The 60,948-nt window shown below is 45.8% G+C and overlaps 4 protein-coding genes across 5 annotated transcripts; all 4 read left to right on the forward strand.

The window, feature by feature from the left end:
* The first annotated feature begins 1,832 nt into the window (after positions 1-1,832).
* LOC105183870 (uncharacterized) lies at positions 1,833-16,177 on the forward strand. Of its 2 annotated transcripts, XM_011142288.3 has the most exons (4): positions 1,833-2,707; positions 4,516-4,708; positions 11,850-12,064; positions 13,189-16,177. In XM_011142288.3, exons 2-4 carry the CDS (start codon positions 4,600-4,602, stop codon positions 15,607-15,609), a joined length of 2,745 nt encoding a protein of 914 aa, XP_011140590.1. In that variant the 5' UTR covers positions 1,833-2,707; positions 4,516-4,599; the 3' UTR covers positions 15,610-16,177. The 2 variants fall into 2 exon arrangements, with proteins under 2 accessions (XP_011140590.1, XP_025162927.1); XM_025307142.1 differs by lacking the exon at positions 1,833-2,707 and having other exon boundaries at positions 3,225-4,708.
* A 7,199-nt stretch (positions 16,178-23,376) lies between these two features.
* On the forward strand, positions 23,377-35,275 carry LOC105183885 (innexin inx2). Its single transcript, XM_025307120.1, has 5 exons — positions 23,377-23,726; positions 24,427-24,578; positions 28,845-29,262; positions 30,388-30,736; positions 34,876-35,275. Exons 1-5 carry the CDS (start codon positions 23,546-23,548, stop codon positions 35,096-35,098), a joined length of 1,323 nt encoding a protein of 440 aa, XP_025162905.1. The 5' UTR covers positions 23,377-23,545; the 3' UTR covers positions 35,099-35,275.
* A 2,069-nt stretch (positions 35,276-37,344) lies between these two features.
* On the forward strand, positions 37,345-43,469 carry LOC105183871 (tubulin beta chain). The gene is made up of 5 exons (XM_011142289.2): positions 37,345-37,697; positions 39,491-39,955; positions 41,473-41,777; positions 42,639-42,936; positions 43,067-43,469. The coding sequence occupies exons 1-5, from the start codon at positions 37,641-37,643 to the stop codon at positions 43,283-43,285; spliced, it is 1,344 nt and encodes a 447-aa protein (XP_011140591.1). The 5' UTR covers positions 37,345-37,640; the 3' UTR covers positions 43,286-43,469.
* An 11,782-nt stretch (positions 43,470-55,251) lies between these two features.
* On the forward strand, positions 55,252-58,540 carry LOC105183872 (cuticle protein 65). Its single transcript, XM_011142290.3, has 3 exons — positions 55,252-55,386; positions 56,834-57,037; positions 58,079-58,540. The coding sequence occupies exons 1-3, from the start codon at positions 55,375-55,377 to the stop codon at positions 58,373-58,375; spliced, it is 513 nt and encodes a 170-aa protein (XP_011140592.1). The 5' UTR covers positions 55,252-55,374; the 3' UTR covers positions 58,376-58,540.
* Positions 58,541-60,948: the final 2,408 nt, after the last annotated feature.

Here is a 60,948-nt window from a genome sequence, read left to right on the forward strand (position 1 = left end):
AAACATTAAAAAAAAAATGTAGCACGCGGGAAATTCTAGAAAAAATGTGTTATATTTCGTGAAGACATGTGAAGAGAATATTTGGTGTAAAATGTTCAGCCTACAATCTCTCAAGTGCTTTCCAAGAAATTAAATCTTTTTTCAAAAATCGCTTCTTTTCAACTTTCTTCGTTTACGACTAAATGAAAAATGAACAACTGGATGTAAAAACTATATATTAATATCGGGAAAATGTCTGAAATCACCGCCGATTTTCATTAAACCGTAAACAGTACGTCGTAAAAAAAAATGAAAGAGTAAAAGGCGGTGAGTGTACTTACCGCTTTCGCACAAAGGGTCAGCGGAATGCGGTTGGAGCTTCTACATCAACAGTCATCGCGCGAGAATCACGACGAGCCGCCCTCTCGCCGCGCCCGCGCCACGCCGCGCCGGGCGGCTCTAATTCGATCGAAGCTATCGATTAATCGCGCGCGATCTCGGCGGTAATGCCTTCGCGCCAGTTTTCGGGCAGATTAGCCGCCTCTCTTATTGTTCCTCGCCGCGGCGCGTCTTCCGGTATTCCCGGCCGGAGGCGCTCCATCATCAGTTTTTCGTGCGTTACGCTCGGATGCGCCCTTAATTACCCTCCCTCGTACCTGCGGCGCTTATTACGCCGTGCGCCATAATAGAATGCGGCTCGATAATCCCGAGTCCGCCGCGCGGACTTGCTATCGGCCGAATTACGGCATCGCGCGACTACACGGCAGCTTCAGGATTGCATCCTGCTGCAGGATCCTGGGATCCGGAACGCGCGCGCGCGCCGCCGGCCCATAAATACGGTTTAAGTTATGGCAGCTATCTCGCGCCCGCTTAAGTTTATTTTAACGCTAATTAATGTAGAACCGCGCAAGCCAGCTCGCAAACTCGCCACAGAGTCGCGCTGCTCGAATGTTCAAACGTTTCCCCTCTCCCCCGCCATCTCTCCCTGCCCCTGTCGAGCGTTTCAACGGACTGCTGTCGGAACAAGAAGCAGGAGCCAGGCAGGGAGAGACAGAGGGGGGGAGAGAGAGAGAGAGAGAGAGGGAGAGGGAGAGAAAGAGAGGCGTGGGATATCTCACGATAGCCGAAATGATCGCCGCGCTGCGTATTTACTCGCGGAGAGGTTAATTAGAACTCGAGGACGCGCGCGCGGCCGCTGGCCGTACCGCTGAAGGTCCGCTCTCGCTCGCGGGATAATCCTCCTCCGGCGGCTCGTGTGAATCGATACGTCACACAGGTGTAAATTGCGACGCGACGCGACGCGACGCGCCGAGCGAGCGAGCGAGCGAGCGAGCGCAGGCTGTTTTTATTTTTAATAGAGGCTGTTTGCATGCGTGTTCACGGAGCGGAAGCGCTAAATTCGCGCGATAAGCACGCTACGCGCGTTAACATGCCTATCGATTGCCCCCCCTAATCCCCCTCCTCTCCGCCCCCGGCCGCCTCCTCGGCCTTGCCGAGCGCCCCGCGAGCGCGAGAGCAGGGAAAGACGGCGGCGACGGCGGCGGCAAGATAAAAAAAGAAGGGGAGGGCGACACAGCGCACAGAAGCGCCTCGCAGGAGAAGAAAAAGGGCCGACAAAACGCGAGCGCGCAGGAGGACGCGCGAGCGTAGGGGCAGCAATAGGTGCAATAGGTCATCGCAGGGCGACCGAAGGAGCGGAAGCGGGACGGGAGGTGGCAGAAGGTGGTGGTAGAGCAGCAGCAGCAGCAGCAGCAGCAGCAGCAGCAGGAGGAGGAGGGGGGGAGGGGGAGGAGGAGGAGGAGGACAGGAGAGACCAGGGGAGAACGAGCAGTTCAATGAAAGTCATCGTAAATGGAAGGGCCGGAGCGAAAGGGGGCGGAGGGATCGCCGGCTAGAACGGAGCGTTCCGCCATGGCGACGTCGTGGGAGAAAGACAGCAAGAAAGAGGACGCAGGGAGCTTGCGCAAGCTTCGACCCGCCGCAGCTCCGATCGGAGCGGACGTTAAGCCAGCCACGTTCCGAGTTTTCGTGCACACGGCCAGCCAGTCGACTGGAGCCTAGCTTTGCGGACTGAGCGGACCGCCGCCGCTACCTCCTCGTGCTACGTCCTGACTCGCGGAGTCAGTTCCCCTGGATTCTCTCACTTCCGTCTGTCCTCGCCGCGTGTTGCCCTTGCCGGCTCTCTCGTCTTCTGGCCGATCTCCCTCGGCCGTGGAATGACGCACTGATGACAGCCGCACGCCGCGCCGCTTCCGGCGGCACCGCCAGTGCTCCGGCCGGGCTCCGGCGGCCACCTCGACGAGACACGGACGTGCCGATCGGGGGATGATTGTTCGCGTCGACGAGCGTCCTTCGGCTGTATGTGCGTCAGTGCGCGACTGAGCATCGCCGGGGCGAGTGTGCGCGCTCGGCGGACCGCGAGCTAGACTGCGTCGGCCGCGACCGCGACCGCGACCGCGACGCATCGGCGACGAGGACGACGATGTGAAATCCCCGACTCGCGGCGCGAGGACTCGGGCTACAGGAGAGGCGACCCTCTCGTCGGCAACTCGCTCGGCCCGATGACACGGAGGATGGCCTGCCGGAGGAGAAGCGCGCGGCCGACGGCGCTCAGGTGATTTCGAGGTGACCGCGAGATCCGCGACTACGGACCAGCCGACCAGCGTCCTTCGGGAACCTCCGCATCCTCAGCAGGAGCGAGCGCGAGCGAGAGTGTGTTATGGTAAAGGTGCGTGGGGCTGCACGCGCATGCCGAGACGAGCTTCATCGACGAGTGGAAGCCGCCGATCGCGCGATCGACCGGAGGATCGGCTCGCTGTCCTCGAGGATTTCGTCCTCGGCCCCGGCAGGATCAATCGATCCGCCGACTCCCGCTTCGCGTCTGTGTCCGCGCGCGATTTTCACTCGGCCGAGCTGTGTGGATCGCGAAGAAACGTTCGGAGGGGCAGGAGGGAGGAGGGCTGGCCGAGTTCTTATTTCAATCCACATCGGCGATGCGCTGGCGTGATCGAATTCCCCGCACGGGGAATAGCGAGCGCGTTCTCTCTCGATTGCCGATGCATTCCGCGTGCCGCGGCGCGTTTTTCGCGTCCGGGGTGGTAATACGAAATAATCACGGCCGGCTCGGTGGAATATCGCGGAGGGGTGCAAAAAAGGGGTGGAAAAAAGAATGGAGAAGCGCGCCGACCGCTCGCGATTCCGCTCGCGAGATTCGTTTGGCCCCTCTCTCTCTCTCTCTCTCTCTCTCTCTCTCTCTCTCTCTCTCTCTCTTTGTCGCTCGGCTGGTTGTTTCGCTTCTAAATATGCGGCCGCGTCATCCGGTATGCATGCGCGAGTAATCAACGCGCGATTTAAATTGCTGATACGCTAACTACGGGCGCAGTTGATTCGGCATTTTCGGCATGCGCTGCCTCCGTTCGATTCGCGCGCGCCGGCGGAATCGGAAAATCCGCGCGGCGAGAGAGAAAGAGAGAGAAAGAGAGAGAGAGAGAGAAAGAGAGAGAGAGAGAGAGAGAGAAAGAGCATCGATCGCGTGCGTACGCGCGCGCGCGGCCTCCGGGAGCCTCGGAGTCATCGGCGAAAAACAAAAGCGAGCATTTTCGCCGACCTTGGCCCTTCGGACCGCTCTCGGCGTTTCGGATGACCGGATGCCATCCGCGCGCGCGAGCGAGAAAGCCGACGCGAGTCGCGCGACGACAGAAGGAAAAGCTCACAGCGATGGGAAGCGCACAGAGAGAGAGAGAGAGAGAGGGGGTTAAGCTCAAAGGGGGGTAATGCCGGTGAATGAAAAGGGAGAGGGCGAGCAGAAGGGGGGGGAGAGAAAATTCCGGAGGCAGAGTACTGTTGTCGATGGCGAAGTGAACGCGGATTTAACCAATTATCACCCCCGCTCTCTCGACATGGACGCATGAACGAGGCCCTTCCGGTTACGCTCGACCCATCTGCCGAGCCACGCGGCCTCCCTTATTGTCCTTTGGAGAAGTGATAACACGACGCGCTCGCGTCCCGTCCGCTCGATTATGTGCGTATCGCCGTCGGAGAGCAGCGCGAGCACGGCGGCCGCGCGAAACGAGCAGCGTCATTATCGGAGAGATCTCCCCCCCCCTCGCCCGCGAGCGAGCGCGAATCGCCGATTTCCTCTTTGGCACGCCGCCGAATCGGCCGATCGCGCGCGCTGTCTCTCTCGTCTCCTCGCTCGCTCTCGCTCTTTCCCGCCGAAAAGCTGATTAACGTCCGCGCGCGCAAACAGAGATTTGAATATTCATATTTGTATTTTAATACACGGCGAGTCCGGACAAAAAAGGGAGGGCTTTTGTCCGGATGGAATGAAAGAGCCGCGACCGGGGCGCGTTTTACATGCGGTTTAATCGTTTGATCGCGCGTTTAATCGTCCCGTCCCTCCTCCCCGCCCATCCTCGGGATGGCTTTAGCAGCGAGAGCGTGTTTAACGCGAGTCCGATTCGGCCGAAACGACCGAGTTGTTACTGGGTACCATTGGCGATCTTCGTGTTGCGGCGCGTTTGCATGTGTGCATAGGTGTCCCGGTGAGAAGAGAGGCAGATGGAGATAAGGGAAGAAGAAGCGGAGGTATTTTGACAGCCTCGGTGTTTGTCCCCGGGAATGCCACGAATGCCTGCGTCGGCGGTACTCCTCGGTAGCTGGGGCTGGGGATTTTTCGCCGTACTTCTCCTGCTGCTGGCCACCCCCAGTCCCGCTGCTATTCGCAGAGGTAAGTCTGATCCGGCGATCGCGCGGCTTGCAATTCACGCGGCGCGGCGCGACGGAAACGGATGTTGAGCGCGCGCGCTCGAGTTCATCTCCGCGTCGCGCTGACCAGCTCGTGAATGCGAGAGGTTCGCGTGACATGTTTCACTCGCTCGGCCGGGTCCAGAGCGTTCTGGGAAATCTGCCCCGCGTAGGGCTGCCAGATTTGGAAATTGAAAACTTTCGGCCGCGCTTGCGGAAAGAGAAAAACAAAAATGGAGGTATCAGTTCATGAAAATATGTTTTTTCGAGAGTACGGCGGTCGCGGCGAGGAATATTCAGTAGTTTGGACAAAATTTTTCGGTAGATGGGGAACTGAGTAACTGGCCTGTAAAATCCAGATTGCTCGGCTGGAAAAAGAAAGTGGAAATGTGAATTTCTAAAAATATACTTTTTGAAAAGTGTATGGCGATCGAATATTTTCAGAAGAAATTTGAGGGAATATTTTTAGTACATTGGAGCTTTTTTTATTAGTTGGAGAATCGAATATGTGGCTTGCAAAATACAAATTGTTCGACTGGAAAAAGAAAGTGGAAATGTGAATTTCTAAAAATATACTTCTTGAAAAGTACATGGCGATTGATAAGGAATATTTTTAGTGGATTGGATCTTTTTTATTAGCTGGAGAACTAAATATATATAGTCTGTAAAATATCTAGCTGAAAAAAGAAGCTGGAAACAAGAATTTATAAAAATACACCTTTTATAAAGAGTAAATAGCAATCGATAAGGAATATTTTTAGTAGATTGGACGTCTTTTATTAGCTGGAGAACTGGATATGGCTTGTAAAATGCAGACTGTCTAGCTGAAAAAAAAATAAAAATATGAATTTGTAAAAATATATATTTTTTCAAATATATTAATTGATAAGGAATATTCAACGATCTGGAAATTTTTAATATTAACTGGACAACTTGACGGTAAAATCTAAGCTATCCAGCTGAAAAAAACTGGAAATGTAGATTTTTAAAAATATATTGTTTGAAGAATATTTTAATCGATGAGGAATATTTTAGTATTTTAATCGATGAAGAATAATCTAGATATTTCTTATATAGTAGCCGAATAAATGGACATTGCCTGTAAAATGCAAACTGCTCGCCTGTAAAATGCAACTGCTCGCTGAAAAGAGAGAAATTGGGAGGAATATTTAATATTAAAGAAATACTTGAGAATATTTAATAACCCCGATATCTTAAATATTAGATAGACTTGACAGTAAAATCTGGAGCGCCCAGTTGAAAAATAAACTAGAGGAATATGGTTTATAAAATTATATTTTTCGAAGAATATATCAATCGAGAAGAATTACTGAATAATCTAGATATTTTTATATTTTAACCGGATAACTGGACATTGTCCGTAAAATGCAAACTGCCCGCTGAAAAGAGAAACTTAGAGGAATATTTAATATTAAAGAAATACTCGAGGATATTTAATAATTCCGATATTTTGAATATTAGCCGGACCTGAGTAGAATCTGGAGTGAAAAAAAAAGTTGAAAAAAAATTAGAGAAATATGATTTGCACTGAGAAAAAATTGTATTAAAATTAAATAAATCATTGTTCAAATACGACTGTGAATACATTTATTTAAATTAAGCAATTATTTTCTAAAATTGAAGAAAAAAGTTTACATTCAGAGAAACTCTGTATTTTATTTTAGAAATTAGTCGCTTAATTTAAATAAATTTATTCACAGTTGTATTTGAACAAAGATTTGTATAATTTTAATACAATGTTTTCTCAGTGCGTAAAGATATATTTTTCGAAGAATATCAATATCAATCGAGAAGAATTACCGAATAATCTAGATATTTTTATATATTAACCGGATAATTGGATATTGCCTGTAAAACGTGGATTGCCTGCTGAAAAGAGAGAAAATGGGAGGAATATTTAACATTCAAGAAATATTTCAACATTAGCTAGACAGCGGGACTCGGAGAGAGTGCCCGATTGCAAAATGGAGCGCAGACATCTGACAATCCTAATTCCGCGGCGGTACGACTTCGCATCGCGATCACCCCATTACGATTGATGTCGCGCGCCTTTGGCGCATATAGGCTGTGCGAACATAGCGAGTCCGACACTCGTCGAGTCATACACTCGCTTCCCCGTTTCCAGTTCCAATGCGGCCAATGGGTCCCGCTTTGCCGGAGCATCGGCCATGAGGCCGAGCGGAGCGCGTTATTAATCGCTCCGGCGGAAGCAAGAAAACCCGCACGCTCGTCCCGGGCTTTAATCCTTTGAGGCACGTATTTTTCAGAAAATCCGAATCACATGAAAATTTATATACGCGGGATTTTGCAATCGCCGATTACGAATCCGTTATCAGATTTTCAAAATTCAAGATGACGGATTCAAGATGGCGGCCACAAATATGTAAAATCGCGATAATTTCGGTGACAATGAGTTTTAGACCTCACATTCATAATCAGCGACCTTGAAAGCTAACCAAAGTATAATTTCAGCTAATCATAAAAATTTTATGATAAAAATTTTAAATAAATATAAAAATTTTAAATAAATATAAAAATTTTAAATAAATATAAAAATTGTATGATCCGCCATCTTGGAAAATGAATTTTAGAATTAAGATCTCAGATTCGTAATCAGCGACCTCAAAAACTAATCAGAGTACAATTTTAGCTAATTTAATAGAAATTTTGCCATCTTGAATCCGCCATCTTGGAAAATTAATTTTGGAATTTGGATTCGTAGTTCAAATTCGTAATCAGCGACCCAGAAAACCCCCAAATCTTGATTTTGAGCAAAAAATTCACTCATAGTTTGTGGAAAATGATTTTTTTCTGTAAAAATGTGTATTTTTCACACTTTGTTTATTTATAATAAATAGACAACTTATGCAAAACACTTTTCAACCTTTCATGTATGTTCTCATATCATATAAGAACGCAACTAAAAAACGCAAAAAATCCGACAAGAATCCCTGAAATATGAAATATTTCATGAAAATGTGAAAATAAATAGGTGATAAATATACTTACCACTATGCCTCAAAGGGTTAATTCGCCTTTTAATGAAGATCCATCTCTCTCTCTCTCTCTCTCTCTCTCTCTCTCTCTCTCTCTCTCTCCCTCTCTCTCTTTCTCTCTCTCTCTCTCTCTCTCTCTCTCTCTCTCTCTGGTGCTAGCGCCGGCTACTTGTTCGTCTGGGCTAGCCACCGCCGCAATTATCGCAATCTTATTACGTGGCTAACAGGCCGAATTATAGCCCGGCAGACAAGACGCCACGAATCTTAACCGACGCATTAGGGCGATCTAGTCGCGCTCGCGCGCAGCTATTGGCGGCGCGACAGGGTTGAAGGGCTGATCGTGGAAAGGTGATTTACGGGCGAGAGAGAGGCACCCTCCTGCAAGCCGTCGTTACGAGGCTGCCGCTTTATAAGCGGTATCCAGCAAGCGGGTCGAATATCGATTACACGGCCGAAACTTGTGTCGCGTGTTGTCGTTCCTTACCCTCCCCCGCTGTGCCTCATGGCCTCAATCGTCCCGTTGTTGTCCCTTCTTCGCTCTTTCTCCCTTTATTTGTCCGCTCCGTTGCCCAAGCGGGTCAACGAAAAATCCACGCTGCTGTTAATGTATACCGAGTGCCGTTCTCGAGCGTCGATACCTCGGCAGGCGAGTATGCGGGGTGAAAAACGAGCAAGGAGGGAGATGGAGGGGGGGGCAAAAGAGGCACGTCACGTGATTTTTACTTTGCAACTTTAAGCGGAGTCAACTACAACGGAAGTCGTAAAGTCCGAAAAGTCATAAAGTCGTAAGAAAATTGATCAATCACGATTGATTATTCCTCGGCCGCGAGGAGAATAGTCGACGGCTGCGATTGGTCAATTTTCTTACGACCTCACGACTTTTAGGACTTTGCGACTTCTATCGCAGACCCGCATTGCCCTGCGAGTGGCAAGTCGAAGTTTGCGCTCGAAATGACCGTAGCCGCGAATGCTTTGAGTTACTTTGAGACGTGAGCGTGCGATCGCGTTGAGTCGCTCGGCAATGCTGAAACACGTCGAACGACAAGCTGAAACGAGGAACTAAGGAATAGGGGGACGGAGCACAAGCTATAGCGGGGTAAGAGCCATGGCACACAAACGAACTTAAGCAGTAAGCAAATCGACCAATCACAATCCAAACTGAAGGACACCATTTTTAAACTTACGAGAATAATTAATTGTTATTGGTCAATTTCTTTACTGCTTAAGTTTTTTTATGTGCCATCCACTTAAAGACCATCACACACAAATGAATGTAAGCAGTAAGACGTAAGCAGTAAAGAAACTGATCAATCATAATCAATTATTCTCGTAGGTTTTAAAATGGCGTCCTTAAATTTCGATTGTGATTGGTCGATTTGCTTACTGCTTACGTCTTCCTGCTTAAGTTCATTTGTGTGTGATGGCCTTAATACGTCTGCGGCGGAGGAGAGCCGCCATATTTGTTTCTCCTATTGCGATCCACTTAACTCTTCAATGCATTTGTAGCGTCAAGTAAACCGCAGCCTCAAAATAAAATTTAAGCCGGTGTTTACAGTCGGATCTTATATTTCTAATTGCCTTAAGCTCATTATGCTGTACGGATCGTTTTATTAGCTAGGAAGAATCTAGAAAGAAGCTAGAAAGAGGATAAATTTAAGACGATCTTAAATATGAAACCTGTGTATGAATGTCGCTCGTAAAATTATAAAAAATTACATTATATATTGCTTTACATTTAACATTTTTATTTAGTACTTTTTAATAAATAAAGGCGTAATAAATGACAATATAATGAATCTTTGAACATTTCTAAATGTTTTAGATATTTTATCTTACATAATTCGTTATTGGACACCCTGGCACACATACACTTAACCATTTTGCCATCAAATATTAATTTTCATAATTTATACGCACCTAACCTCTCAGTCACAACATTTCGCAGATATGTGTCTACGTGCAAACTGGTAGAAACCAATATGGCGGAAAGCAATTCTCCCCGCATGCTTGAGTTTACACCCCCTCTGGCCCAAAAAGTGCTCATAGACTTTCCCTCTATTCCTTAGTTCATGGCTGAAAGGAGTGTTCAGCTTATGCGTATCGAAATAACGCACACGATTTTGAGCGCTGTCGTCCGTCGCAACGCTCGACATGGCTCATATCAATGATTCATGCGCGATTCGCAGCAGGAAATACTCAGATGAGATTCGAGGGGCAGTTGGTATTTTCCAGCGATCGCCGGGAAACTCGATGCTACGGCGGCCTGCAGAGGCGGGCCAGATAGTTTGAATATTTTCTGATTCTAATTTGTTGGAACTCTCTCTCTCTCTTTCTCTCTCTCTCTCTCTCTCTCTCTCTCTCTCACTTCCTCTCTCTCACTCCCTCTCTCTTTCTGGAAATACTGCATGGGCCGCCGCGGTGTCGGTGCAACATTTTTCTCTCGCCTTCAGCCTCGAATTCGCCAGCCGGAGTGTTGACATTTCGTAGGATTTACTGTCGGAATCAACTTGATATGTGCACAGGCTCCCCCGCGGAATAATCACGTATAAACTGCAGCGGTAAATTTTTTGCGTCAAAAGAAGTGGGTTTTTCTCTTATCAAAATTGCGTCCGAACGATATTTTCTCGGATCAAAGGGGAGCGAGCTCTCTGCGCGAGCGAAGCTCTGGATGACCAAATAGATAACGAAATGTTCTCTGGTCAATTTCAAGCGGACTTTACTTGAACAGAAATCTAATCCGACGTTCAGTTTCAAAGATATGTTGCGTCGAAAATTGAAGAGTCGCCGTAAATAACGGCTTTCGTCGACATTCTCGGCGGAGAGGAAAATCGTGAGAAATTTTCGTTTGAACTCTTCATTAGATTTTCACTCTTCATTAGAATTTAGGATCAATTTTTCGGAAGGGGTGGGCTAGTTATACATAGTCATATTCCTCTCTCACCGAGCGAGCAAAGAAGTTTCTGTGAAAATTGCGCGCAAAACGCATATTTATAAAGTTAATGCATCGGGAATTAAAAGGAAATAATTGCGACATAAACGCGTAACGGTGCGTGCAATAATATTTATTTAAATTATTAAATCCACACACATACGTGACTTTTATCTGTCGAGCCAGTTGAAAAAAAAGTTGTTTACTCGCGGTTTGTTGACAACAAACAACAACTTTTAACAAAAAAATAGAATATGGATGTCGAATGATACGCAATATTTCAAGAGTTTTTAAACGGATACGCGGGATAGTCCACGGTGTGAAGAATCCGGGATTGCGTTGCTTTATGCGGCGGATATTTTGCGCACCTCCTTTGATTTCTGTTTCCTCTTTAATGTTTGAGATTCATTTACATAAATATTACTGTGCATACATTACGTTAACACCAAAATTGACTCCCTTAATCCCGGCTCGATTTCTTAATCAAGCGTTTTAAGCGCCATATTTATAAGAGCTTTTCTGCTTGCTGGTGAGTGGAACATATCTGCGTATAGTCAGCCTATTTTCTCTTAACACCCTATACATGGATTGTCCTAACAAGTCTCTTCCTACACACTTGGCGAGCGTTTTTTTGAATAGAAATATGTCGCCGCATGAAAAACCCATTTTCTACGGGAAAAACTCTCGAATTCATTCTCGAATTCATCCCGAACGGAGAACTGTCCGCACAAATCTCGACGTTAATCGCACGACTCGTCGTCAGACTGCCCGATTGATCTAGAATCGACTTTTCCACAATGGCGTCGGCAGCGACGGAGTATCCATCGTACTCTCCCGGACGTTCGATAACGAGCCTCGTCGTGTCTTCGCTCTTTTACAACCCGATAGCAATGTTCACGTCCGTTTGAAAATTCCGCACCCGCGGCACCCTAGGGCGCTTCGCCGCTTGATGAGATTATCTCTCCTCATTAATCGACGGGACGCAATTAAGATTAAGATATTGACGCGCTCACGAGTAGCAGAGAGAGAGAGAGAGAGAGAGAGAGAGAGAGAGAGAGAGAGAGAGAGAGAGAGAGAGAGAGAGAGAGAGAGAGAGAGAGAGAGAGAGAGAGAGAGAGAGAGAGAAAGGGGGAGAGGGAGGGGACATTCTGAATGTGCTGTAACCGTCTCCATTTCAGCGGACCGAGGTCACTGCAACAAAACAGTGGACATTTACGAGGATGTGTCGAGCCCGGCGGTGACCGCCGCGAATTGGGGCAAACCCCTGTCGTGCTGGTACCGCTTCCGTGCCTTCCGCGGGACACCCCGGGATTGGATTCTGCGGGTTCGCTTCAAGAAGTTCAAAGTCGGCGTGCTGGAAAACGCGACCACCTGCAGCGGCGGATACCTGCAGGTGAGGCTGCCGATTTCGAGGCTCGCGTCTCTGTTTCGCCCATGTCACCCCCGCTCACCGTCCCTTCTTGCCACCTTCCGCCGCCCCCCCCGTTCCCCCATATGTCCGCGCCTCTATTAATTGAATAGGGAGAATCCGGCCAATTAGCCGAGCGCTGGAATTTAATTTCGGTCCGACAATAGCATTCCTCCAGATGATTCTTTCGATTCAGGTTAGGTACCGCCCGGCGATTGCGGGCTGGAGAGGGGAGAGCCGATGCCGATGGCGCTCGTGTCTCTTTGAATCGCGGGCCGATACGCGCGTGGCAGCCGCGGAATGCGCGTGTTTCGCGTCCACAAGAATCACGCACTCGCGCTCGCCGCTCGCCGATCGGCGGGGGCGCTTCTGAATGCGTTGGAGAGGTTATGTGCGCGAGGGTAGGTGGCGGGGAGCAGGCAGCCGTATCAATGATGCGAATTAGAGCGTCACCGTATGGAGAGACGAATGCGATAAGTGATTCTCCCTCGCTCCGTTTCCCTCCACTTCTGCCTCCAGCTGCCTCCTCGAGCGAGCGAGTGAGCGAGTGAGCGAGCGAGCGCGCGCGCGCGGGGCGCACTCGTCCTGCCACCTCTCTCCCAGTTACTTCGGTATCAGGTATTGATCTTTGTGACGTTGTAAACCTCTCTCCTCTCCTCTCCTTTCTTTTCATTCTCTCGCTCGCTCGCTCGTTCGCTCGCTCTTTCCGCCTCCGCCCGTCGTTTCACCTCCTCACCCCTCCGCGCCATCCTCCTCGACTTTCAAATTTACGCCGATGAAAAAGGTGATGGCGGTATATCTCGGTTTTGCGTTTCCTTCGGATCGTCATAGAATCGCGATCGCGACTGCATGTCTCTTCGAGCTGCATTCTTAAGGATTTCTTTGAACTTTGTTCCCTTCGCGCACAGACCCGCGTTGGTTGTAAACGATGAGGTTCGCGTGGTTGCTCGTCTGCTCTGGAAAACATGTTGCATTCTCCAGCAAGATTCCCTCCTCCGTCTTCCTCTCCCGCGCGCCGAGTGTCCTTTCATCGTGTTCATCGATCGCGTGGGTGCCAACGACGACGACGACGACGACGACGACGACGACGACGACGGTCGTTGTTTCAGATCATAGACGGCAACACAAAGACCGAGGTGAGCAACCGCAAGGACCCGGGCGTCTACTGCGGCGAGTCCGAGCAGCCGCAGACCTTCATATCCGAGACGAGCTTCGTGCGGGTGCTCTTCCACGCGGACAACTTCACGGACCAGACGTACTTCAGCTTCGACTCGCGCGCCGAGCAGCAGTTTGAGGTCTACCTGAGGTACGGCCAGCACCCGGAGCTTTACCCGAACCGTCGCGGTGAGATCGTGCCCGGCAGCTACTGCGAGCGCGTGTTCAGGGATTGCCGGCTGCAGACGTGCTACGTGCAGAGCCCGGCTTACCCGGGCATCTACCCGCGCGCTTTGCACTGCAAGTACCGGCTGAACACACGGCTGCCGTTCATCAAGCTCTACATCGAGAACGAGGAGTTCAACATCGACGGTCAGCGATGCGAGAACATCATGACCTGCCCGATGCGACCCATCAGCTCCGGCTCGGAGCACTGCCCCTACGACTACATCCGCGTCTACGACGGTAAGAACGAGAGCAGCTCGACCATCGGCACCTTCTGCGGTATGGGCAAGTTCCCCTACAGCATCATCGGCACCAGCGAGGACCTCTACGTGGAGTTTGTGTCGTCGCCGGCCGGGCCGCTGCTCAACACCGGCTTCCACTTCAACGTCGGCAACTGGCCGGGCCACGTGGAGACGGCGGGCGTGAAGAACGGCAGCTGCGATTGGCTGCTGAACAGCGAGTCCTTGGTCAGCGGCAACGAGGGCATCTTCTTGTCGGTGGCGCACTGGTACCCGCCGCACACCAGCTGCACCTACCTCCTGCGCGGCCGGCCGGGCGAGATCGCGCGGCTCTACTTCCCCAGCTTCCGTGTCAACCGCATCGAGTCGCCGATCCAGCCGTATGATGGCGACTGCGGCGAGAGCCTGACGCTCTACGACGCCGATTGGCCGGACGACGCGCGCATCATCAAGACCTTCTGCGACACCTTCAGCAAGCCAATGGAGAAGCACGACTTCGTGTCCACGTCGAACGCGCTGTTCGTCCGCTTTGAGAGCAAAACTGGCAGCTACTCCGGCAGCTCGCTCTACTACTGGGCGCACTACGACTTCTTCAACGCGACGCGATTCGGCGAGCCGGTGGTCGGTACCGAGTGCGACGAGATCTTCGCCTCGTGGAAGTCGCGCTCCGGTCGCTTACGCTCGCCTTTGAACACGCTGGTCTACAAGAGACCCGGAGACCCGCCCGCCGACCTCGCCTGCACCTACAGCTTCGTCACGGACAAGCGCCTGTATGCCCGGGTGATCCTCGTCATCGAGTCCGTCTCCTTCAAGGATCACCCGTACGCACAATGCGGCCATTGCTGGGATAGCCGGGTGGACCGGGTGATCATCAGGGAGCCTAGTCCGGACGGGGTTAAGGGTCACTGCTTGTGTCGTTCCAGCAGCAACGGCACCCCGTCGCCCACCAGCTCACCGCCGCCGAGGCCGCCTCTGCTCAGGGTGGTGTCTCGCGGTGAGAGGTTGGACCTCAAGCTCCTGGTGGACGGTGCCCACGCGGCCACGAGCTACTTCAAGGTGTCGGCGCCGCTGTTCGAGGCGAGCTACGAGTTCGCGCACAGCCCTCTCTGCGGCCCAGCCCTGCTGCCGGCCTCCACCGACGGCGAGATCGAGTTCCCGCACTATGAAGCTCTCGGCTACGTCACGCCGCCGAGAACCATCAAGTGCATCTGGGAGCTGCGGGTGAACCGCGAGCGCGACCTCTGGCTGCACTTCGACAAGATCAAGTTCGCGTCGCGCTCCTGCGAGGATGGCAAGCTCGAGATCTTCTTGCCCGGCTCGGCCGAGCCGTACCTCGGCATCTGTGGCGAGAACGTCAGCTACGTGCGGGAGATGCCGATCATCTCGGCGGCGCAGATCGCGCCCGCGACCGAGCAGCATCCAGCGGCGGGCGGCGCCGACGGCATCGACGAGTCGCCGGCGGTGATCGTACAGTTCACCGGTTCCATGGCGCCGGCCAGGGCAGCCTTCAAGATCGCGTGGACCGAGCTGTATCACCTGCCGAGGGACGGTTCCGGCGCGCTCAACACGCAGAAGCTCGAGGACTGCGCCTTCCAGTGTCCCGGCGATGCCGGCTGCATTCCGGCGAGGTTGCTCTGCAACGGTGTCGTCAACTGTCCGAGCCGCGGCCTGCCGACCGGTTTGGCCGTCGGCATCCTCAACGGCACCTTCTACGAACCGGACGACGAGTCGTTGGAGACCTGTGGCGGCCCTATCAACGCCAACGGTGGCGGGTTCACCGGACCTGCCGGCTGGGCCGGTGCTGGCCTCGGTGCCGGCTTGGCTATTCTTCTAGGCTTGGCCTGCTTCATCGCTGTCTGCAGGCTCTGCAGAAGACGATCGCGCTCCAGGGACATCCATGTGCCCTATTAGGGGCCGCGATCGCACCTCTGCCAGAGCGCCTGCGAGTAAGCCCTCGTGGACGTGAGTCATCTGCGATCTTTTGGTGTCGCGGTTGTTCCTCGGGAAGTCGGGATTTTCGTACAGACGTCTGTATTGTAAACTAGATTGCCAACTCGCTTGTGTACCGCACGAAAAAACGGACCCGGGAAAGTACGTATCACATATGAGTAGCATCTGCGCATGCGTGTTGTAAATAGTGTAGAAAAAGAGGTGGCTTGGATATGGCCGATATCTATTCTGAAGGAGAATGTCAGAAAATATTGAGAAATATACATGTATTATATTGCTTGAAATTCAACCAATCAAAGATCACACTACTTATACGACACATGCGCGTAAGTTCTGTGTGTACTTTTCGGAGCCATGTATTTTGGAAGGCAATTTAATAACAATACAGGATGTTTCAGATTACATATCCATCCCTTTTGGGGGAAGGGAAATGGTTTATAACAAAAATTTCGAAAATTTTCATGACTAAGTCGGGTATGTTCTGTCTAATGGTGATTTTCAATTCACGGTACTGATCGGAAGTTGAAAATATCAACGTTAGATAAAGCGTATTCGATTTAGTCATGAGAATTTTCGGGACTTTTGCCAAAAACAATTTCTCTTCATTTTAAAAGAGGTGCTTTGAAACACCCCATATAGAAGTCTGTCTGGATCTTCGGGATAGATCTTCTCTGTGTGCGTGCACGGGAAATGGTTTGGTTCATACTGAAGATCTTTAAATCGGAGAGAATATTAGCTTGAAGAAAATTTTCTGCTGGAATGTGAATGATTCGGGAATTCCGGTTCCAGTTATTGAAATCCGGTTTGAATTATCAAGATTTCCTGTCGAGTTAGGTAGAATTCTAATACTTTCTATAGAAATTTCTGAATCGTTCATGTTCCACCAGAAGACTGGTTCGTTCAACAATGTTCTCTGTGTAATTTTTGCAGAGCGAGTTCGACTTCTTGATCGGTCGGTTTGTCTCGATTTGTCGTCAGTATGATTGTTGTTTTTATTTGTGTATCGATTGACTTAAACCTTAGTACCAAATCACTTTGACTTGAATATTGTTTTCAACTATTTGTTGTCAAGACTAAGCAGAAGCAATTGAAATCCGCTTTCGTGGATGTTACTTTAGTTGTTGTGGCAGTTCATCTCGAATTAGTAAAAACCACGCCGCATTTAACCAACTTTTGTTGTTATTAATAGTTGCAGCGAAATCCGCTAACGTGTCAAAATATCCTAAGTATCTCCGTCTTTCGACTGGTTCTGATAGAGAATGGGTTTTACTGCACCAACGAATCTGTCATGTTCGAATATCAGATTTTATTAGGGACAATCGTGGATAGAAAAGTTGTCTGTAACATGGAAAACTGCATTCGTTGGTAGAACAGTACGACACTTAATTTTCCTTAACATTTTTCAAAACATATCCGACACCCAACAAGAAAACTTGCTCCGATAAGGATTCCTCTGTTAAACTACGTCTGGGAACGCCTCGAAAGTAGGAGCTACTGCTCCTAAAGGCGCAGATTTGCAAAATAAAGGTCTTCAGTAGTAACAACGAATCTTTCTTCCGTGTCGGGCAAATCGAAGAATTCTCATCTTCTCGGAAAACGATCGCGACGACAGGAGCACGCGACGTCCGGATTTCCAAGGCGCCGTGCTGCGGCGCCTTCGGCCAACGGCCGGTCGCACCAACGTCTCTCGACGCTAACTTTCGTCGAACGAATTATCCTGTTCTACCCGCGCGGTAGATAAGGCTGCAATCTCAAAGGGAAGGGGGTCCCCGAAAGCCTGGGCTTACCGAAGCCGCCGGGATCGTTGGTGCGACCGGGTGCCTCAGACTTGCGCGTTGTTTGGGCTTGAAGAGTGATCCGACGGGACGCTCTCGAAGTTCGACGACGAAAGTGCAGGAGACGTCTGTCGGTCCGACAGACTCCGCGCAACGAGTGATTCTCCAATTGTGATGCATCCGGGTTTAACGAACGAGTCGTGTTTGCTCATCAGCCGCGGACGCTCGGCTGCGGATCTTTGCTCTCTGCTGTCCTGATATTTACGTATTGCTGTTTAGCGCGATATCGACACCGATCATATCCGCGTATCGCGTTCCAATCAGCCCTCGCCCTGTCTCTCTTCCATACATCTCGTGGTCAAGACCAGTGGCGCCTTCCTATCCAGATACTTATACAGGGTGTTCGACGATACATACAAAGTTCTCGCGCATGTGTAGATTAGGTCCAGCTGGAGAAAAATTCTTCGTGAAATTTCGAGTTGTTAGATAAGGAAAATTGACGAAAGATCATGCGCAATCTGGATAAAGATATCCAGTGCTTCCGTGTACGTATAGATTAGGTTCAACTAGGGAAAAAGAATTCCTTTACTATCAGCAACCACGTAAAATTTTGAGATATTGATCAAGGAAAATTGGCGAATGATCTTACGCGTGTATTTGTAGGTTAGATGAAGCTGAACAGAGAGATCCTGCACCATTTTGTAAATAGTCATGTCGATTTTTAGTTATTAATTAAAGGATGCATTAAATGGCGCATTCTCGTACGTGGTCATCCGCTAATCTTCTTTAATTCGTGACTCAAAATCTGTAAAATGGTATATAGGATTCTTTTTTTCTAACTTGACATAACCTACAAGCATACGGCAGTTCATTTGCCATATGCGCGTGATTATTCGCCAACTTTCTCTAACTGATATATTTCATACTTTTACATGGTTGTTCGCAAAATGGTAGAGAACGGTTTTCCTTCAGTTTCACCTGACTTACGCGTGCACAGAACATTTATGCGTATCGTCAAACACCCTATGTGTATAAACCACGTCTTCTTGTAGAATGTTTCAAGATAAAATGTGAAGGACAGCTGTACTCCGCTTTCACTACTTACGGGCTCGCTCGTCCAGTTTTCTCGTCTAGCTTTCTTCAATAGAAGCTAGACATGATCGAACGCCCGCATTAACGGGCTATCCTCTTCAAATGAGTCTTTGCAGCCTCTTGCAGAGCGCTCAATCTATGTATATAGGGTGTCTGATGATAACATACTTTCTAAAGTACAATCAGTGTATTCATTACTGAAATAACGGACTTGTAACTGGTGATTCAGTTAGAGAAACAACACTGCAATCGGTGAAATCTCTTTGAAATGGCCAGCTAATGGTAGCGTTATTGATGTTGCTCGTAAACACAGACATCGCATGCAAAGCGCATGCAGAAGCCATTAATTCTCTCACCACGAACACAAAAAGTTGGGTCCATACCGAATTTGTGTACCACAGACTTTTCAGTAAAATTTTGCTTTCCACTGGTCAAGACCAGCGAGGTACAAAACAAAGCGGTAAAGTTGGAATATTCCTGTTGAAAAACTCACTGATTTCCCCCTGAAATACTCTTTTTATTGATTCGATCAAGAATATTTTTATTGCTTCACTTCGAGAGAGATAGAAATACTCGAATTCCGTTGAAGTTAACGAAAAGTTGTGCAATTCAGATTGAATTCTGACAACTCGTGTCGAAATTTCTGTACCGTTCATATTTCACCGGAAAATTGTTTCGTTCGACCAAATATTGCTCTCGGTGCATAAACGCTCTAAAAAAACCCGTATCAGAATTTTCTTAACCTAAAAAAGCTTCGACGAACTTCAGACAATCCAATAATCCAACATTTTTTTTATATAGTCCAATTGTATCAGTCTACGGCGAGACGGACGTTAACGTCAGACACCCTGTACACAGGTCCATGTCCCTACTAGTCGCTGACAGACGACGAAGATCCAACCGAGGCTAAGTGATTCGCCACTGCCGCACAGTGCACCACCATCGATACTGATCGTGTTCGCGCGTTTTCTCTACATACACTGCCATAGAACGTAGATTGGTGGTCCACAAGTAGAGGGACTATATAAGCAATATGGCCGATGCAAATAGAAGAAATGTGTTTTGATTCAATCAATCAGACGTGAATGTCGGACCACCAGGAGGACGGTACATATTTTTCGGGGTCATGTATTGACTTGGAGTTAGCAGTCTAGTTATACTATAGAAGTCCGTGTTCCCCATACGCATCGTGAGAGAAAAGTCGAGGAACTCGTGACGATCGGATCGGGTTATCGCCGATATCGCGCGCTGACACGTGCGCAGACGACGACGTCTTTCTTCGTTTCCCAGCGATGGCGCGAGACATCTCCACGTATCTGGTCACGCGCTTTCATCATCTTATGAACGCGCGGCATTATTACACGCGCATGCGCTATCGTGGGATTGTGTTATTTCCGCGCTGTCTCGTTTCTCTTGCGTTTCACACATCGATATATATATATATATATATACGTATATATAAATATACACATATATAGGGAGAGTTCTGTCGGCAGAACTGTATATCGTACGCTGTATCGGGAGGGTCGGGGCGTAATCATTGAAAGGTTAGAGGAGATCGCTCAAGCTAGGTCGCGTTCGTTCGCTGCGATTATTTTTTGCGACGCACATTAGAATAACGAACGATTAGACGATGGCGACGTCGTGCGCGACACGCGTTTTGTAATTCCCATTTCTTCGTCGTTGTCGAGAGGGAGGGAGGGGGAGGAAGCAGGAGGGCTACTTTCGGAACACCCGTCGTGTGACGTCGGCTGCCCGCCACTTAGCCATTCGTCGCATAAATCGGCGAATCGATCGTCGTAGATTCCGGGATTATAGTCTTTAGCGGTTACTCAAAGTTGTCTCGCTTCGTCAACTGTCTCTCTTTCTCTCTCTTTCTCTCTCCCCTTCCCTCGGGGACTCGCCCGGCGCGAGGGGCGAGATGGAATGAAATTGACTTAAAATACAGATGGGAATCAGAAACGTGATTTCTGACGGGTCGTGACACGCCTTGTCGATTTAACGTCTTGAGCCTCGGCGAGACTTGCTTTGCGCGTCGTGACTGCTGAATCGCACGCAGGTGCGTGTCGCCGATGAGATGTAATCACCACGGATCGGTTCGATGGGAGTGCGGAGGAGGAAGGGGGGGGGAAGGAGATGTGCGCGAAGCTCGCCGATTCGCAAGATGTACGGACTCATAACACCGAATGAGCGTGCCTACTAAATATGCAGCAGTATAATGATGCATCGTGATCGTCGACAGTGCAAACAGTTTGTATATATGTAAGGCGAAGAGGGAGGAAAAGGAGGTTTGTAAAGCCGACCGCTTTTTAGAGGTAACCGGTGCGCTAGGATAAAGAGAAAAAAGAAACGAGAAGGGGGGCAAGCGTAAGGATGAGGAGGAAGGAGGAAAGAAAAAAAGGAGATGAAAAAGGAACGCGTTTCTCTCTCTCTCTCTCTCTCTCTCTCTCTCTCTCTCTCTCTCTCTCTCTCTCTCTCTCTCTCTGTGTGTGTGTGTCTCTGTCTCTGTCTCTGTCTTTGTCTCTCTCTCTCTCTCTCTCTCTCTCTCTCTCTCTCTCTCTCTCTTTGTGTAAGCGACGCCTGTCGCCGACTATCGCAGCGATAAGAGGATCCTGTTAATCCGATATTCGTTGGCTGGCCTCTCGCTCTGCAGAGGGGATATTATAATTAGCAAGAAACAGACTCGGGAACTTGGCGCGCCACCCCCGCGGCTACCGCGTCCGAGGATGTCCGTGTTTGTTTGTATATAGGAAAGCATTTATGTAGGTTTAGCGACAATCTCTCAATAGTGGTTACACACACACACACACACACACACACACACACACCCACACTTACACACGTACACACGTACACAGACGTATACACACGACAGAGCGCGCATTATTAACACGCAGCTATCTTTAATCGACAGTATAACGATTATCTTACTACGATATGTAATTGCGATAATAACAATTATCATATAATTACTATATTTTTTACTAATAAAGAGTATCCTTGGAGTCGAGGGAACAGCTGCGTTTCTCCGTTTCTTCCGTGTTTCCCCCCCCCGTCCCTCCTTTCCGAAAAATTTCACAGGTCGAGCGTGGGAGGCCTCTCGGTACGATAAATTAAGAGACCAGACGAGGCCCGGTCGCGCCGCGATAAAGTAAAAATTACAGAGGAGAGGACATTACGACGTGGTGGAGATTTACGAGTCCGGTCGATGCTTAAGCGCGAGCCAATTAGGCGGAACGCGTTCGTTCCTCGACGCTACTGCTGCCGACGTCGCTGGTGTATGTACACGGTGATGATGATAATTTCTCGCCCGTCGTTGCGGTGTCATTCGCAATTTTCGCGCCCGCAGCTCAATTCGCTCATCTCCACTCACGTGTCTCTCTCGCCGCGACGTGTAATCTGATTTGTTATTCGGCACAGCTCGACCGGGTGATATTACGGTCAGCCGCGAGTATTCGAGTGTTGTCGGTGGTATTGTACGTCGCTTTTGGTAACGTAACGTTATCCATAGAAAAAGGAAAACAGCTCGTCGACTTTATTTTTATCCATTTGTTCGACCCACCTAACAAAAGTCGTGATAAATTAGCGTTATCGTTACGGGAGAACCAACAAATTGTGACAATTAGTTGTAAATTTTGTGACCGTCAATTGGCCGTCGGAAGAACAGGATAGTTTATGGAACATTTTACAGGCGATCTGAGGAATTCTCTCGCAAAAGTATCGTTTTATTTGCAAACTAGAATTTTCATTTCTCGTCTCTGACGTCACGATCCAACATGGCCACCGTGAGTACGCAAGAGCCTCAATGACTCAAAATTTTACGCGAAAGTTTGCACAATGATATCGACGCCAGTACTCGGTTGAGTGGATTCTATTGGGCGAATGCGAAGGTTTTGGTGGCAAAAATGGAAGTAATTTTATTCAAAACGATTTATTGTATCTTCAATCTGGCGGGAGTTAATAGAAAACAATGGCAATCACTCGGTAGAACGAATAAATCGCTTTTAATAAAATTACCTAATCCATTTTCTTGTCACGAAATCCGCCGAAAAATTTTTGCTCTCACCCGATACACGCATACGAATGTTGCTGTGTGGTTTACGGACACCCTATATACATATATTCTTCATACGTAGTTCAAAGTAACGGCAAAACTGACGATTATATCCGTTACCCGAAAAATATAATTGCGTTACTTTCATCGATACTGATGAAAAAGTCGTTGTTAAAAAAAGTCGTAACTGTAAAAGAGAGAATCAACTTGTAAGGTTGTAATGGCGTTACAAGTAATACATTACTTCCTATCCAAAATATCACAAAATGGAAAGCATCTTAAATGTCTGCAGATAAAATTTTTGCTCAATGACGTCACAAGTTGAATATTTATATATTCATACAAAAGCAGCATTGAAAAATTATTTATTATACACTCGAGTAGGACCCGAAAAGGGAGTAAGAATCTTGAAAATGCGCGAGTACTTATTAGTGATGTGCAAATCAAGAATTTTTATGTCGAATCGAATCGAATCATTAAAAAATTTAACATGACTATTAAACATGCAAATAATGATGGAAGATTTTAATATGAAAGGGAATATTGATGTATTGTAATATCCTCTTAAAGTAAAATATATATTTAAATATTTAAAGTAATTTATAATCAAGTTATTAATTATAAGTTAAGTTAATTATAAGTTAAGGGTTCAAACGTGCAGGCCCAGATGGCCCGTTTTGTAGCTGATACACACAAACGATAATATATTTGATTCCTATTCGAATTATTCGGATTCGAATCATAGGGATTCGGGTTCGAATCGAATTGAATTACATTAAATTCGACTCGGTTTGAATTCGAATAGTTCGCACATCTCTAGTACTTATTGGTGCCTCCAATTTTTTTTCGCAACGGATGAGTGGTCGACGTGTTGACACACCGCGTTTCCCTCGCGCGTTAATATGCGCTAGAATTTTCTCTATTGTGCTTTGTTTCGGCGTGGGAAACGTGACGGACAAAAGAACGCGCGACAACCATGCTGGACCTCTTCGCACCTATCAAGTGCCTTCTACGGGAAGAATCCGTCTGCATTGACAATGTGATTTTCAGGTTACATTCGCGTGTAACCGTCCTTCTATTGGTCGTTTGCACCATCCTCGTGACCGCCAAGCAGTACATCGGCGAGCCAATCTCTTGCATGACCGATGGCACCATCGGTATGAATTTTATTAACCTATAACCTCCAACTGCGAGCGTACGCTTCCCTATGTTACGTCACGAAGACAATGCTAAAGCTTCAATCTCGGCTTCAAGCTAAAGAGACGTCACTTTAGAGAATCTTTTCAAATATATATCGTAAATATTTGCAAGTTTCATCATCAATTGCTGGCGGACAGAAACTGTCGATTCGTCGCAGTGACAATGTATATTTTCAATCTCGAGCATCGTCGTTTGCTCAGGGAGGCGAAGCTATCGACAACAAATAGTAATTACTAAGCTTCGACAAAGCCTCAACACTTTCTTGGCCAAAACTCGCGTGACGCGTCGAGCTGTCAAAATGACAGATTAGCTGAATAATCAAGTTATAACGTGCGCGCACACCGAAACTCGCTGCGGAAGGTTAGAAAGATGATGAGTCTCGGTCCAGTGAATGTTGAGGTTTCATTGAAGCTTAATGCACGGTCCACTGATTAAAGTCCGCAACACTTCCCTTCGATGAGTTTTGTAACACATCCTGCGTCCAACACTGGGGAATTCGCTTTCCCATCAGGATATCCATTTTCCTAATCGGAAAATCCGGACACGAAATGCGTTGCAGAGCTCATTGCGAAGAAAGCTGCTGCAACCTTCAATCAGCCGACGCTGATAGTCCCATGTTGCATTGGTCACGGCAACATGCGACGTTCTTCTCGACAGACAAGGATTCCGTGAATGCGTACTGTTGGATCTACAGCACGTTCACAGTGTCTCGACATCTGAACGGCGTTCCTGGCCAGAGTGTCGCGAGTGCTGGCGTAGGACAGGCTCTCCCCGATGATGAAGCCCGTCATCATCGATATTATCAGTGGGTCAGTTGCGCTTAGGACGATTGCGATGCTGGCGGCGAGATGCGTAGCCGATGGATTGAGGTGCAAACGACAGAAATGGAAGGGAGGGGAGGGGAGTAAATTGAAAGCTCGACGTGCTGGAAGATACACGTCGCACATTGGCGGCCAATCAGTATCGAAGTTTCCTTCGAGAAGCATCTTTCAATCTCACGTTCAAACTGCATGACGAAGCCTAAAAACGTTGATAACGTAGGGGATGCTCGTCAACGTCGCGTCAGACATCCTCTTCGTGTTTCCTGGGTCTCAGAATGGTTTGAATAGCTTTTTTGGGGAGTCCACTCGTCGGGCTTTTTTCATCTATTGCGCTTTGAAAAGCACTTCATGGAAAAAGCGGTTGAGAAGTAGTGCATATAAGTTTTATACAGGGTGTACAAAAAGTACCGGGGCAGCGAAGTATCTTGAAAAGTAAGCATTTTAGAAAAAAATGTTTCGGACAAAAGTTGCATAGTTTCAAGGGGGACATAAAATAACTGTATAATTTTGTTTACAGATGGTGCCACTTTCGAGATATTCATTGATTATTACTTTTCTTGAATGGAAATCCTAATTTTTTATTATATCGTTTTCTTCCACCAATTAATTTGAACGACTCTTATCTGAAACATTTTTTTCTAAAATGCTTAGTTTTCGAGATATCTCGTCGTCCCAGTACTTTTTATACACCCTGTATAAATATGCGCTGCTTGGTTTTTATCGTATTTAGCGGAAAACCTAAGCACGCGTGCATGGGAATTTTTTCCATACCTTCCGCATATTTCGAAACTTCGGAATTCAGCTGTAAAAGTACAGTAATGTCTCCTTGGAAATGACCCTCTGAACGGAGCCAATGCTCGGTATGTACGAGCTGCGAAACTTTTGTATCGGACAAATATTTACGCTAACTTACAACTGGGGATATCAATTTTGAAACGTTTCTGTCACATGTCGAGCAATGCTTCGTTTCATTGTCGTCGGTGCTTGCTCTATCTGGACTACTTAAGGGCACCGACTTATTTCTAACTAGATGATTTAAAAAGAGGGTGGACTGGCGAACATAGTTCCGAGAAACGCAGTGCTTAAACCGCTCGGTTAAAAAGATTAAAGTCGCACCAAGATTGATCGAACTCATTTCGGTGTTAATGTAATACATGCAATAATATTTGCTTATATTATCGCAATAATATTTGCTTAAATCCACTCGATCGTTATCCGTGGGGACATTTAAGTAGACATTACTATGTATATTACTTTAATATCGAAACTCATTCTTTTAATTTTGTCCCGGTCTTTTACCCTTAGCCGTTCAACTAAACGCTTTAGGCACCATGTTTATCGGAACTTTCTCGTTTGTTTTGATGAGAAGAAAGGTGTAATCAGTCCATCCCTTCTGAAACATCTTGTATATTCCCTTCACCTGCATCTTGAAAAGTATCATCTTACGACGTTAGTACTGCATCTCGACGTTAGTGCTGCATCAGGATTCTTCTGTAATCAGAAGTGCTAAGAAGAATTTACACACTTCATATCTTATCCTCATCCAACTAATTTAAAAACCATCAAGACTCAAAACCAATCGTTACGCAAGCTCCCAGTAGATGCGTAAACGCGTTCTGATTGCTCCGCCGAGAGAGGGTATTTTGTCAGAAAAATTTCAAGAATAGGCCGTCCCCTTAAAGTCCAGCCACCCTGAATTCGAGCGAGGCTCTTACCGACTCCGACGGGGCCACGCGCAGTGAATTTCCTCCGCGGGGAATAACGTCGACTCGAAAAATTCCTCGAGGATGAACCCTTCGATTGTTTTCCGATGGGGCGCGCTGCAAAATGGAGAAGCGCGCCGGGGAGAAATGCCGGGGACGCAGCTACACGCACGCCTGAATCGGTCGATCGTATAAGTTTTCATATCGCGAATGCACACACCCACACACACTCGCGCGGCCGACGTACGCGGGCTGCATGATAACGACTGCTGCGCCTCGTCCACACGGCCAGAGGGCGCGCGCGCGCGCGTCGCGCGAGCGTGAATGAAATCGGCACATGGACACGCGGATGCGCAAAGAGCGCGCGTGTGTGCGAAGGAAGCGGCCGCGAGGGGACGAAAGGCGGAGAAGAGCGCCACCGGCAGAGGTGGAAATGGAGAGATCGTAGATCCGCCGTTACCCACATCGTCCTGTATCGCAATTCAAGCCGTAGCCATCGCTAAAAGCCGGGCTCTCTTCTCTTTGCCCTTTGCCCTCACTGATGGAGGCGTTTCGCGAGATATTAGGGCGGCCGATCGAGTTGTAGCCGTCGTGCCGATTCCTCCTGCTTTGCGCTTTCACGCGGAGGCGATGCTTTTCACTCGCTATTCCGTTAATAATTTTTGTAATTTTTTCGACATCTTCTTGCGGCGCCACGTAACATGCCTCCCGAAATTCGTGCTGACAGTATTGACAGTATTGACAGTGCTGCTATTGAAAGAAGCGTATCGGTTCTTTCAGCATTTGCAGCATCGTGATTAGTGATTAGCAGAGTAGTATAACCTATCTGAATGAAAAGATTGGAAGAGAGTTTGGAATTATGGCTAACCTAACCCCGTGCAACAGAACAAGTTGGAGCAATATTGCTGCAACGTTGCTGTAACATTGCAACATTGTTCCAATGTTACAACAACGTTTTTTTCAGCTTTGTGTGCTGTATGGGTTAACCTCAGACAGCACAGAAAATTGTGATAACATTGCAGCAACGTTGCTGCAATTTTTGTGCTGCATGAAAATACCAATTCTACTTGATGCACAAAGAATCGCAAATTTTATTAAAGATAATTTTCAAAGTTCATCATCAGACGATAAAAATATATTTTATATATTTCATAAGTTTTATTTTCACGTCGTCAGTTATCGTGACGACGATACTTTTTACACTTCTCATTTGCAAAAGTCTGATATAAGTTGACAACCAAGCGCCATTATTGGACCTGCGTTACCTCGGGATAATGTGTGGAATTTCTAGAACCTATTTTTGTGAGGAAGGTAGTAAATCTTATTATCTTGTAGCACGCTGAAAAATATATCGGAACGCGAAAATAGCACCGTCAGCGCACTTCGGGATGCAGTCGTAACGCAGCTGTGCAACAATGTTTACTGATAGCATGCGGAGTTACGAAATGAGCGCGCTATTTCGTCGCCGCGGTCATCTTGATCAGTGACGTCACAGGCGAAGAAATGCACGCTCGATATTCTCGCGAGTTGCGCGTTGAAATTCAAAGGGACGCGTCCGTAAAGTGACAGCTGCGACCGCTCGAGCGGATTTCGATTGGACAATAAATAGCCGTAAAGAGCCAACGCGATGCAATCGAGCGGTTGAAAAGTGGGCCACGCGTGACGTTAACATCTCCAGGGATGCATTTGTTAAAGTCACGGGGAGCTGATTGAACGCTAAAGTGATACAAACATGACACGTGTCACAGCAGATGACGACGCAGCCCGTTTCGTCATTGTGAATGTACCCTCGCAAGGAAATTTATCCGCGGGAGCAAATCTACAAAGGGATTTCGCCGTATCTTCGCCGGCGGTGCTTGAATTAGCTGAGGAAAGTTCCCGGCATACCTAAACGCACACACGCGTCAGCGTTCTTGAAAAGCTTAACTTCGTGGCTGTTTATTGATCATTAGAGCGGAACGTTTTCGGAGCATCTTACTTACAGATATGCTCCGTCGATCGCAAGCGCCCTTTCACACCTTTGAACCCCGGCGTGCTTTGGCAACGTTCTCTCGCTCCTCGCGCGATCGACAATGAAAACGACCGCCGCGAGGAAGGCGAAGAGCTTTATGCTCCTGACGGAAGCGAGAAGACGCGCGCTCTCAAGATCCCCGCAAAGTACGGCGAAATAAAAAGATGCGAAGGGACACCGAGCCGCCGTCGAGCGAGCAGATTTGTCAAACGGTCAAATAGATGCCTTCCTCCCCGCAGAGTCCCGCTGACGCGCGACCTGCCCTAACCTACTTTTGACGTGCGACCTGTCCTTAACCTATCTTTTCGCCATGTTAACTTCAAGCGTTGTTTCCCAATAGAGCGGTGGAAAAGCGTTTGGACTGTTTCGCGACCGTCGTTTCTCGTCGACTTGATCATTCATTTAAAAAAGTATCTCCCGCCGCAACTTGCAGCGTGCATTTCTCGTCTCTGACGTCAGAGAAATGAAAATGGCCGCGGCGGCCGTAGGCCTTAAAATCCACACGGCAAGTCGGAGTAAGATCTGGACCGGTACGGATAGGTCTGCTTCGTCCTCGGCTTGCAGGCGATCCTGTTTTATGTGCCGCGCGCGTTATGGGGCGTCTGGGAGAGAGGCACCGTGGGCTCGCTCTCGCGAGACCTCGCGTCCCCGTTCCTGCGAGACGTCTGGACCGCGGAGAGGAAGCAGCAGCTTGTGGACTACTTCACCAGGACGCATCTGCACGGTCACAATTTCTACGCTCTCCGTTTCCTCGCATGCGAACTGCTGAACTTCTTAAATTCGGTGAGTGCGACTCTCCCTCCCTTCTCCTCCCACCCCCCACCCATCTCTTTCGCGAGCGACAAAATGACTCGCGAGGAGGATCCTTCCGAGAGGATCAGCGCGGCCGCTGTTAATACTTACAGTCAGTCAGCCGAGATTGTGACGTCCGAGGCGAAGAAATTGCCCGGAAATAAACGTGAATAATTAATTCCGCTTTGATAAGCCGGGAGAGAGGGAGAGAGGGAGGGAGAGAGAGAGAGTGAGGGAGAGAGAGAGAGAGAGAGAGAGAGAGAGAGAGAGAGAGAGAGAGAGAGAGAGAGAGAGAGAGAGAGAGAGAGAGAGAGAGAGAGAGAGAGAGAGAGAGAGAGAGAGAGAGAGAGAGAGGGACAGAGGGAGGGAGGGAGAGAGAGAGAGGGGGGAGAGGGAGAGAGGGAGAGAGAGGGAGATGGAGGGAGAGAGATGGAGAGAGGGGGGAGAGGGGAGGGAGAGGGGGAGAGATGGGGAGAGAGGGGGGAGAGGGGATAGATGGGGCTATATGGGGAGATGGGGGATGGGGAGGATAGGGGAGGGGTGATGGAGAGGGAGGGGTGATGGAGAGGGAGGGAGGGAGAGGGGGGTATATGGGGAGAGGGGGGAGGGGAGAGGGGAAGAGAGGGAGAGGGGGGAGAGGGGAGGGGGAGAGAGAGAGAGAGAGAGAGAGAGAGAGAGAGAGAGAGAGAGAGAGAGAGAGAGAGAGAGAGAGAGAGAGAGAGAGAGAGAGAGAGAGAGAGAGAGCGAGAGAGAGAGAGAGTGAAGGGTGAACATGGTTGAAACTTTGTTGCAAGTGCGGCACACACACACACATACGCACATGGATACGTGTACGATGTATATGTATACATGGCATATCGCGCAGAAATACTCGTCGAGGGACCTCAATATAAAATACAGTCACTTTATCGCGGTACTTCTCGTCCCGCAAAGACGGAAAAACCGACTTCGCCTTCCCTTCTTTCTTTTTTTTTTTTTTCAAATAAAAAAACCGACGATTTCTCTTCTTTCATCAAAGTCGGCGGTCTGCTCTATTTCCTTTTTTCTTTCGCATAAAGTACCGACAGCTTCCTCCAGGTGTTTGCGCGGAACCGGCGATTTGCCGGGCTTTCTACGCATAAAAAGCGACAATTTCTTCCGCTTTCACGCAAAAACCGACAATTTTCTCGATTTTTTCGACTTTGCGCACGAAACTCGTCCTTTCGCGCAAAAACCAGCGGTTTCTTCGCTTTTTATGCCAGTCGTTTGAAAAGTGCCGTCGTTCCCTCGCCCGATCATGTTCCTCCGGAAGATGCGCTGGGCGAGATCGCTAATCTCGGCGCGGCTTTTTATCGTGCGAGACAGATGGGGCAGATATATCTGCTGGACGTGTTCCTGGAGGGGCAATTCAGGCGATACGGGCCCTTAGTGAGCGCGTTCGCCCTGGAGGAGAACCCTTACGACCGGGTCGACCCGATGGCGCGGCTGTTCCCGAAGATGACCAAGTGCACGATTCACAGCTTCGGGCCGGCGGGCTCCGTGCAGACCCACGACGCGCTCTGCGTGTTGCCGTTGAACGTGGTGAATGAGAAGATCTTCGTCGTGCTGTGGTTCTGGCTGGTGTTCCTCGCGGCCGCCAGCCTCCTCGCAGTGGTGTACAGGTGAGCGCTGGACCGCGTGGACCATCGACTGCGGGATCTTCCGGCGACCTGCGACGTTTAAAGCCCGTATCAGACAATGGATTGGGATTGAGATTGAATTGAAATTTGACCAATTGGAAAAAAGAAAATAATCCCAAATATAGTAAACTTAGCCCTGATTGGTTAAATTTCAATTCAATATTTAATCCCAATCCGTAGTCTGACACGGGCTTAAGAGGCGCGAGTCTTTACGACGCCATTTTCCGTCGTGGTTCCCTAAATGAAAAAATTGGCATCAAGGAACAAGACGGGTTTACGCGGCATTAAAGCCTCTCTGGCTCCTCGGCGACGCCGGAAGTGCTTCTTTGCAGTCTGCTCTTAAAGCTTAAATTTGTAATTCAGGATCTTGCACTACTTTTTTTTCCTTTATTATTTACCGTATCTCATCGATCTTGATGTCCCCTTCATCTGCGTCGCTTTTTTCTTTTACACCAAAAGGTTCCTTACAGAGTAAGTAGATGAACAATGGACAGATATTAGGGGTATGCAAAAGTTTCTAAGGCAATGTTTCTTATTAATATTATTACAAATGACGTAGTATCCTTAATCAAAATATTTTCCGACATTATCTATTACTTTTTGCCGTCTTTCAGGCAAAAGATGGATAAAAGAAGTCTTTGCTCTCAGAATGAATGAAGTTATCGATGAACTGTTGCGCTTCCTCAACGTTGCGAAATTGTGAAATCAGAAAAGCTATGCCGCATAGAACGAAATAAATGAAAATCCGATGGGACAATATCTGGAGAATATGCCGGGTGTGATAGGACTTCCCATTGCGATTCCATCAAAGTTTCCTGGATCGTCAATGCGACATGGGATTGTCATGCAGAAGAACCACTTTTGTTTTGCTTTGCCGCAAAATATGGCCGTTTCTCGCTCAATTGCTTATTCAACTGCCTCGATTGTCGGCTGTATAATTCCGCGGTGATAGTCTGTGATGATTTAAACAGTTCATAATACAGCACCCCTCGCATGTCCCACCAGCTACACAGAAGAACCTTATGACCATGGATATTTCGTTTTGTCTGTGACGTAGAGAGTTCTCTGGGATTCACCCACGACCTTTTGCGATTGGGATTATCATAACGAATTCATTTCTCGTCTCCGGTCACAATTCGATACAGGAAAGACTGTGTTTGTGTTGATTGAGCAGCGAAAGGCAAATGGTGATTCCGACGAATGGCGTTCTCGAATAATTCATGGGGAACTCATTTTCCTTCCTTCAACATTTTCCCCATCTCACGCAAGCGTCGAATTACTGTGCTCTGACTAACATGTAACCTTTCTACACTCGACTGAGTCGGATCTTTTTGCAATAACGCTTCCAGGTCGTTCGAACTCATCTCTTGCGGTCGCCCGGCACGCTCCTTGTCTTTCAAGTGAAAATCGCCATTTTTAAAGCAGCGAAACCATTCACGACGTGAACTTTCAGCTATCGTTCCCTCACCACAAGTTTCGCAAACGATTCTGGTTGTTTCGGCAACTGTTTCGCGTTGATAAAATAAAAAAGCATACAATGGCGAATATGCGTTTCGTCGACTTCCATCTTCATATGAATTAAAACTGTTTACGTCGACGAATATGACTTGTTATGCATCAGTTTCTATGCAGGTCGATCAATACTGACATAATCTAACAAAAATGCGTCGCAACTTTCATATAAATAATTCACAGTGTCACCTATACGTGAACGATGGAAACTTTTGCATACCCCTATATAATAAATTGTAGGCAGATATAAAGTACGTTGAAACGAAAGATCCGTCCATAAAGTGACATTCGTCATCGGTTTGGCAAATCTGTAAATATTCTCTTTGCTCCGCTAATCGAGAACAACAGCAAAATTAACGTAGCTAAAAAGTAGGCCACACGTCATGCTGACTTTACGGCCGTGCTGCGAAAATACTAGTCGAAATGGCCGAAATCGAGTTGAACGTTAAACGGACTCATTTCCCGGGTTGTACACAACGAACTAATTGCCCCTAATTTTTTCGGCAAAATTTGCATGTCCCTTTATTCTCCTGTTTGCGCGCAACAAGCCGAAAATTTAGCTCAATGAGGCGATCGTAAAGCTGACCCGGCACGTTACTGCGCGTATTTACCGCCGGGTTTGCTTAACCTCCCGACCAGAAGGAAAGAATTATTCGCGTAACGCGAATTACATGTTCTACCAACCTTTCGGCAGTTGAACGAACATCTGTACCATGCATGGAACTGCTTTTCCAGTTTCGTTAATCTTTCATCGTCAGTTAAATTTTTCCTATTTCAGATCCTTATGCCAAGTTGCCGATTACTTCTTCCTTTTTTTTTTAATTTTCGGTCTGCGCAATGAAACTCGCGTAACCCTGAGCGTTCGATCTTTTCTTCCTGATCTCTTCCAAACGAAACGAAATATATCACCCAAACAAAAGAATTCTATTCGTAAAATGATTTTTCTCACAGTCTCGTATTCTAAACGAAGCCTTAGGGACTCCTCTTTCGATAAAGCGATCAAAGTGAACCATTCGTCTAAAATTTGTTAGATATTATTCCAACTGTTTTCCTCTTATTTCAAGAGGATTTCCTCTTGTATCAATTAATTTCCCTCTTATATGAAGAGGAATATGTTGATTTGAATGTCGACTTCTTTCGTTTAGTCATGCTCTACCTCCAGACATAAACGGAGAAATAATCATATGCTCATGGGTCAGAATATTTGGAACGCTTTTTGAAAAAGATATATATATTGCTGTAACATATAACGAAGATAATTTACCCATATTTGGTCAAATACTGTTTATAATCTATTGCAAGAAATTGAATATATTCTTTCTTTTAACTACGTTTCATACGATTGGTTATGACAAACATCTTTGTAGCTATAAAGTCCACGACAAAAATGATTGAAAATTTGTTTGTTATGATGATCTTATTTCATTCGTGCTTACTTATTGTAGAACTGGAGCCAGAAGTACATATATATATATATATATCAACTTTTGGAAATTTCATACCATCAAATTAACAAAAGTAGTAACTTAATAGAATAAAAAAGTCTAGGTTAGGTAAACATTTAAAAAATTACCAAATTTTCCTTAAATATCTCAAAAAATCATAAGCAAATAAAAAAATGTTTCAGACAAAAGTTGTTCAAATTAATTGGTAAAAAAAGATGATATAATAAAAAATTGAGGTTTCCACTTGAAGAAATTATGCTGATTTTTATCAGACCTTAAATACATGTTTCAAGGTCAAACCAAGGGCATTATATGTTCCCCTTTAAACCATACAACTTTTATTTAAAACATTTTTCTGTAAAACTGCACATTTTCGAAATATTTGCCTGTTAAGATTAAAAAACTCACCCTATGTATGTATATATATATATATATATTACTTTTCGTTATATACATTATAATAATTTTTTCAAATTAACCAGTATAACCAGTAAGAATAAAGTACAGTAAGAATAAATAATAATCCTCTTAAAAAAAAGATTAAATAGTCTGTGTATAAGAAGAAATTTATATTAAAATCAATAAGATTTGCATTATACACACAACATATAATCCCTCTAACTTTAAGAATAATGTTTATAATATTTTCCTCTTAATCTTAAAGGAATCCTCTTGAGGCCATATATAAGAATAAAATCCTTTAAAATTTAGATGATTCCGCTTGTACCGAAATTACTTTTTCTTGGGTGTATAATCGACGGTCAAAATAATATTAGTCGTATGTATGCCGGTATGAAAGTAGCAGGATACTTTATCCTCCCGATCTCAAGCCTTCCCGCCGGAGAGAAGGCTTTCTCCAAAATCTCCAGAGATGTATCTCTGCATGATTTTATCTATTTCTCCTCTCATTTATCTCTCCTTCTCCTTCTCCTCCGTATTTATTGCCCGAGGGAAAGGAGCGCTTCCGGAGTAGTTGACAAATTTGCTCGTCGGTCGGAAGCGCCACTTTGTGGACACATCTCTCGATTTCGGCGCACTCTGCAATTTCGGGCAATTTCGGGCGAGTGTCGTCATCAGTCAAGGTGGACCGCGGCGGGGGCGTTGAGCCTTGACTGAAAAGTGCGATCGCCAGGCGCGACTGACGCTTGCGGATCCTGCTTGCAGGATCATAGTCTTCTCGCAGTCCTGGACGAGGGTGTACCTGCTACGCGGTGCGGCTCGCGTCCTCCGAAGATCTAAGGCCGAGCGTGTCGTACGGGTGTTCCACTTCGGCGATTGGTTCCTGCTGCAGCAACTCGCAGAGAACGTCAATCCGCTCGTGTACCAGGAGCTGGTTAACGAGATAGCGAAAGCGTTCGCGACGAAGAGTTTCACGAACTTAGCCTAGATCGTCTCGATCTTGCCTAAGTAGTATTACTCGGAACTCAATTTACGGAACTCCGAATGCTCCCGCAGAGCGCAAACACTCAACTGGGCACTCTCGGATTGAACATCCGGCTGTCAGGAAAGAAAGGGAAACAGGAAACAGAGAGAAGGATCAGATTCATGTCGAGAAAGACCTGTAACCGTTAAGTTTTCAATAAAGGATTCAAGCTTGAGAAAGAGCGGTCTTTATTGATCAGGACCTTATCGCGGACTTGGGGCGGATGCTAAATATGTCCTTCTAATTTCCAATTCCAAGTTCCGATTTTCTCGTATGAGCGGCGCGTGTGACGTGGCTGCAGTTGAGGAATCAGAGAGACGAAAGGGATTGTGTAAAATTATCCAAAATTACAAATAATTGTCAAAATTGTAAGCAATAATTAGTTGATTAGTTGATCACTTGATGTAACTTTTATCTAGTTTTCTTTAAATGCACTAACGTCAACTTACTGATTTTTGTCATCATTCAGCAATATTAAAATCACCGCGCAACGCTTGAAATGTAGGACGAGAAAGATAAAAAGTAATGCCAGTGACATTTTTTCTCCTTTCTCAGCAGCGTGTTCTTTTTTTTATGGAATCGTAAGGACAAAACGGTCGATATTTCCTCATAAAAGATCTTTCAATCGCTTTATTTAAATTTAACATACGATAAGTGAATAAAGTGAATAAAAAAACGTGCAATTGCTTTGCGCGTTTAACTATCATAATTAATTAATAAGTAGATTAATGAAATTTCAAATTAATTTTTGATTGAATTAATTTTCGTTTAGATAACTTTTTGCTCGATTAAATTAATCTTATATCCAATTTCAAATTTATAACTCAGCTAACAAAATGTATTAATTCATCCAATCCCGATAATTATGATGTACATATGAATTATATATTATTGCATGTTAAATTAATTTTATAGGTCTCTAACTTTAAATTTAACTCAGCCAACAAAATGTATTAATTCACTCCTGATAATTATAACATATATACCGATATAAATTATGTATATATAATGAACATATTAAATTAACCTTATATTTGTAACGGGTCTTTATGAGTCTCTAAATTAAATTAAAAAATTAAATTAAATTAACCTAAATTAAATTAAAAAATTAAATTAAATTTGAGTTCAGCTAATGCAATATATTAATTCATCGAAAACATCTTGGTAATTATAACAGATATAAATTATTATACAGGGTGTTCGGGATCTTTTGGAAACGGAAAATTGTGAAGATTAATCAGATGAAACTGAGAAGAAAAGTCAAGTACTATTTTGCAAAAATCGCAATAGTTATTAAGTTGTTGACTGAATGACTGAAAATCTAAAGGCCTATTTAATTGATAACTTGAAAATTTGTACTTATTTGTATTTATTTACAAAACGGTAAAAAAAAATGATATGCAATATGAGGAATATAATAATCAACAAACTACTTCTATACAAAATTGAAGGAATTTGCACAATTATGGAATTCAAAATAATAGCACAATTATTGCACAAAAAAGTAACTGAAAAGTAACGACTCGTTACTTTCTAAATAACTACAATTGTAATATGTTATTTTCGAAGGTCAGTAACTCGTAACTGTAACTGGTTACTCTTTCAGTGAAAGAAAAACTGTAACTGGGTACTTTTACAAAGTAACTTTCTCAACCCTGCTAATATCTCAAGACCGAGTCATTCGGTAAAGTGCGATAATTAACACTGAACTAATTCGACCGACAAACAGCCGCTTAATTTGCCCGCTAACGGTATAATATGTCTATCGCACGGACAATTGCTGTTAATAATTGCTTAAACAAGCCTTGTTCTTCCCGAGCAGCTCAGGTAATCGATACAACCGTCATAGCAAGCGTTACAGTACAACTGTTGCGATTGTTCGACTAAAACAACCGGACCTGATTCATCGCTAGCTGCAAGTCTACCAAATTCTCCGTCGAGGCGCGAGTCGCCGGGAGCTGCGGGAGTCGTCGCGGTCGGTCGAATTTCTTGCCGGCACCGCGAGAGCGCGAGCGAGCCGCTGCGCGGCACAATGCGAGCGGAGCAGCTTCACGCCGGCGTGGATCTTTTGTTCATCCAGCGGCGTTCAATTGTCCCGAAACAGAAGCGGCACGGAGACACCGCTCTTTCTCTTTCTCTCCCTCTCACTCCCCCCCCCTCTCTCTCTCTCTCTCTCTCTCTCTCTCTCTCTTTCTCTCTCTCTTCCGCGGGACACATCTCCATGGGAACGCGAGCGAGCTTGATTCAGCAAAATTACCGGAGTTGCGATTCTTAGGGTTAGGGATTTTGCGGGAATTGTATCGAGTCTCGTGGCACCGAACGTCCCTTCTTGACTTCATCGACTCCAGGCATCATCGCTTTCGCAGCCCGGACGAACCCAGGCTCGCATTTCCGCGCTGAGGAGGAACACCGTCGCCGACGCTCGGACGTGGTGTCTTCCGGTATAGGCGAGCCCAGTTGCGGCGTTTGCAGTTCCAGCTGAGAGGGAGCCGAAGGGACCAGCGACATGCGTGAGATAGCGCACCTGCAGGCCGGCCAATGCGGCAATCAGATTGGAGCGAAGGTATACTCTGGTCCTCTTCTTCCGCAACTGATCGCCAGCGCGTCGGCAATCTGAGCATTACCATATTAATTGAGAGACAACGCCAATCAGGCGAATTGTCGTGAAAAAGTGAAATCATCGCGACCCTGCAGTCGTTAGGTAAACGTGTCAATGCAGCGTAAAGGTTACTCGAGAATTGCCCGTAATTACGAGACACGGTTGTCCGAGCAAATTAAATCGCGAAAAGCTGATATCGTCGCGATTAGATAATGGCTAGGCGGACTTGGTCGGACTTAACGGTTGGGTGAGCATTGCTATTGATTAAGAAAACAAGGAGGAGATATCGACTGACCAAATTGTCGTGGAGAATTGAGGTCACGTCTAAAAAATCGCTAGATAAACGTATCAGTTTGGGATCAAGATTATCAGAGCATTGCTGATGATTAAAAAACGGAGTTGCGGGAGCAAATTATCACGCGAAAAACTGGGAACATGATTAGATAATCGCTAGATGAGCTTATCAATCGTGGCGTGAGCATTACTATAAATAAAAAAAAAAAGAGAGAGAAGAGATACCGACTGACCAAATAGTCGTGAAAAGTTGAGATCGTCACGATTGAAAGATCACTAGATAAACGCATAGATAGGTAATGTGAGAGCATTTTGCTGCTAGTGGAATGACAAACTCGACCGGGCAAATTATCGCGTAAAACTGAAATCGTCGCGACTACATAATCGCTAAATAAACGTATCAGTTTATTAGCATAAAGGTTACACGAGTATTGCTGTGAATTAGAAGGCACAATCAACCGAGTGAATTATCATGAAAATAGCCTGGTAATCGCGATTGCAGTATACTCTCGCGGTCAAGTAACCAAATAATCGCGTTACGCGAAAGCATTCCCTAATGAAAAATTTCTATTGTTCTATCTATCGGAAAAAAAGGAAAAAAGAAAGAGAAAGCAGTGATCAAATCTTCAATGAAACATTTCTATCGAGATTTCCGAGAAATTTCCTATATGGAATCTATTTCATATGATATCTCAGTTGAAATCTTTTTTTTACAATTGGCAGCCCTGCTGAAAGATTTCTATCGAGATTTAGAGTGAGATTTCCTAAAAATTTCCTGCATAAGATCTCAATTATTTCATACGATATCTCAACTGAGAATCGGAAATCACATTTCAGATCTCAATAGAAATTTTTCCAGCGGGGCTGCCAATCGTTGGAAAAAAAGGAAAAAGGGAAAGAGAAAGCAATGGTCAAGTCTCTAATGAAAAATTTCTATTGAGATTTAAAGTGAGATTTCCGAGAGATTTCCTATATATGAAATCTACATTATTTCATACAATATCTCAGTTGAAATCTTTTTTTATATTTGGTAGCCCTGCTGAAAAATTTCTATCGAGATTCAGAGTGAGATTCCCTAAAAATTTCCTGCATAAGATCTCAATTATTTCATACGATATCTCAACAGAGAATCGGAAATCATATTTCAGATTTCGATAGAAATTTTTCCAGCGGCGCTGCCAATCGTTGGAAAAAAAAAAAAGAGAGAAAAAAGGAAAAGAGAAGGGAGCGAGCAAGTGATCGCGGCGCGAATTGAAATCGCCCCGGCGACCTCGGGCTTCCACGTCGCAGGACACGCGAGAGAATAACCCTCGTGTTCCCGCAGCGACGACGAGGGTTGCCGTGTCGAGCACAACGCGAGCAATTCTCAGCGGCGTTGAGCTCGCCGGGGGAACGCGCCGGGAACCCCGGGCGATTTACGGCCGAGCGGAGCGCCGCCTCACGTTCTTTACGGGCGATTACAGTTTTGGGAAGTGATCTCGGACGAGCACGGGATCGACCCCACGGGCACATACCACGGCGACTCGGACCTCCAGCTGGAGCGAATAAATGTCTACTACAACGAGGCGACCGGCGGCAAGTACGTGCCGCGCGCGATCTTGGTCGACCTCGAGCCCGGGACGATGGACGCGGTACGGTCCGGGCCGTTCGGCCAGATCTTCCGGCCGGACAACTTCGTGTTTGGCCAGAGCGGCGCAGGCAACAACTGGGCCAAGGGCCACTATACCGAGGGCGCCGAGCTGGTCGACTCCGTCCTGGACGTGGTGCGCAAGGAAGCCGAGAGCTGCGACTGCCTGCAAGGCTTCCAGCTCACACACTCGTTGGGAGGCGGCACCGGCGCCGGTATGGGCACCCTGCTCATCTCCAAGATTCGCGAGGAGTACCCCGACAGGATCATGATGACCTTCAGCGTGGTGCCGTCGCCGAAGGTACGTGGCGGAGCTCGCCTCGCGGTCTTGGCTTTCCTTTGGCTGTTTCTGAATGTTTCAAGTGTTCCTCTTGAGACAGCTGCGCGGACCGAGGGAGATTGGGGAGATTAACGCGACAATGGAGGAGCCGAAGGCGTTCTCATTGAAGGAGAGGGAACATTCCTGGTTCTCGCGAAGCGAATTCGGCTCTGGGATTATTTATAAGCTTTACCTGTGTTTCTGGTAACTTGCAAATGCAATGACTCGGTGCTCGTAATTATTTATCACCCGTGAGGAAAATCCCAAGTCCCAAGAGCCAGGAATTTCGTTTCCTTCGGCGGAAATGTCTTGGTCAACGTTTCGCGGATTTGGAATATGCATATTTTCCTCAGCAAGACCATTTCGCAATTTCTCTTTTCCGATAGTCCTCGCATTAAGTGTACAATCGGGAAACGTCTTCTCCACTTTTGGAAACGTAGGAAAGGTACCAATCAGGTTTTAAAATTCTCGTGTCGCAGTCATCTTAAACAATGACGTCGGAAGCCAGAAGACTTGTTAAAATTTCCTACGGATTACGTCGAGATCAGAAGGTACATCCATAAATCGATACTTGCAGTCGATTGAGCACATTTCTAAGACGCCCCGGAAACTTTTGCCGAGGCCATCAGCAAATAGGCAAAAGATCAACGTGATGAGTCATCAGAAAAGCTATGTTCAAAAGCAAGATTGCGTACTCTCTCAAAGTGAATCAGTGAAACTCACTGTCAATCAGCGATTATACACTGATTCAGTGCTAAGTATGCCACTGAAAAATTCAGTGGTATATTTAGCACTGACAATCAGTATCATAATCGCTGATTGACAGTGAGTTTCATTGATTCACTTTGAGAGAATGCCGTGTCAACTTTACTATCATTTATTGACCTTCATTTGGGTGTATCTTCATCTCGATGTCAGCTGTAGGAATTGTCAGCACGGTTTCCTCGCTTCCACCGTCACCATTGAAAATGGCCGCGGTGAAGGGTCCCTCAATCTTCGCTGCCTGTCAACTTCCCTTCGATCATCTCTCGACCCCCCTGGTTGAGCGACAGCTTCAGCGTTTCCCTGCTCCGACGCTTTCCATGGCGAAATTCGCGATCGGCTTTGCGTTTCGGCCGGGCCAAGTTAGCAACTCTCGCTTCGGATCAGCACGCGCGTTCTCCCGTATCGGGAACCGCCGCGAGGAAAAGGGACCATATCCCGCGGTCGGTGTAACGCGTAAGTCTTTCCGATGCGTTCGCGGGATAAGGCACAATGGATGCGAAACAAAAGGTGTGCCGACAGCAAGCCACCTTTTGTCCTTAATAGGACAATACTGCGCGCGAGTTGTGGCCGTACAATGCGTCTTGTCTCTCTTTCTCTCTCTCTCTCTCTCTCTCTCTCTCTCTCTCTCTCTCTCTCGCGCGTGTGAGATGCGCGATACGCAGCCGATAGGCCCGAGAGATGCCGCGCGTTCTACGTCAGCCGTTATTTCTTGCCTTCGTTCTGCTGTCCTCCAGGTATCGGACACCGTGGTGGAGCCGTACAACTGCACCCTGTCGGTACACCAGCTGGTGGAGAACACGGACGAGTCGTACTGCATCGACAACGAGGCGCTCTACGACATATGCTTCAGGACCCTGAAGCTGACCACGCCGACCTACGGCGACCTGAATCACCTGGTGAGCGCGACCTTGAGCGGCGTCACCACCTGCCTGAGATTCCCCGGCCAGCTGAACGCCGACCTGCGGAAGCTCGCCGTTAACATGGTGCCTTTCCCACGGCTGCACTTCTTCATTCCCGGCTTCGCCCCGCTCACTTCCAGGTGCGGAAATTCGCTCCCGAAGAGAATTAATGTGCCCGACGTGCAGCGGTGGCACCTTGAAGAGTTAATGGAGTGTTGGGGCAGTACAGAGAAAGAGAGAGAGAGAGATAGAAGGAGACAGAAGCGCGGTTTTTGAGATTAAATTAAAAAGCCGGGATAAACTTTCGAAAGCTCCACGCCTACTTGCTGTAAATTTCATGCCAAATGTGGTCGAGTTGGGTATCGCTCTGTTAGCGTTGCGCTTCTTCAGATTCATCTAGGCACTGTGATTGCACGTTTATGAGCTAACAATATTTGTCCTAATCCGACCTAACCTAATCCAACCCACTGCAGCTCCGCAATCGTTCTGTCCTTTAATTTAAAACATTTACGCGAGAAAATTGGGTCAATGGGATTCCAAGTAAGCAGATACGTTGGTTTACTCGGGAAAGTGGTGCAACATTATTAGCGGTATATAACGTATTATTTCGACTTTTTAGAAAAGTCTTAATCGTCGGTCACCGTTTGAAACAAAATTATGAACAGAAAAAGTTGAACAATGCAAGTTGGGTTAGGTTAGGTTGGGTTGCGACACTGACATGAAGATTTATCCTCGCGAATTCTTTGATCGACGCGAATCCATTGATTTGAGAGCCCGTTTGAAGTATTTCCACCAAAATATCGCGGCATTATCGCGCGGGGGTGGTTTCCGCAAGTTCACCCGAAAGCCAAGTTAACGAAGCTCGATGTAATCGATTGGGCGGGCGAGCGGGTGAGGGGAGGGAGGCGAGGAGGAATTGTTCAGCTCGCATTCGCGATGATTTTGGCCTGCGGCGAGCCTGCATGGTGTCGTCGTAACTCTGAAGTAACGTTTGCAAACAGGGGCTCGCAGCAGTACCGGGCGCTCACCGTGCCGGAGCTCACCCAGCAAATGTTCGACGCGAAGAACATGATGGCCGCGTGCGACCCGCGACACGGCCGCTACCTGACGGTGGCCGCAGTCTTCCGTGGCAGGATGTCGATGAAGGAGGTGGACGAACAGATGCTGAATATCCAGAACAAGAACAGCAGCTACTTCGTCGAGTGGATACCGAGCAACGTGAAGACCGCCGTTTGCGACATACCCCCGCGGGGCCTGAAAATGTCCGCCACTTTCATCGGCAATTCCACGGCTATTCAGGTTGCAACACACACACACACACACATATATCCGTTTCTGTCTTCGCCTTCGATGATATACATAGCGCGATATCTCAAAGAACGAGCGAGTCGATCAGCAGCGAAAAAAACATTCCCCTCACGTTCCGCAGGAATTGTTCAAGCGAGTGTCGGAGCAGTTCACGGCGATGTTCCGCCGTAAGGCCTTCCTGCACTGGTACACCGGCGAGGGTATGGACGACATGGAGTTCACCGAGGCCGAGAGCAACATGAACGACCTCGTGTCCGAGTATCAGCAGTATCAGGAAGCCACCGCGGAGGAGGAGGGCGAGTTCGACGAGGAGGAGGAGGGCGAGGGCGAGGACAAGTGATTGCCCCATCTACCGCGAGATGTTTATCGAGTGCACGTACACCTGCTTCCTCTCTCTCTCTCTTTCTCTCTCCCTCTCTCCCTTCTCCCTCTTCGTAGCCTGCTCTTTATATAGTTATATCGCCGTACCCTGTTAGAGTGTAAAATAATATGTGGTCGAGCTAACGTTGCCCGACACCTTGTGTTCCTCTTGTCTTCCGTCGCGTCTTATCGCCGAAAGGCGCATAAAATAAAGAACGTTCAGCTCCTCTATATTTTCGCCCCGTAAGAAACTCATTCCTAGCCGCATCCTCTCCCGACTCTTCCTTCCTTCCTCCCCCCCCCCCTCTCTCTCTCTCTCTCTCTCTCTCTCTCTCTCTCTCTCTCTCTCTCTCTCTCTCTCTCTCTCTCTCTCTCTCTCTGTCTCTCTCTCTCTCTCTGTCTCTCTCTGTCTATTTGTCTTTCTCTGCCTCTCGCCCTTCCTCCCTCTCCGTGAACGTGTCTACAACGCGGCGAAACGGAACACACTCTCGCGTGCTGGGGTTTGTGCTTGGTTTCTGGGTAACCTCCGGCCGCTACGGGGATAATGCGAAATGTACGTATCGGAGAAACGCTTTCCGCTTACTCTCCTTCAAGTAGGACACTGCGCGAGTAAGCGCTCGTAGCGGCGTTTGCCTTACCCCAGTCGCGTCCTTTTATCCTCGCGCGGAGGGACTTTAATTTAATGAGAAATTTCGGTAAACCGGCATATCAATGTCCCGATAAAAAAGTTTTAGCGGTCGTTCATTGTTTAGCATAAAGTTGCGAGTGAAAAATTTCGAATAATATAAGTTAGGTTAGGTTGAAATGTTTGCATGGAAGTTTACTTCCACCAACTAGTGTTTATCTTAATTACTTTTTATATCATTAAAAATGGATAAAAATCTCCGTATTCCAACTCAGCCTAACCTAATCAAACTTGAATTGCGTTGTTGAAACTTTCTTTGTTTATAGATTAGTTTTAAACAATGGCCGAAACCTTCCTCGAGCTGAAGCCCGTCTCGAAATATAACTGGTATAATCTCCGAACCTTTTTTGTTAACAATCTCCTAATAAACAATAAGCGAATAAACGACTTAAGCCCTTTGAATGTTACTGCGAGTTGACGACATACACCGAGGTTGACTTCATCCCAGATTGGAACACTGATACGAAGGTTTACCAAAACTTCAATCCACCTCTTCCTACCCGCATCCCTGCAACGTTCCTCACGCCATGAGACCGTCAAGGTGACACAATTGCACGTCGCTCAATGTTCATCCGACCACCCGCATATTTCGCGATTAATATCGCCAACCCGACGAAATGTAATGCTCAGATTACAACAGATGATTTAAGCTTTAAGACCAATTATAGTCGAATATTCTCCTTAACTTTGATTGTGGTCAGTTTCTCAATGCTTAAAGTTTAAAGTGCTTATTTAACATGTTGGGAATTGTCCAATTTACTTAAGGCTAGAAATTCCAATTAAGGGCCATGGCACACAAACGAACTTGACATAAGCAGTAAGCAAATCGACCAATCACAATCGAAACTTAAGGATGCCATTTTAAAACTTAGGAGAATAATTGATTGTGATTGGTCAGTTTCTTTACTGCTTACGTCTTATTGCTTAAGTTTCTTTATGTGCCATCCGCTTTAAATTGGTACTTTAAGCCTTGAGTCTTAAGAAATTGATCAATCATAGACAATGTTTAGAAGAATATTCGACTACAATTGGTCAGTTTCTAAAACTTAAATCATCTATCGTAGGCGGAGATCTAACCTATATCGCCCGCGCGTAAAGCGGATGGCACATAAAGAAACTTAAGCACTATATTCTCGTAAGTTTGTAAAATGGCGTCCTTCAGTTTCGATTGTGACTAGTCGATTTGCTTACCGCTTATGTCTCACTGCTCAAGTTCTTACTTTGTGTGCCATGGCCCTAACCGCGTAATCGTAATCACAGCGGCGCGCGCGGTCGTTTAGTCGCCGGCGAGAATCACCTCGCGATTTATTTCGGGAGCGTACTTCGCTCCGGGAGCAATTCTTTCGCAATCTCTCGACGGCGCGATAACGCGCCATAATAAATCCCGGCGCGCGTGCTTCGGAGACTCGTACATCACCCGGCGGCGGCTCTCGCGCGCGCGCGCGGGGAGCGTTATTGGCAATAATAATTGCGCAACGGCGCGGGAGCGGCGAGGACTCGTTAAGGACTGATGTCACGCATCTCTGAGCGTCCCGCGAAAAATCAGGCGTGGACAACGCCGCCACGCTCGGACGCCCGCCGGCCGTGAGGAACGCTGCGCGCGACACGTGTGCTGTCGTCGGCTCCGACGAGGAGAGCGGAACTCCACAGAAGAGGCCACGAGGATGCGCCAAGACGAGCGCTCTCGGCTCGCAGTTACCGGCCGCAGCGTTTACGTAAGCCCACGGCGGAAGTGCGGAAGCGCGAGGGCGGAGCGGCCATCGCCGGCGACGATGGCCGAGCGTCCGCGACGGAACGCTAATGCTAATGCGGGCTCGCGCAAACCTCAGGGATTTGGACCGCCGGCTTGTAGTTTCCGTCATTGGTCGCGCTCTCCCTTCCCTCTCTCTCTTGCTCTTGCTCTCCATGGTCGCGTCGTCGCGGTTTTACGTCTTCGCGCACGGTCTTCGCTAATGACCTCGCGCGAACGACCTCAAATGGTCGCGCGGCGGAAGAGGAGGAAGAGGACCGTCCGTTTCGGAAGCAAGACTCCGACTGGAATCGCCCGGCATAAAGGCTGATTCTCATGCCCGCCTCGTGCGCTGGCGGACAAGTCCGCTCTGAATTCTTCGTCGCGAATATTCTCAGCTAATATCGAGCATAATTCTTACATAACATAAAAGTGACACATGACCGTTGTTTCACGTACACACGTACGTAATGTACATGTACTCGGTGTCCAAGTAGGACGGAGCTGGAAAGTTGTTGTCTTCAAATTGTTTTTTAACTTTTTAACGTTGGTCGCTAAACCCATAGGAACGAGTAGTTCCCCGTTACTCATTTTTCCAAATATTTCGCTACTATTGTCGTTACTCAAGAAGCAACTAATTGTTAAAGTTTTCATCACTTTTCCCATCAAGTTTTAAAGGTCTCTTCGAGGTTTGTCATTACCCATTCTACGTAGATATGTTCAATATAATACGTCATTCCTATGAATAATGATAAAAGTAACAATTGTATTCTCCCAACAGTTCCCAAAAGATGTATTGCGTTAACTTTGCTGTTACTGATAAGAAATGCCGCCATTATACCAAGTCGTTGCTGACAAAAAGTGCACACACATCGCTCCGGAAAGGAATGTATCGAAATTTAAATAGTAGAACAATTTTCTGAAAAGTCGCAATATCTAACCTGAAAAGTCGTGATACCATTTAAGTTAGAAAGAAAAGAAAATAATAACTGGTAACGGTAACGGCGTCACAAGAAGCGCGTTACTTCCCAATCCTGTCGAATATCCGGGTAATATCCAGAAAATTCGGGCAGCTGGCTAGCACAGCCGGCTGAGATTAAATGTTTCAACGCTTTTCTTCGATGAATTTTACAACGCATTCCGCATCCAATAGGAGAATGTTTTCTCAGTAATTCTCAGGAGATCCATTTTCCTATTGGATAGAGCGTTGCGAAACTCACCGAAGAAAAGAGTTTTGCAACATTTAATCGCACACAAATAGCGCTGGACTTGAATGATTTTAAAATCAGCTGGATAAAGGGAAGATGAAACACGTTTTCTCTTAGTATTTTCTCCCGATTATGAATGGATCCCAAAAAAAAATTAACAAACGCAAATATATGCGACGTAAAAAACAATATTTCAACATTTCACACGTTTATGATATGGATTAAATTATTTGCGAACGTCATCTTAGATAATTTTGTAAAGATAACACTTTTTTTTTAAGTTTAAAATTTAAGTTACAAATAAAGATAATATACAGGGTGTCCGAGATCTTTTGGAAAAAAAAGTTGTGAAGATTAATCAGATCAAACTGAGAGGAAAAGTCCAGTACCATTTTGCAAAAGTCGTAGTTATTAAGTTATTAATGATTGAAAACGATCACATCTGGAGGCTTTTTTAATTGATAACTTGAAAATTTGCGTACTTATTTGCAAAATGGTAAGGGACTTTTCTTCTCAGATTGATCTGATTAATCTTCACAATTTTTCATTTCCAAAAAATTTCGGACACACCCTGTATATATTCATAATATCCAGATAAAAATAAATTAATTTTTCTAGAAATTTCTAGATGATCATCTATACGTGATTTTATCTAGATAACAGCAGATACTGAACGTAGACTAAATTACCTGCGAATGTCATCTTTAATAATTTTATAAAAATAAATAACAATTAAAAAAAATAACACTTTTAATTTAAGGTGCAAATGAAAACGACATATATCTATATAAACCAGATACAGAAAGTTAGGGGCGCCAGAACTTTATCTGAAAGACCATCTATAGGTCTGTCTTTTATCGCTGAACTAGTGTACACTTAGGGAACATAAAAAGAAATAGATATACATCTAGGAGATAGTGAAAGGGAGAGAAGAAGAGAATAAGTGCAAGTTAGTGCAGCCAGTTCAGCAATAGCAAACAAACCTAGTGTATCATTTTATCCAGGCAACATTGAACATAATCGATTGCACCCGATATACCCGGGTCCTCAAAATTGTCTCACCACTAATTCCAGCACACTTTCCGTTATTCTTTAAGGGAGCATCACGTGGTTACGAAGCAGCGCGCCGGAGCTGGCGTTACTCGATAAGCAAAATGCAGGTAACACGCGTGTAGGAGATAAAAATTGCAATACATCACCGTAAGACCCACGCAGAATTCACGGACTCGATCCTTTACACCCGCCCCGTCCGTCGCCGTGCATTGTGCATCGTCACTCGACTGTGTGAGCGACGCATTCGCGGCGACCGGGCGTCTTTGAAAAAATCGATCGCCCTGGGGCGTCCGGACAGGTAAGAGACAGCGAACCGTTTGTCTCTCGCAGCGACATTTCGCGCGCTCCAGCGTAAAGGGAATTCGCCTGGATACGGGCATCTCGCAATACACAGGCGGCCCGTTCTTACGGTATACACGCGGCGATATTTATCTTCGTTAGCCCCGATCCACGATATCAGGTTAAACGTGCCTCGCGGATACGCGCAAGGGCGGATACATCGTAGACGCCGGCCGGGTTAATCGCATTGGAACGATTATTTCCCCGAGTCCGAGTCGCATTCAGCTCGGCCAGCAAGCACAAGCCGCAAAAAATGCCGTAGTCTGCAGAAAAACGATGTTGGCCGACGTTGGCGAGGAACGGCCGAATCGCGGACGCTGTCCCGGTGTATTGCACACAAGCCGGCGTAATAACCTCGACTCGGAGTTTTCTGGCTGGTCCTCTCCCTCAAAAAGCGGACTGGAATGTTCATGACACGTAGGACACGAATACAAGATGGACGCCTGGACAGAGACCTGGAAAGCAGATTAGACAAGAACTTTAGCACTTGCCGGGCTTAAGGCCCGAGTGGGGCTTTGCGATCGCACGCAATGGCTGTACCTTCAGCATACAGATTTCTATATAAGGATTAGACGATTGACTTTAGTTCCCACGCAACATGTACCAGGTGGAGGCAGTGTGGGGCCATTTTGTCTTTGTTCAGGCATGTATCAATTAGGGCCTCGATAGTCATTCAGATCTGACATTTTTCGAACACCCGATTATTCGGATAGCGGACAAGGTAAAAATATATCAATGCGGGTATGTTCTCATTTTGGACTTTTTAAAAATCGATTATGTGGACCCTCAACGTAGATATATATATAGGGTGTCCAGGATCTTTTGGAAAGGAAAAATTGTGAAGATTAATCAGATCAAACTGAGAAGAAAAGTCAAGTATCATTTTGCAAAAATCGTAATAGTTATTAATGATCGAAAATGACTACATTTAGAGACTCTTTTAATCGATAACTTGAAAATTTGCCTACTTATTTACAAAATGGTGAAAGACCTTTTTGTTCAGAATGACCTAACTTACAATTATTTGACGGCTATTGTGTCTAGCGATAGGTATGAGTATATTGAATTTTGAACTCTGAATCTTGAACCATTTTGCAAATAAAGGTTCAAATTATCAATTAAACGAGCTTCTGGATGTGATCATTTTCATTAATAACTTGATAACTATTGCGATTTTTGCAAAATGATACTTGACTTTTCTTCTCAATCTGATCTAATTGATCTTCACAATTTTTCCTTTCCAAAAGATCTCGGACGCTGTATATTCAACATATATTGAATATGTACACATTGTATATATAGAGCGCATTTGAACTTTACCGATAAACTTACAAGACAGATTTTCTGTTGAAAAGTAAACAACAGAACTTTGGCGAGCATTTGTCCGTAAAAGTTTTGTTTCTGAGATATAGATGATTCAAAAGATGACAATAACGGAAGGACATGTGTCGCAGATTGAGGATGATAATACAACACCTGGTCTTCAAGATCATACCTATCAATTTTGATCATTTCTGAAGTTTAACCAATGGACCATTCATCGTGACCTTGATACCGTTTGTCACGATTGGAATTAAAAAACGTATTACTCCCCCTTGATATCATTAATGCCTATCGAGGAGCTTGCAGATATAAGTTTTGTGCAAATTTTATAATAGTGTTGTCTAATCACTTATTTGTAAAGCACGATTTAATAGATAAAATATAAAAAATTCTTGGAAAAGAATGAAATTGCGATAGCTATAACTTAGAAACTAAACGTTCGTGAAGAGACATACATTTACTAAAATTATCTATTTTTGATAAAACTCGCGCTTACAGGAGGGACAACTCCAATGACTTTTATCCGTTGTATATATCATTCTCCCGAATAACACAAACAAAAGATCTTAGCTGTCGCTCATTGTCTATCCAACCCATACACGATTACCCAATCCACAACATCGTGTCCAAAAATATAGGTGATGGATTAGTTTAGTTCAGGCTGGGGTGCGGAGGACCTCAAAGTTTGTTAAATATATACCGTGTCGGAAAATTATGTTCTATTTACGAAGCTTTTTTGTTGATTTCTTAACAAACAACGAACGACGACTAAGACCTGAGGAGTGTTATAAATATACACGACGAGCAAATCTATTCGGGATGATGATTTATACGACGGATAAAGTAACTGGAGGTATCTCTCCTGTAAGCGCGAGTTTTACCAAAAATAGGTAGTCTTAGTAAATGGTCATCAGAGGAGCCTTCAAGCTCTGAATAATACTTTAGCCTATTTCTTGCGCATAGAGTCCCGCGAGTTCATCGGTGGTGTTCAGGTACACTCTGTATATCTCCGGCACGCAGTGGTCTAAACGCCTGATTTTGTGGCAAAAGTTAATATCGTTAGTAACAATAAATCGCATACGATATAAACGACATTTGCCATCTAGGAGGACCATTACTGATATAAAAAAAATATGCAGAGTGAGATTTTTAAAGTGGTATGTGTTAATTATTCTGCAACTGTTGAAGATAGCAACTTAGATTATTTTTTATAATTAAATGTCACATGAGGACAAATATTATTGCCAATATTTCTATCTTTAGCTCATATTTTTCGAAATTTAAAGATCACCGACTTGTTTTTTTCAAAACAATAACGTGTCACGATAAAATAAGATACACTATCTGCTCGGTGAAATATAAATAAATTTATTTTTTAAATATTATTTTAAATATCACGTACACACGCATATTTTAATATCTTATTTTGACAAAAAATATTTTGAAGAGAGAAACAAAATTTTTCATTACAGATATAGATACGCTAGTTGTTAAACATACTGGATTGAATTGGCGGAAGAATATTTCAAATCTTAAAGCATTCATATCGAACTTAGAAATTTAAAAGATTAAATATATCAGAAGGAGGGACGCAGCTACTTTTGTATAGAAGTTTTCTGATACAGGTATAAAAAAATTTAGTAGTAAAAAACAAGGGAAATATAAAAAAGTTATTATTTTCTTAACACAGATAATCAGACGCAGAAATTACAATTATATAGCTAATCTTAACTATAACTTAATTTTCGCCTGATTTTTTATTATAAAAACGAAATCAGCAAAAAGTAGCAATTTCTTTCTTCACGTGCTTCAAGAGTACGATATTCTGGACAATTTGGCCATAAAACCTTCTTGACTAAAAACGGCTAAAGCTTGTAAATCGTATAATAAAGTTGTAGTATGTGATTCTTTTTATAAGCATTATATGAGGTTAAAAACTACTTCGAATATACATGTTATGTTAAGTTCATTTGTCAATTTTGCGAATAATATTTAAAGTATATATGTCGAATAATAATATATCGTGCTAAATCATTTTAATAAACTACTTTGTGCAATTTAAAGGCTAATGTAAATAAAGTGCAGAGGGCAGCATATTAAGCATACTAAAAATTCTTTATTTTTATCCACTTGTATTCAGGGCAACGTAAAAGCATTTAAATTATAAGAAATTGTTCCTTGCACATTCTTCTTGGAATCACAATAATTCTTACTGGTACTTGAACGCATTGGAAAAATTGATTTCTTGCCAGGTCTTCACGATTTTAGACTATTGTGCGGCACGCGCTCGTGCCGCAGCGTGCACTTTATTAAGAGGCTCGGGACAGTGGATAACGGACCTTAATTACGCGGGAATTTTTCACGTCCGCCGCGTGTTGTTTACCGGCGGTGCGCGGTGGCGTATAAACGCGAGCCGCAATAAGGACGAAGATAATCCGCGATGACCAGCGACGAGGTCGCATGCGACATCGACTAAAGCGACTGAGGAAGGAGCGTGTAAAAATATTTGTTTCACGGTTAACAAAGTATAGCGTCCCCCCTCTCTCTCTCTCTCTCTCTTTCTGCCTCGCTATCTCACCCTCCTCGGCGCGCATGAGAGAGAGAGAGAGAGAGAGAGAGAGAGAGAGAGAGAGAGAGAGAGAGAGAGAGAGAGAGAGAGAGAGAGAGAGAGACGTAATAACCACGAGCGAGTAAATTCCATGAATAATCGAGTCGCGACAACGCAGTCGTGGACGCTAGTTATGAAGTATGAATAGAGCGCATTTCCACGGGCTCGTTTCCATGCACGCGATGACTCACTTTTTTTCTCTCTTCTCCCCTCTTTCTCTCTCCGACAGCGGCGGCCGGAAGCGGCGCTCGCCGTCGGCACACCCATTCATCCTCGATCGAGTCATCGAGATCGATTCGGACCGTGGCGCGACGCAATTATCGATGATGGCGGTAAGAATACGAGCGGAGCAGGCCGTGTGTATGGGCGTATCGAGAAAGATACGACGCGGGGATGTAAATGCGAGAAGAAAAGTACGCGTAATAATATCAATTATGGCGCTGGAGGGAGCAAAGAGTTATACCGCGCATGCGCTGTTATCGTTAAAAGTTCCTTTCCTCCAATAGCGACTTGTTAACTTGCTAACGACGTTAATCGTCTTTTTTTGTTTCCTTCTTTCCTTAGCGATTATAAAGCGCTGCTTCTTTTTCGGTCACATCAATGCGCGCTCGAGACGTGTGTATGGGATGGCCGGCAGTGGGAAGTCTTTAAAACTTGGTGAAAAAATAGACAGGATGTCGCAATTTACAGCGACGACTCGTTATTTCTCGAGCGATGATAACGAGTAATGATAACCGGAAGGGCCTTACTTTTTTCTCTAACGAGTAACAATTGGAACGTGGCGCGTTACTTGTAACGCCGTTGTTGTATGAGTTACTGCTTTAAATAACGACATAGTGATCTTTTTTTTTCTTTCAATAATAATGTTAACGCGACTACATTTTTTCGGTACAACGGCGCCACGGATAGAATCATTCGGAGCAGTGCGGTTAAAAAGTAAGGGAAAGTGTAACCACTTGCTTTTCGCGAGTAGCGATAACGAGTTACTTTGAAGAAGTGACTTTCCCAAATCTAGATATATTATGAAAAAAATATTGTGCGACATATATTATAGTAAATAATGCCCACGTCACGCGCCGCTAATTTCATAATAGACGTATTATAATATCTATTGTGATATAATATTATAACAATATCTATAATCTGAATATAATCTGAATAATACAACTTTCCCAAGTTTGAATATAACATATACAGGGTGTCCGGGATCTTTTGGAAGCAAAAGATTGTGAAGATTAATCAGATCAAACTGCAAAGACAAGTCAAGTACCATTTTGCAAAAATCGTAATAGTTATTAAAGAATGACCACATCTAGAGGCTATTTTATTTCATAATTTGAAAATTTGCGTACTTATTTGCAAAATGGTATAGGATTTTTTTGTTCAGAATAACTTAACCTACAATACAATTATATGACGGCTATTGTGCCTAGCGGGTTCAACATTCAGGGTTCAAAGTTCAATGTACTCATATCTATCGCTAAATAATCATATAATTGTAGGTTAGACCATTCTGAACAAAAAAGCCCTTAACCATTTTGCCAATAAGTACGCAAATTTTCAAATTATCAATTAAAAGAGCTCTCTAGATGTGGTCATTTTCAATTATTGATAACTTAACAACTTTTGCGATTTTTGCAAAATGATTATGACTTAACTTTTCTTCTCAGTTTAACCTGATTATTTTCACAATTTCCCCTTTCCAAAAGACTCTGGACACTCTGTATTTATGACGTATCTATTATAATAAACGACATCCATTATAATTTATCTGATGACAGATGTATTGGGTGTTTCGGATAATGTCTCTTGAGTCGGTTTCTTTGGGGACGAAATAGACGATAGACATATAACCATCTTCTACCATTACTTTATGACAACTCACAATTTTATCTGGTATTGCATATAAGTAATAATTTTGTAAAATCTCACTAATGATGAAAGGAAATACTTTTATCAACACGTTCGCTACCGGCGTGACACTGGTCATTGATGATCAATTATGAAACAAAACATTCTTATTTCTAAAAACATTCGCCATCAGTGACACTCCATCTTGACAAAAAAATATTTTGTTTTGTAGTTAATAAGCCACTAACTCATCTAAACTCGACTCAATGCGCTACAAGAAACAGCATTAAACCGTCACGAAGTATGATGGTGGTAAATAGATGGTCGTGTTCATCGTTTACTTCATTCCTGAAGAAACGAACTCAAAGGCGCGTTCTAGGAAGTAGCCGTTATAACATCTGTCGTAATATCGTAACATCCGAATAACAAAAAGTCCAAGGCGCGTGACCCTCGAGCGCAGGAGAGACGAGCGCGAGAGAGAAGAAGCTGCGTGAGAAGAAGAAGACAAACGCACGCGAGAAAAACGCGACAGAAAGAAAGGCGCTGCTCTATCAGATACATAACAATACAAAGGCCGCCGCGCCGGGGCGGCTGGAAAATCATAGAAAAGAAACGCAGGCTCGCGTGTTCGATATCGCTTCCACACCACCGCGTGCCACATTCGATCGGTCGAGGTTCCCGTGTTGCTCTGTTCACGCTTCGCGGAGCACAGACAAGATCATAGACGCGCGAATAATTACTGAAAGCGATTGAGTGGCGCAGCGCGCGCGCGTCGTCGACGAAGGAGACGGAGAGTCTCGCGTCTCTCCTCGTCTCTCCCCGTCTCACCGCCTCTCCTCGTCGCACCTTTCCTCCCCCGACGCGCGTACTCGTTCAAGGTGGCCACGCGCTTTTTCTCACGATGGAATCGAACGTCCGACGCGCGTCTTTTTTCTTCCCCCAGCCGGCGTAATGGCTTCGTCCTTCGCGCCGAGTCTGCGACCGCGAGTCGTCCGCTAAGGATCTAGGATCTAGGTGAGCACGTAACGACCCGCCCGTCTCCCTCCCCCCGCTCCTCTCGGCGGCCTCTGCCAGCGCTCGCCTGACGAATTCGCCTCGCCCGTGCGAGGTAGGGAAAACTTTTTTTTTCCGCGTGTCTCCCCCTCGCTTCCGCGACACGCGGCGCGCCACCGACGTAAAAACAATCCGCCGGGGATATATAAGTGATCCGGCGGGGTACACGAGGCGTAGTCAGTCCGCAGTACCGACGAGATCGCAAGCACCCGCGAGCAACATGTTCAAGCTGGTGAGTAAAGCACTCTCTTTCTCTCCTTCTGTCTGCCTCTTTCTCTTTCTTGCGGGAGCACACACTCGGCCAGCTTTTCCCGGGAGGGTCGCGCGGATATCGGCGCGGTTTTCCTCAAACGGCACACAAGTGACGCCGGGAAGATCTCGGATACGCTGGCCAACGTTCTTCGCGCGTCTTTTATGTACTCTGCTTTCCTTGAATGCACGTACTTTTTGAGGATGATATTTGATTCCTCCTTATCACTTTCCTCTTGTCGGGCCACGCTTATCGCGGGCTGCGGGAGAGACGAAGCGGAGAAACAGAGAGAGAGAGAGAGAGAGAGAGAGAGGGAGAGAGAGAGAGAGAGAGGGAGGGAGTCGCAATATCGTGAGGAACGCTACGGACGATCTACGGTAACATTTGCGGTGAACTTTACTCGCCGCCGCGGGCGCGATTTTATCACGCCGAGGAATACTCTCGTCGTTTCATTCATATCACATTATAATACGTGGCTGGAATCATCCTGGATACGCGGTGCGTAAATAAAGCCGAAGGCTACGCACCACCGCACGCGCGCATGCGCGCGCGTCGTTTACGACGCCGTCGCGTAGAAATTTATGTTAGCGCCGTAAGGCGCGACGTGTCTTTCCCCCTGATAGCCCGAAACTCCTCTGTAATTTATTTTCATATACTTGCGTTTCATGGTGTATATTATACTTTCATAACGCATCTCTGCCTCCCTCCGCTCTTCTCTCTTGCTCGCTCTTTATAATTTATATTGTACTTTCAGTTAGTTTTTTTCCCGTCCGTGGGTTTCATCATTCGAAAAACTTGAGAGAAGGGTGTTATTAAATCTCTCGAGCTGTGTTACGCGCGCGACGACGTGTCCCTTCGCTCAATAAAAACACTGCGGAGCTCTCTCGCACGCACACGGAGCCGCTTTAATTATATATCGGGCGAGTGTAAAAGTTCCGATGGGCATCGCGGCGAAAAGTGGACCAAGAAATGTGATCGAGAACGATGTGCTTGTTTCCCACCATTTTTGGTACAGCGTATTCACATGTGCATTGCAAGTGTTACGGTAAAACGGGATCAGTCGCATCTTTGATGAAAATCCAGCAAGAAACTCTTGCACTCGCCCGTAACTTTGCGAATTTTCCTGTGGGATTGCGTAATGATTTTCACGAAATCGGTTCATGGAGACTACCTAAAAGAAAACTGCTAATTTCGATTATTTGTTTATTTATGTTTATTTTGCAATAAACTATATTGTACCTTTTTGTTACTCTTGCTAATGTTTTATGGGCACTGTAGACTAAGAAGACCTCACATTTTTCGTTAAAAAATCCTTGAAAAATCTCAAAGATCGGCTAAAAGGTGGGGCGTTTAGCGTCCCAGCGTACCGTAAAGGGTTAAGGGATATTCCTCACGTATATCTATAGCCCGTACCCGCGCTTTACCGCAGATCGTTCTTCTCGCCACCGTCGCCTACGCATCCGCCGGCCTCTACTCCGGATACGGCGGGACTTACGGCGGGACTTACGGCTATGGTGGTTACGGCAGTGGCTACGGCTTGGGTCATGGAGTTGCGGCGATCGCACCTGCGGTCGCAACATACGCACACGCTCCAGTTGCTCCAATTGCAACCAGTTACGCCAATACGTACAAGGTAAGCTCTCTTCAGCCGGACGTTACGCCACGCGTGAAGGATTATCGGTCCCTTGGCCGATGGCTATAACAGCTCGAGAAGGGCAAGTAGTGTTTGCTGATAAAGTTGCATCAGGACCTTATTCGAAGAGCGCTAGGAGGAATACATATTTCATATTTCATCTCTTACATATTTCATCTCATTTTCACCCGAGTAATCCTCTCGCAAGTGCATCTCCGAGTGTAACGCATCACTTTCGAAACCGTTACGCGACAAATGAAGTCGAACGAGGAACAATGGATTCTATTGTACTGGAAGTACAATCACTCGAACGGCGAAAATGGATCATGAGAGGGAGAAGAGGGGAGAGTATAACCAGCGTCTTTTGCTCTTTAAGCTAGAAGCGTCGAGCTGCGTCCAGCCATGAGGCGTGAGATGTTATATTGGGCTCCAAAACGGTTCGAATCCTTTTCTCTTTGGACGCAGTTCGGAAACGTCCAATGAGAGAACTTCTGAGATTTTTCCGGAATCGAATTCCGTCATTGGATATTCCAAATCCCAAAAATTCAAGAAACTTTTCAAACCCAGCGTAACCACAGACTTTCTCGAGAGCTTCCAAAACAATATATAAAAGGCAGCCATGTATTCCTCTTCCACTCTCCACAGGCATGTCATCTTCGTCTAGCTCTGCCCAATAGGAGTCAAGCTGGACAAAGGTCACATGCCTGGGGCGAAGTCCATTCCTGTCAGATGTGGTCTTCGTAGCCTCTCTTGAAGCGCTCAGTCTGTGTATTAATTAGTGATGGGCGATCTCGATTCGATTTTCGGAAGGTCAATTTCCTGCGAATTTTTCCTGCGAAGATCAATCTTCAAGACGATTTCTTCTATTCATAATAACGTAGAACGTCCCGATGTAATAGCGACAACAGAAGCAGTCGCCCTCTGATCGAGTGAGAAGGATTCACCCATGTTAAAACGACCCAGTTTCAACTGGGGACTTCCATTCGTCTTCGTGATGAGACCCCCTCTGATCGACAGAGCGAAATAATGATCTCTGCACAGGTCGCGGTCGCCCCGACTGTCGCTAAGCTCGTCGCACCAGCCTACACCAAGGTGGCGTACGCGCCCGCCGTCACGAAGCTTGCTTACACCGCACCTGCTGTCACTTACGCGGCGCCAGCGGTGACCTATGGCCACTATGGTTACACGATTCCGCCCTCGGTCACCAGCTACACCAGCGGCCTCGGCTACGGCCACGGATACGGCCACGGATACGGTCTCGGCTACGGCTACGGAATCGGTCACGGTGGCTATGGTGATTACGGCAGCTATGGCGGCTATGGCAGCTACTACCATTAAATGGAACCACGGAACCGAAAGTCCAAAGCGGAGTGATGATCGTCTTCTTCGAGCCTTTCGACGAGCCCGATCGTCACAGCTGCGAGCGCACTGCCTGTGCATACTGCCACGAACTCTGTCATCTACTATGTACATGATGTTTATAATACACGTTTTCATCTTTTACGTCGTCTTTGCTCCTTACGACCTGCGCTCCCTTACGACTTGGTGCTTCGTGGTCTCTGAGAAGTCTTGACACGTTGATTTACGCTCAGTCGTTTCAGGGTCAGTTTTAACTGAAGTTGCTGCCTTGTTGCTCCTTTTCTGTTTCTTCCCACAGCGGTTTCAGTTGGAATCCTGCAAGGTTACTAAAACGGTTAGTTAACTGCAGCTGCTTGGTAAAAGTGGCCCTGAGCGTTCGGCTCAATTAGCGACGGGCGGTCTCGATTCGATTTTCGGAAAATTGATCTTTTTCTTCCGAAGATCGATTCTTTTCTGCTCGATTTTTCTAAGCATCGATTCTTTTCGAATAGAGAATCGGGTTTCGATTCGTTGATATGCTTATTCGTCAAGGTTGTATGGTTTAATGAAGAACTCAACTGAGGTCAACGTTTGAAAAAATCGATCGTCAATTCACGAATAAGAGTATCAAAGTCAACAAAAAAAAACAGATATCTCGCCAAATATTTCGTAATTCATTTTGACATCTCCTGATAAAAGAAAACTAAATATCGCGTGAGATACCTTTTCTTTTGACCGATTATACTTGACCTCGATATTTTTATGCATAATATAACATAAGCTGGAATGCATAATGCAAACGGAAGGAATAAATAAGAAAGAACATTAGTCTGTATAAATAGCTGGATATCTACATAACCGAATCCTTGCATAATTTGACGCATTCAAATGCCCGAATTTAGCATCATTAATGACGCCGACAAATCGCCCCGATTTTTTAAGATGCCTCTTAATATGTTAATCGCCAAGATGATCATTGGCTTCTAATATTTCTCATTAATTTGCATTTAAACGCAAGCAACAGCGTAGAATAAATCAAATACATAGCCGATAGAGCGCTAAAAAAAAGGGTAACAAATATATACAAAAAATTGCATTTATTGACCTCATCCTTGGTGACTCAGACTCGAGTTGCGAAATAATCAGTGGAAGTTAGCGTGGCGATCAACTTGTTAAGCCGGTTTCCGGCTATTTGTGGCGGCAGACAAATCTATAAATCCTCCGTCAAATTTTTTATTTCAAACGGTGCGACGATGTGACGAATGTTGTAAATATTCCAATCAACAAAAACACCGAGGAATATCTTGACGGATTTCCACCTGCCATCGTCTGAACAGATAGTGAGAATCCAGCTTTAAGATTCCTGAATGCCGTGATCATGATAGATAGTGACGTCAGAGACGAGAAATGACACGCTGAGAATTCTTGCGTGCCAGTTTCAAATGAGAAGATATTTATATGAAAGAACACGTCAGAGTATATTTGTAAAATGCTCCGAAAAGAAAACTATACTTCTCCCTTGATAGTCAATCGACAGCCGCCGAATGACTGCGAGGTCTAGTCATGCGCATGCGCAATCGCTACGTGTGACTAACCTCATATCACAGCGATCTGAAGTATTCTTTCAGATGAATACAGCTTTTTAGTTAGAAATGGCATGTAAGAATTTCGAGCACGCGTTTTCTCGCTTCAAACGTCAGCAATGAAGAATCCACGCCGTCAGATCGTCTGCAACGCCTCCTCTTTTTGCTTGCAACATTGTGTTTCACGCAACATTCGCACCGTCTGCTTAATTACGAGGTGCAATCATCAAACAGTCCGATCGTGCGTGTTGTGAAACCTCGATTTCTTTCTGTTCGATTTTCCTACAAGTCGATTCTTTCGACAGAGAATCACTTTCCGGTCCGTTGATATTCAACAATGCTGTTTCGTTTGAAAGAATCGATTCGTACAGAAAAAAATCAGATAGAAAGGAATCAATTTAAAAAAAATCGAGAGCATCTCAATTCGACACAGTACGATTGGACATAGCCAATAAAATTAGTTAGATTAGAATTAGGTTAATTTTGAGTAATATTATTGGTTATGTTCAATCGGGTCCCACCCAAAAAATCGAGTTTTGGAGAAAAAGATTGATTTTCTGAAAATCGAAACGAGATCGTCCGTCATTAACAAAGAGCTGAATCAAGACAAGAGGGGGCAGGTCTCTCAGGGGGGTGGAGTTTGAATATTCGCACATCGAACAAGTCTATTTTCAGTCCGCTGAGCCGGCGGATCAGTTGGCAGCCGAGCATCATTCTTACGGATGAATGGCTTCTTCATCGGGACAATGCTCCAACGCATACGATATTGTCTATGAAGCCGTGAAGCGGCTGGAAAACGCGATGCTAAAACACTCGGCTACCGATGCTAAAACACTCGGCCTCTTCCTCAGATTTGGCGTCCTGTGATTTTTTTTATCCCCAAAAATTAAAAACGTGCTGAAGGGACCGCTTTAGGCCTGCATTCTTTATTCAGGCAAGGAGTTGCTAAGAGTCTTAATGGAAAAAATGTTCTGGCAGTACCTTAGGCTT

This window comes from Harpegnathos saltator, unplaced genomic scaffold (assembly GCF_003227715.2).
Source record: "Harpegnathos saltator strain DR-91 unplaced genomic scaffold, Hsal_v8.6 scaffold83, whole genome shotgun sequence".
Lineage (NCBI taxonomy): Eukaryota > Metazoa > Arthropoda > Insecta > Hymenoptera > Formicidae > Harpegnathos > Harpegnathos saltator.

Coding starts and splice junctions, on each gene's coding strand:
- LOC105183872 (XM_011142290.3), top strand. Junction 57,038..58,078: donor GTTACGCCAATACGTACAAG/GTAAGCTCTCTT, acceptor ATCTCTGCACAG/GTCGCGGTCGCCCCGACTGT.
- LOC105183871 (XM_011142289.2), top strand. CDS start 37,641: ATGCGTGAGATAGCGCACCTGCAGGCCGGCCAATGCGGCAATCAGATT. Junction 39,956..41,472: donor GCGTGGTGCCGTCGCCGAAG/GTACGTGGCGGA, acceptor GCTGTCCTCCAG/GTATCGGACACCGTGGTGGA. Junction 42,937..43,066: donor GCAATTCCACGGCTATTCAG/GTTGCAACACAC, acceptor CACGTTCCGCAG/GAATTGTTCAAGCGAGTGTC.
- LOC105183885 (XM_025307120.1), top strand. CDS start 23,546: ATGCTGGACCTCTTCGCACCTATCAAGTGCCTTCTACGGGAAGAATCC. Junction 24,579..28,844: donor ATCATCGATATTATCAGTGG/GTCAGTTGCGCT, acceptor CGGTACGGATAG/GTCTGCTTCGTCCTCGGCTT. Junction 29,263..30,387: donor GAAATTGCCCGGAAATAAAC/GTGAATAATTAA, acceptor TTCCTCCGGAAG/ATGCGCTGGGCGAGATCGCT.
- LOC105183870 (XM_011142288.3), top strand. CDS start 4,600: ATGCCACGAATGCCTGCGTCGGCGGTACTCCTCGGTAGCTGGGGCTGG. Junction 4,709..11,849: donor TCCCGCTGCTATTCGCAGAG/GTAAGTCTGATC, acceptor TCTCCATTTCAG/CGGACCGAGGTCACTGCAAC. Junction 12,065..13,188: donor GCAGCGGCGGATACCTGCAG/GTGAGGCTGCCG, acceptor TCGTTGTTTCAG/ATCATAGACGGCAACACAAA.